Raw genomic sequence first — 72089 nt, 5'->3', positions numbered from 1 at the left:
TTCATCCATAAAACTTGTGCACAACAACTACCGGCTGAAATATATTCCGCTTCAGTGGTAGATAATGCAACACAATTTTGTTTCTTTGAAAACCAAGAAATCAACATATTTCCAAGGAATTGGCAAGTACTGGAGGTGCTTTTCCTATCTAATTTGCATCCTCCATAATCTGCATCAGAGAAGGCATGCAAGCTAAAGCTAGAGTCTCTAGGATACCAAAGTCCTAAACTAGGAGTGTCCTTAAGGTATCTAAAGATCCTCTTAACAGCTAGTAAATGTGATTCCTTAGGGCATGATTGAAATCTAGCAAATAAGCAAACACTAAACATAATGTGCGGTCTACTTGCAGTTAGATAAATCAAAGAACCAATCATTGATCTATATAATTTAACATCCACACATTTACCTCCTTCATCTATGTCAAGCTTTGTTGATGAGCTCATTGGAGTGTCATGCAGTTTTCCATTTTCCAGTCCAAACTTCTTGAGCATGTCTTGGACGTACTTAGCTTGATTGATGAAGATGCCATCTTTTCTTTGCTTGATTTGGAGTCCCAAGAAAAATGAGAGCTCTCCCATCATGCTCATCTCAAATTCACTTTGCATTAGCATTGAAAATTCTTGGCAAAGAACATCATTAGTAGAACCAAATATTATATCATCAACATAAATTTGAACTATTAATAAATCTTTACCTTTATGCTTTAAAAACAATGTAGTGTCAACCTTCCCTTTTGAAAAACCTTTTTCAATTAAAAAGTTTGAGAATCTTTCATACCAAGCTCTAGGAGCTTGTTTTAAACCATAAAGCGCTTTAGTCAATTTAAGAACATGATTTAGAAATTTTAAATCTTCAAAACCTGGAGGTTGTTCCACATACACTTATTCCTTTATAAAACCATTTAAAAATGCACTTTTAACATCCATTTGGTATAATTTAAATTCATGAAAACATGCAAATGCTAATAACATTCTAATTGCTTCCATCCTAGCTACGGGAGCGTATGTTTCATCATAGTCTATGCCCTCTTCTTGAGTATACCCTTGAGCAACAAGTCTAGCCTTGTTTCTCACTATATTGCCACTTTCATCAAGCTTATTCCTAAATACTCATCTAGTACTATAGTAGATTTATTACTAGACCTTTCAACAAATGTCCATACTTTACTTCTCTCAAATTGATTTAACTCTTCTTTCATAGCCATAATCCAATGTTCATCATTTAATGCTTGTTTAATATTATTTGGCTCTATGCATGAGATAAATGCAACATAATTACAAATATTTCTAAGAGAAGATCGAGTTGTTACCCCTTTGGATGGATCACCTATAATCTCACCATCCTTGACATAGTTGTATTCCCTTGGGAAAGATACTTTCCTTTCTTCAATGGTTGGATTCTTGAGAGGATCTTGAGTTTCCTCATCTTTCATTTCTTCCTTTGATGATGGTTCTCCAACGTCATTTCCAACGTCATTTGTATTTATAAAACCTACATCATCATTCAAACAAGAATCCTTCCTCGGAAGGAGATTATCATCGAAAACAAGATGTATGGACTCTTATACAACCAAAGTTCTTTTATTAAATACTCGATAAGCTTTATAATTTAAGGAATATCCCAGAAAAATTACTTCATCACTTTTAGCATCAAATTTGCCAAGATTGTCTTTACCGTTGTTTAAAACAAAACATTTACATCCAAAAGGATGAAAATAGCTAATGTTAAGCTTTTTATTTTTAAAAAGTTCATATGGAGTTTTCTTTAAAATAGGTCTAATCATTACTCGATTAATAACATAACAAGCGGTATTTGTGGCCTCCGCCCAAAAATATTTTGGAAAATTATTTTCACAAAGCATGGTTCTAGCCATTTCTTCTAAAGTTCAATTTTCCTCTCAACAACTCCATTTTGTTGAGGGGTTCTAGGTGCTAAAAAATTATGGTTAATGCCATTTGAATTACAAAATTCAGTAAATCCAAGATTTTCAAGTTCAGTTCCATGATCACTCCTAACTCTAGTTATAGAGTAACCTTTTTCATTTTGGATTACTTTTGAAAACGTGATGAATTTTTCTAATGCTTCATCTTTAGTAATTAAGAATAGAACTCAAGTATATCTAGAATAGTCATCTACCAAGACAAATGCATATTGTTTTCCACCCAAGCTAGTAGTTCTAGATGGCCCAAAAAGATCTAAGTGGATCAATTGTAATACTCTACTAGTTGATACATCGTTAATGGATTTAAAAGAAACTCGCTTCTGTTTTCCTTTAGCACAAGCATCACAGATTTTATCATTATCAAATTTTAGTTTAGGCAACCCTCGAACTAAATCACCTTGAATTAGCCGTGCAAAATGCTCATACTAGCATGTCCTAGTCTCCTATGCCATAACCAACTATCATGCTCATCCTTAGCAACTAGGCATAAATTAGTCATATCAATAGAGTCTAAATGCACCATGTAAATGTTTCCTATTCTATGACCAACAAGCATAATCCGATTAGATACAATGTCAATGACTTTACAACCATTAGTTTCAAACATGACATTGAATCCCTTATCACATAATTGACTAATACTCAAAAGATTATACTTTAACTCATTCACATATAAACCATTTTTAATTTGTAAGGAAGAGGTATTACCTATGGTACCTATACCTTCAATGTGACCTTTTAAATTATCACCAAAAGTCACTTCTCCTCCATTTTTGGCGTTAAGCTCTATGAACCGGCTTTTGTTCCCGGTCATGTGTCTTGAGCATCCACTATCAAGGAACCATGAGTTTGAATTTGTTTCCCGTGGCTTGTAGAAATGATCATTTTCCTACAAACATAGATTAATTTCTAATTTTTGGTACCCAAATTCTTTTGGGTCCATACTCATTAATTTCCAAAATCCTAGTCCCCTTAGGTATCCATTTGTGTAGGATATCCTTATCTTTAGTAGTAATGAGTCCTTTAGGAACCCATATACTTCTGACGATTTTTCCATTAGAGGTTCTTTGGGGACCTCTATGATTGTAGTTTTTAAAACTTTTTCTAACAAAGTTGGATTTTAAATTTTCTCCATTTTCAAAACGTTTTGTTCCAACTTTATCAAAAGAAGCTTTAAGATCATCAATTTTCTTTTGATGATCATCATTGACCTTTGAAAGTAAATTTTGCAAATCCGAATTTTCTTTTCAAACTCTTCTAGTTTGATTTGCAAATCTTTGATTTTTCAATTTTGAGACATCATTTTTATATTTTAAAAACAATTTCTCATAATTCGAAGCCAACCTATTATATTCCTCTAATAATTCATCATAAGATAAATCATCTAATTCAGATTGAGGTTATCTTAGAATCTTCCCCGAATGCCATCAAGCACAAGTTTTCTACTTCTTGTTCCTCTTCATCAGAACCTTCTTCATCGCTCCATGTAGCCACATGAGCCTTGTGCTTATTCTTTGATTGACCATTTCTCTTCAATTGTGGGCAATCATATTTGACATGCCCCGACTTTTTGCATTCATAGCAAATGATAGGGTCCTTCTCTTTTGGTTCATTTTTGAGGCCTTCATTTCGTTTGAATTTTCTTCCTTAGTAAGGTCTCATCATTTTTTTGAACGTTTGGCAAACAATGCCATTTCCTCGTCATCTTCATCCGAATCACTCTCATCTTTTATGGATTTGAGAGTAACTCCAATGTTTTTCTTCTTCTCCTTCTCCTTTGGTGTCTCATCAATCTTATCGAGGTCCAACTCATCTTCAAGAATCATTTTATGAGTGAGGAGAAAGCAATTAACTCTTCAAGAGTTAAGGATTTTAGGTTCTTAGACTCGATGATTGCCGTCTTCTTGGATTGCCACGATTTTGGAAATGAGTGAACTAACTTCCTCACAAGCTTTTCGTTTGGAATGATTTCTCCATATGATTTGAGACCATTGACAATCGTTGAGAATCTATCCGTCATAGCTTTGATATCTTCATTTGGTTTCATCCTGAAATTTTCATAGCTATGTGTTAGAAGACTAATTTTAGATTCGTTTAGCTCGTTGGTGCCTTCATGAGTGACTTGTAATTTATCCCATGTTTCTTTGGTGGTTGTACAAGATGAAACTCTTCCATATTCATCCGGTCCAAGAGCACAACATATGATATGATGACTTTGGAGTTGAGCTGGAACATTCTTGTCTCTCATTCACTCCACAATCTTGGATGGGTGAGAGGCTTGATATATCCGTCTTCTACAACATTCCATGCTCCCATGTCACTTGCTTGAATGAAATACATCATCCTATTCTTCCAATAGGCATAGTTAGCTCCATTGAACAAAGAAGGCTTGTTGACGGGCATCGAATCGAGACTGGAGTCGACATTTGAAGTAGAGGCCATTGATGACTTGATAATCGATATAACTCTTTCGGAAACGACTAAAGAGGTGATTAAACCTTCAAATGAGTGAGGCTATGATACCAATTGTTGAGTTAATCGATTGATGGAATTGGCCAAGAGGGGGGGTGAATTGCCAATTAAAATTTTGGTGGAAGTTTTTGTAGAAAATTGAAAAGATTTGCATAGCGATTTAGAGTGGTTCGACTTTCTCAACCAAAGTCTACGTCCACTACCTTAGCTATCTACACTAAGGATTTTCCAACAATTCACTAATTTGTTCTTTCTTTTGAGGCCAAATAGATAACCTTACAACACCCTCAAGAATATACCCCAATTCTTGAGAACACTCTTTCTCAAAGAGAAGATTACAAATTTGCAAATTTACAAGGAAATCCTCACAAGGTAGATTGTTTTCACAATTCTAGAACAGAGAAAAGAACACTAAAAAATGAATACACTTGAGTACAAGTAGTGTTCTTGAAAGCAAAATGAATATTGAATGAAAAATAGGCTTGAAATGCTCAAACTTGATGTTTGATGCTTTCTCTTTGATTCTCTCTTGATATTGTTTCTTGTATTTTCTTGTTGTTGATCAATGGCTTCTAAGCTTGTTTAAATACACCTTCAAATGATTCTGAACATTGGGGATGATTAGTGGAGTCAATAGAGCCGTTTAAGTGTGAAAACAATTAATAAAATCAGTAGGGAGCGTCGTGCATCGATGCATACCCAAGGTGCATCGGTGCATCAAATGTAAAATTCAAATATTTTGACCGTTGGACCCTTAGTGCATCGGTGCACTAAGAGTGAATCGGTGCACTAAGAGTGCATCGATGCATGAAATGCATTCGATGTTTCAAAATAGCCAGAGTGCATCAATGCATGGCTGGTGCATCAAATGCATTCGATGTTTTCATAAAACTCTTAGTACATCGATGCATGAAATACATTCGATGTTCAATTTATTCCATGGTGCATCGATGCATGGATTGGTGCATTGATGGATCACTTTGAAAAATTGATTTTAGGCTTGATTTTGGTTCAAAATACTTTGTGAAAATTGTTTAAAAAATTTATTAAGTATAAAACACAATTTTATACATTTAGTAAGGTTTGAAATTGATCTTGAAGACTTGTAGTAATAATTTGATATTCGAGTAATTAAATCGAATATACTTTAGAAAATCATTTGTAAAATCTTAAAATTCATTTATACTTAATTTGTTATATCGAAACATCAAAATGTTTTCAACAAAACAAAGAACAATTTTAGTAAGAAAACAGTTTAATTAATGAATATATTTAAGGACAACATGTTATAATTTATAATATTATAAATTAAGATATAAAATCTTACTACATTCTTATGTCATATCAATTGTCATAAATATCTTCATCCACGTCCTCCCGAACCCATTGAAATTGTGTAGTATTAGTGCTAATTTCATCTAAGTTTTGTGCTACAAAAAGTAAAGATTCTGATATTTAAAGTCAAAATTGAAGGCACCCAAAACTACAATGGTATGTAATGTATATTTGTTTAATTGTTCAGCTAGCTGAAATAATGAATCATGTATACAACTATGAATTTAAAGTCAAATATCATGGACTTGGACCCACAGACATTGGACATGTTGATAAGTAAGAACTGTTATTGAAGTTAATAGAAATAAAAAGAACCTACTTCAAAAGAAATGTATGAGAATGAGGTGATCATAGAGTAGAAAATGGACATGGGAACTTCCATAAGGTATGTAAAACATAGAGAGCCAAGGAAGTCAACATCTTCCAACCAACAGAATGAATGATGCATTGCAGAATTAAAAAAAAACAGAATGCAAAGCAATAAACTAACCTGCTTGCAAATCCAGTCAACTAATTCCTTTAGTTTTGTACCTTACTATCAAGGCAAGTATCTTACAACTCTTTCTTCTATGAACCAATTTCCTTTACACAACAATCTGAAAGTAGACCAAATTTTGGATAGTTTTAGTTTGGACAATTTAGTACAAGGAACCAAGTATACATAGATCAAAATTTTCACATTTGAGAGCTAAATAAAATTCAACTTGTTTACATCATGCACTACTATTTTGTTTTTATAATAATAAATAACATTGAGTTAATCAATCAAAATAAGCCTAACACTTTAAAATGGTATTAGAAAAATGGATATATTGTCGCAACCGTCTTTTGGGTGGGCCCGAAATTGGACTTCGACTTGAAAAAAAACGTTAGAGTTGCCACCAGTCATTTTAAAAAAATATTTAGGCTGATCGAACACCATCTTACCTGATATGCATTTTACCATAAATATGTCGGGCTCGAAAGTCGATTACAGTCAAGGAATGATTAGCACCATTGAACTGCCCTTTCGGTACCATTTAATTTGTCGGTTGTCTTAATTGCGAAAATTGAAATTTAAAAACTTGATTCAAATCACTTGCCTTTGATTAATTAAAAATTCCCCTAAGAAGTCAAAAATATTGTTATATTACACAATAAAATAAATAAATAAATATCAAATAAAAAGAAAAAAATTAGAAAAAAGGTTAAAAAATAAAAAAGATCAAAATGAATGATATTCAAAGATAGAATGATTACACCTAGGATTAATCCATGAAAATATAAAAACATGTTACCTTACACATTGCCAGATGTGTCAAGCAAACATGGGCCCCTTATAAAGTATAATTTAAAGAGTTTTTACCAAAAACAGTATTTGCCTTTACAGTCCATTATTTTCAAACTTAAACACGAGAAAGAAAATTGAAAATCTTGGCCATTTTACCTTCGAGTACGTGAGGTTGAATCGTTGGATCGAGCCATGATCAGGGAATGTTAATCATCATGTTGTCTTCTACTTGTTGACAGTTCGAATCGATGACGGGAGCCTCCAATCGCCGGAAATATGCCTCAGCTGAATGGGTAAGCTCATCTCCATCGCACTTTGGGTTCTTTAACCACGTTCCTTGTTTCTTTTGGGTTTGGGTCACCGATTGCAGGTCTTGGGTTCAATGGTTAGCTCGACTATGAACACATGGAAATAGTAAAGGTTTCGTTGCTGTAAAGTGTTCGAAGGTCACGATAAAAGGGTGAGTGAGGCTCGATGATGGCATTGCCAAGGACGAGGCTAGGCAATGGACTGTGTCAACGACACTGGCAGTAAGGTGTTGTGTTGGCTTGGCTTAGGTTCGGGAATGAAAGCTCGATGAGTAAGACTGGCGCAAGGGTATACTACTTGGTGATATCGAGCCATGGCCGAGAGGCCATATCACCACTCTCTTTAGTTCCTTTTTCTTTATTCTGCTTTGTTCTTGTTTTCCCTCTCTTCCGTGCCCGATACCTGCCTTATGCTCCACCTGTCCCCAGATAGAAGCCCTGAAATTGTACATCAAAGCTAGGAGAACTCTCCTGCAGCGTCCCGCCTGAACTTATATCAGCAGAATTTCGCTTGTTGGAGCCAAACTTTTACCAAAAGATACAAACCGAGATGAAGAAGGATAGGGCGTAGTCTGTTGACAATTCGACCCTAACGAATCAATATACACTTGGAATATCTCTTTAAATAGTTCCTGTAATTTCTCAAAGCTTTCGTCTAACTTTTTTTCCAGCCTTACTGGCACCATGATCCTTATCAAGCAAGTGGCAGGAGCCTACAAATGTACCTAAAATCCACTTTTTAAGGACCCACAAAGCCATTTCTCTCAAATGTCAGATAATGGGGTCAAGTACAGCGGATTTCATGGGATTCCAAGTAGATAATCAATCATATTACTAACCCAACAAATATATAATAATAATAATAATAATAATAATAATATAATATTTTTTGGCCGGACAAAACGGGTGTCTATAGTTGCCCCTCTTTGCACATTATTGTGTTAACAAGAATAGGGAAAAGACAAAAAATACAACCATTTTTGTCTGGTTTTCTTTTTTGTTTTTGTAGACTTGATATGTTTGTGTTGGGGGAACGAAATGCCCATACGCGATGAAGAGTTCTTGTCCATATTTAGAATGGTGATAACTCGGTTTCTACGTGATGAGGACGGTTGGTTATCTGAGGTTGATAACACGGTTCCTACATGATGAGGATGGCTGGTCATCTAAAGGGTGATAACATGGTTCCTATATGATGAGGACGGCTGGTTATCTGGGGTGACACGGTTCCTACGTGATGAGGACGGCTGGTCGGTGGATGATACATTTGTTGTGATACTAAGTCGATCCATTGGGCACGATATCCTTCTTCGTGAAGTTGAAGTCATGGGTTACTCCTTAATTGTGAATTTGAGTTTAACTGTAAAATCTTGAGCATATATCCTTCGTCGTGAAGTTAAAATTGTAGACCTCTTGAGCGCGATAACCCTCATTGTGACACTCAAAGTATTGGGAAGTAGCTACTGGATTGTATCATAGCCCAATATACTTTGTTGTGAAGCTGAAATTTGACATGAATGAAGCAAGTTTTTCATTGTTGTGTCATAGATGACTCATTCGTCGTGAAGTTGGTTAATCTTTTGGGTACGATATCCTTCGTTGTGAAGTCGAAATCGTAGGTGAATCGGAAAGTGGCTCTTTGTTGCCAATCTTGGTCGACCTTGGTCTTCTTCTCGATTTAAAGACATGGGAGTAAAAATTTGACTGGAAAGTAGTTCTTTTATGTTACCTTGTGGTAAATACGTGCTCGAGCTGAATGGAATCGGACTCGAAGGTTCTTGTTGACAGATAACTATTATCACCTTGAGTTATACTATACTGGGCTTTGCAGATGAATCATTTACTATGAAAATAAGTTAATCCATTTGGACACAATATCCTTCTTCGTGAAGTTGAAATTGTGAATGACTCATTCGTTGGGAAGTTGAGCTCTGAATTGGATATCCTTCGTTGTGAAGTTGAAATCCAATCTCGAGTTGTATTGCTTCACCAAATTGGCTTTGAGTTGGATATCATTCGTTGTGAAGTTTAAATCCAATCTTGTGTAAGTTGCGTCGTTTCAAATCCAATATAATTTGATGTGAAGTTGAAACTAACTCTAGCATTAATCTGCAAAATTATGCACATAAACAATGCTATGGATGCAATGCTCTTATGTGTGCCTAAAATGTATATGCAGAATATGTTATTTTAGGATTTGGAGAGGAATCTCAATCTCTGGTTGTTAGTCTTGATGACTCTTGATTCTGGAATATTGAATTTTTGATTCTTAATCTTGGATTCTTCAACATGCTTAAATCCGATGTACAAAATGTCATTTTTTAGTCTTGATTTGGGCGATGCCATTCAAATTTCTCAAGTATGGTGCATAAGCCTTGACCTAAGACAATTTCTATTTTTTGCCCCATCAAAATTTGCCACAAAAATTTGGTTTCCTTTGCCCCAGCTTCGATATTGAGCTTTGAAAATATATATGTTGATTTCCAAGATACTTCAGAGAACTTATCTTATTTGAAAATGCTTTTCTTCCTTTGAATTTTCAAAATTTTGAAACATATCAAAAGGAATTTTGAAAATGTTGCATCCTTTTAAGTTTCACAATTGAAATAAATAATAAAACATGAGTTCATTGGATATCAAAATAATAAACTGCTCTTTTAATCTTTGATAGCTACAAATCTTTGGCAAATATCAAGATCGAAAATGTTGGTTTAGAGGTTGGTTACCTAAATTCTAAGGTTTGTTTCATCGATTCGGTCACCTTGAAGATCATGTAATGCTTCTCTTTCTTGGTTTGATATTTTGATCAGATGCGAACAAAATGTCACAACTAGTATATCAATTACTAGACTCTTTAGAACACTTTTGTTTCAGTTTTCTAAAATCTTCCATTTGTTCAAGCTTCGTAGACTCACATAGTCAAGCTAGTACAAATATCAATCTAAAAATGAGATTTCTGAGTGTTCGTGTGAGTTCGACTATAACATGTGTTCCTCAACTCCCTTAGTCTATATTCACCGAAACTCATTATTTAGTAAATTTGATTTAATTTTCCATTGTTTGGCTAGATGAATTTAGCTTTATTGTATATATCTTATAATTGCCTTTGTTCGGCTAGATGAAGGATTCATGTTGTCACAGAGTCTTTGACTTGACAATCACGATGGAGCATACACCGAATTACCAAGTACCAGATCAATGTCATGGTTTGAATATAATCTATTCATAAAGATGGGTCTTTCGAGTTTCCTCTTAACCAATTGCTTTAGCGGAATAACTCAGCTTTATAGTATATATATATATTTCTAGGTATACAAATCCCACTTCGTAAGCTCGCTAAGGAGAACCTGTTATAGTCTAGGTGTTTGTTGAAGGTTAGAAAATCTCATCGTTAGAGTTCAAATCCCAATCAACTGCCCTAAACTAGATTCACTTACTTGACCATTCCATCTGAGAAGACCATGATCATCATTGAACGTCATTAACATAAGTAAAAACCAATTAGTTTTGCAATTTCGTGTGCTAGTTGCCTCATTTTGTCCGCTCCTAACACATACCTGAATGCCAAATTATTGATGGACTCTTCACGAGAAGAGAAAACAAGCTAGGTCCCTGCAAGGGAAGAGTATATATTCAAGTGTATCTTTTAGATTAGGATCAAGGGGTCCTTGTTTTGTAGGGGTTCAATCTTGTCATTTGTCAGAGATTTACAACCTCAATTATTAAAAACCTTTTAATTCAGCTGATATTCAAGGAATTCAAGATTAAAATTTCCCCATTGCTCATTTCCTCATAAGGAAGAATTTTATTTAAAATGTTGTGGAAGTGCAAACATAAGTGTGGCTACCATGTGTTTGATAGCCCTCGAGCTGAATGAAATGAACTTGAAGATTTTTATTGATAGATAGCCCTTCTCGCCTTGAGCAATGTTGTAAATTTGACTGGGATATAGTTCCTTGTTGCTAAATCGCAGTCAACCCAAGTCTTCTTCTTGACTTAAAGACCTCAGTTTAAACTTTAATCGGAAAGTAGTTCCTTGTTGCTACTGTGCGGTTGATAAGCCCTCGAGCTGAATGAAATCAAACTCAAAAGTTATCGTTGACAGATAGCCCTTCTCGCCTTGAGCTATGCTGCAAACAATTCCTTTAAGTGAAGGATGACTCCCCTTCGTGGGTCTATGCCGGTCATAATTCTTCAAGTGGTTCCCATTAGCGGGTCTGAACCGAGTAAGATGATCTTTGGATGAATCCCCTTCATATGATAGTCATGTGAGATGTTCTTCAAGTGACGTTGAAATTTGTCTTGAAAACTTTAACTGGAAACTAGCCAATCGTCTTTGAGTCAAGCTAAACTGGATTTTCTCTGAATTAACTCTCGAACTTTCCATAGGTCAAGTTGGTTGAGGTGTAACTCCTCACCGCTAAGTTAAGCAACCACTATCAAATTTTTTAAAATTCCTTTGAATCGAGTATCTTTCGTCTTGAAGTTAAAACTTGACTCTAAAGCTGCAAAAATCATGTATGCGAAAAATGATAAATGTGATGCTCTTAAGTATTTCTAAGATGTATGCACAATGGATTAGTTCTTGTTTTACTCACGAGACAGAATCACATTCTTTGTCTGCTAGTCTTGTCCTTGGAATCAATCATGCCCTTGAATATATCAGATCTTGGACTTTTCGCTTTAATGCCCCACAGTTCTCAGTGGTATGCCCTGAGCTCCCAATATGATAGTTGTATATGGTTTTAATATCATGGCATTCAAGATATGGGGCTTATCTTGGTTTGGATTAAACTGTAATCACAAGATTGATTTCAACCAGCGTTGGGAGCAATTCCTTATATGTCATTGGAATTGGATTGTTGCGAGTCTTTTCACTGAAAACATTATGAGGTATAGTCCCCAGTAGCTAGGTAAGATCCCACGATGTTAATCTCAGCTCTTTCCTCAATGTCACCTATCTGGCCATTCTTGATAGCTCTTTCGATCATTTCTCGACATATGACGATGTTAGAGAAACTATTGGTGGCAGTTCCTATCATGTAATCGATATATGGAGACTTCAATGTATTGATGAATAGAGTGGATACCTCTTTTACATTTATTGGTGGATGCACTTGAGATGCGGCATCCCTCTATCATTGAGAATATTGTCTGAAGCTCTCACCACTCTTCATCTCTATATTCTACAACGTTCTTCAATCAGGGGCCATATCAATCACGTGTTTGTATTGGCCCAGAAAAGCACTAGCCAAATCTTTCTAGGAGTGAACTTGAATATGACTCAGTTGATTATACCATCTTAAAGCAGATCCAATCAGACTGTCTTGGACGCAGTGGATCAACATCTGATCATTGTTGGTGTATCCGACCATTCTTCGAATAAAATCATGAGATGGACATTAGGATAACTGGTTCCATTATATTTTTTAAAGTCGTGCATCTTGAATTTGGGTGGAAGCATCAGGTCGGAAACTAAAACTATTTCAGTTGCATCCATTTCATTGTAAGAGTTTTGTCTTCTCATTCCCTTGAATGTCTTTTTTGCAACATTTTAAAATTCTCAAGGATCTCATTCTTGGCTCTTCTCATTGCCTTATGAACAAGAATGTTATGATCAGTAGAATTGTCCCAAGGATATAATATAGTTGTTCGATTTTTAGTGGCAGAGAAGCTTGTTGGGTAGTTTGGAAGCTTATGGGGTAAAATGAGTATTTGGGGACTAGAATGGCTATTACACATTCAGAGGTTTCACAGGTCGAGGAAATCTTCTCTTTGCCTCTTTCCTGGTTGAGCCCAACCAATTTTTCTACCATTTGGTCAACTAGGTCTTTTTGGTTTTTCAGGACACACTCCACGGTAGCATTTTATGCCTGCTCCATTTTATCTTCTCAATCTGCTTGCATCTTTTGCAAACTCTCTTCCAACTCTTTCTTCAGTTTATCAAATTTTGCTTCCATTTTCAATACTATGTAAATGTAGTTACTTTTAGAAGCACTTCCTCAAAGCCCACAAGGTATGCTTAATACATGTAAAAATGTTTAAATGAATGCTATGCAAAATGCAATGATGCATGAAATGTTCGAGGCATTGATCCAAAAACACGTCTGTTATTATAAATAATCTTTATTGGGACAAAAGGGTTATTTCTTAAGAGACAAAAACATCCTAAAGGTACATTCCGACTAAGTCTTCTAGACCCGAAATAAGTTGACTAGTCTTATGCCTTCGTCTATCACTAGTTGAATACCCTATCAAACCATTCCGACTTTGGATAAATCGTGCAAGTGACAGGTTACTTTTTGTACTTGCTCCAATAAGTCTCGAATGACTGCATCTTTGGCTTTCATCCTTTGCTGAGCCTGGTCCCAACGAAAATGCCATTGAATCCTCCATCAAAGGGACTATCTAAAGTCCATTTGCTTGTTTCTTGAATTTGTCAACAATGACCTCCAATTCAGTTATCGTTTTGCCATCTTGTTCTTGTTGTCTGTGAAGGGATTCTCCAGGTCAGTAAGCTTTTTCTCATCTTCCCCTGTATCCTTTTCCATCCTATTTTTGAAAATTTGACTTTTGATGTGCTTGGTGTAAATCCGGTCCATTTAAGTCATTCACAATGCAACAGAGTGTTATACTCTTCGATTATGGGTACCACGTCTTCTTGATTGAATGTGACACATAGTTTCCTTGCAGAGTGTCTCCCTTTTCCTTATGAGTCTTTTCTGACCATAGTCGGATCTCTGCGTTTTTCACCTCTTGTATTACAACCCCTTTGTCCATTAATACAAACTATTTATATTTAACGAACACATTTTTGGTGGATCAACACCTCTTTTGAATGATTTAGATGATAAAAAATAAAATGAAAGAGAACAAAAATGAAAGGAAAAAGTTAGTGAGGTAAGGATAATAATCAAACCAATAATGAAAATAAAAAGTCATACCCCACATGATATCTACCCCACATGCTTATTGTCCCTACCCGGACATGATCTCTATCCCACATGTTGATTTTCAACAAGTCCTAACCACATAAACTTCTAGTTCACATGCTCTGAATAGAAAATAAACAGGAAATAATCTCAAAACAACCTATGATTTGAAATGAAGTTTTGGGGTAGGCTCTAATTCCCTGTAGTCTCCTAGTTTAGGTTCTAAAGAAGGTACCCGAGTTCTCCTTGCCGGTGCCCCCTTGGGCTTGCCAGACCCTTAGTCCTAAGCCCATTACAAGCTTATATGGACTAAGTTCAACTCGAGATGATACATTCCTTATGTCCACATGGAGAATAAATTCACATGAAGACATAAGGTATGAATCCCGAAGGTTACTTGTTAGGCCCGCACGGAGAATAAATTCTCACGAAAGTGTCACTTTCATCCCCACTTAAATAGGGTTCGGAGCTCGGGTGTTGAGCAATAGATGAAAACTTTTTCAAAAATATGAAATCATTAAAAAAAGTTAGTACAACTATTTACTTGAAAAATAATCAAAAATAAATAATTAGAATCGAATAAATAAATTAAAACTTAAATTTGTTATTTTCGCTTTAAAATACAACCAATTAATTATGGTCTGACTCACTTACCTGTCCCCAGCAGAGTCGCCAAACTATCGCAAGTGTCTTTCGGGTGGGCCCGAAATTGGGCTTAGACTTGAAAAAAAACATTAGAGTCGCCACGGTCATTTAAAAAAATATTTAGGTTGATCGGACACCATCTTACCTGATCTGTGTTTTACTAGAAATATGTCGAGCTCGGGAGTCGGTTACAGTTAAGGAAGGATTAGCATCCTTGAACTGCCCTTTCGGTACCATTTAATTGTTCGGTTGTCTTAATTGCGAAAATTAAAATTTAAAAACTTTATTCAAATCACTTGCCTTTGATTAATTAAAAATTCCCCTAAATCAAAAATATTGTTAGATTGTACAATATAATAAATAAATATTAAAAAAAGAAAAATTAGAAAAAAAGATTAAAAAATAATATAAATAAAATGGACCAAAATAAATGATATTCAAAGATGGAATGAATGATTACACCAAGGATTAATTCCTGAAAATCCAAAAACATGTTACTTTGCACATTGCCAGATGTGTCAAGCAAATGTGGGCCTCTTATAAAGTATAATTTAAAGGGTTTTTACCCAAAAATAATATTTGCCTTTACAGTCCATTATTTTCAAAATTAAACACGAGAAAGAAAAATGAAAATCTTGGCCATTTTACCTTTGAGTACGTGAGGTTGAACCGTTGAATCGAGCCGTGATCGGGAAATGTTAATCCTCACGCTGCCTTCTACTTGTTGACCGTTCGGATCAATGAAGGGAGCCTTTGATCGCCTGAAATATGCCTCGGCCGAATGGTAAGCTCATCTCTGATCGCACTTTGGGTTCTTTAACCACGTTCCTTGTTTCTTTTGGGTTTGGGTCGCCGATTGCAGGTCTTGTGGTCAATGGTTGGCTCGACTATGAACACATGGAAATAGTGAAGGTTTTGTTTCTGTAAAGTGTTCGAAGGTCACGATAAAAGAGTGAGTGAGGCTCGATGATGGCATTGCCAAGGGCGAGGCTAGCAATGGATTGTGTCAACGACACTGGCAGTAAGGTGTTGTGTTGGATTGGCTTAGGTTCGGGAATGAAAGCTCGATGAGTAAGACTGGCACAAGGGTATACTACTTGGTAATATCGAGCCATGGCTGAGAGGCCATAGCACCACTCTATTTCATTTTTCTTTCTTCTACTTTGTCCTTGCTCTCCCTCTCTTTCCGTGCCCGATACCTGCCTTGCGCTCCACCTGTCCCCAGACAGAAGCCGTGAAATTGTACATCAAAGCTAGAAGAACTCTCCTGCATCGTCCCACCTGAACTCATATCAACAGAATTCCGCTTGTTGGAGCTATAACTTTCACCAAAAGATGCAAGCCGAGATGAAGAAGGACAAGGCGTAGTCTACTAACAATTCGACCCTAACGAATCAATGTCCACTTGGAACATCTCTTCAAACAGTTCCTGTATTCCTCAAAGCTTTCCTCTGCCTTTTTTTTTCCAGCCTTACTGTCACCATGATCCTTATCAAGCAAGTTGCAGGAGCCTACAAATGTACCTAAAATGCACTTTTTAAGGACCCACAAAGTCATTTCTCTAAAATGTTAGATAATAGGGTCAAGTACAGCGGATTTTATGGGATTCCAAGTAGATAATCGATCATATTTACCAACCCAACAAATAATAATAATAATAATAATAATAATAATATTTTTTTGCCCGGACAAAAACGAGTATCTACGTAGAAGAAAAATGAATTGTCATCTATTTAATGCGCATGAGAGAGAGAAAGAGAGATTTCTCTAGTTGACATGGTGAAGTTTCAAAGATCTGAGAAGAATATAGTCATATCTCATGTTTCTCAATCAATGCAAAGGATGCATCTTTTTTTCCTAAATGTTAAAAAGGCACCAAAAGATCCAAAACTTAGAAACATAAAGACACGTCTGCATCAAAACGTTTCCAATACATGCTGATAGCTAAACGGTGCAGATCCTTCTTTCTATATACAGATGAACTAAGTTGTAAGAAAACAACTTTCAATCCCACCCAAATTTTAACAATGCAGCCTACCTGCTCAAGAAAGCACAAGGTAGATAGCCGCCTAACTGATTGAATGAGATATCCACCACAATGTTCTGTACTAGACACTTTACAAGCTTAACCTGCCACCACGAAAGCCAAATTTTAAGATGGCAAACTACATATGATACATACGATTTCCAAAACGTAAATTGTTACAATAAAAAATCATCGTAAATAATACTTGAGAGGAGGGCCTAGTATAATGTACGACAGTAAGAGTACAAAATATTCATTCACATCCACTATTGGTTCTCATCAAATCTGGGATGGCAAAGAAAACATGCAGTAAAATTTTTGCCAAGTAAAAAAATATCAAACCAACATTTTTTGATAAGGCAATGGATGCAAAATAATATATTTAATGAAATTAATCAACTACATCTACAATCTACCCCATGAGGCTATAATTTGTTCATACTCATAACGAAGCAATTTCTTCACTGCCACCCTTGCTACAAAGAGTGATTAAGTCACATGGATATTCTAGCTTACCCACACCTTGCCTGTAGTTCGTGACTCCCAGAGTCAAGTTGTTAAGTTCAGATTTTTTTCAAATTTTTTATTTGCAATTTTTGCCTGTCGATCGTGACTCCCAGAGTCAAGCTTTCTGTAGCAAATTATTTTTCCTTTTCGCAAAATAGAAAGAAATAGAGATCCTTATTCCATCAAAAAGGAAAAGCATAAAAATCTCTCAATCCAATATGCAATATGTAAAACAGAGACAAGATTACTTGTTGAAAACATTTTGATGTTTCGATATAATAAATAAAGTGTAAATGAATTTTAAGATTTTATATTCAATTTCAAAATTAATATTCGATTAAAATAATCGAATATCAAAAATATTACTCTAAGTTTTTAAATGTCAAATTTACTCCTTATTTAAGTGTAAAATTGTGTTTTAAACTTAAAATATTTTTGAAAAAATTTTTACAAAGTATTTAGAACCTTAATCGAGCCAAAAATAAATTTTAAATAGGGGTGTACCGATACACTCTTCGGATGTACCGATACCCCTGAATTTCGAATGTAATATGGGTACCGATACATAGCCGAATGTACCGATACCCCTCATGTTAAATTTGGCTCCGAGAAACATCGAATGCAATTAGTGTACCGATACACTTGGTCAAATAACGATCGAAATATTTGAATTTTACACTGGTGTATCGATACCCTTTGAAGGTGTACCGATACCCCTACGCTCCCAACATATTTTTTTAGTGGTATTTACACCATAACGACTCTATTGACTTCACCAATGATCCTCAACGTTCAAAATCAATCCATGGTGTATTTAAACAAGTTCTGAAGCCATTGATGAATAACAAGAAACAAGAATTGAGAGAGAATCAAAGAGAAAGCCTTAAACTTATTGTTTGAGCATTTCAAGCCTATTTTCCTTTCAATATTCATTTTACTTTCAAGAACACCATTTGTGCTCAATTGTATTCATTATTGAGTGTTCTTTCTTTGTTCTAGAATTGTGCAAACAATCTACTTGTGAGGTTTTTCTGTAAAGTTTGCGAATTTGTAATTTTCTCTTTGGGAGAGAGTGTTCTCAAGAATTTGGGGTATAATTCTTGAGGGATTTGTAAGGTTACTCTTTGTCCTCAAAATAAAGACAAATTAGTGAATTTATGGAAAATCCTTAGTGTGGATAGCTAAGGTAGTGGACGTAGACTTTGGTTGAGAAAGTCGAACCACTCTAAATCGATGTGCAAATATTTTCAATTTTCTGCAAAAGCTTCCACTGACGTATTAATTGCCAATTCACCCCCTCTTGGCCGATTCATCCGATCGATTAACTCAACAGTTGGTATCAGAGTATACTCATTTGAAGGTTTTACCACCTCTTGAGTCGATTCAGGAAGAGTTATATCGATATTCAAGTCATCAATGACCTCTACATCAAACTTCGACTTCGTTCTTGATTCTCATCCCGTCAGCAAGCCTCTTTTCTTCAGTGGGGCTAACTATGCTTATTGGAATAATAGGATGTGATACTTCATTCAAGCTAATGACATGGGAGCATAGAAAATCGTGGTGAAGGGATACTTTGAACCATCCACTCATCCAAATTTATAGAGTGAGAAAGAGATGAGAATGTTCCAGCTCAACTCAAAGGTTATCCATATTCTTTTCTGTGCACTTGGACCAGATGAATACGAAAGAGTTTCATCTTGTACAACTGCCAAGGAGATATGAGATAAACTACAAGTCACTCATTAAGGTACAAACGAGGTAAAAGAATCTAAAATCAATCTTCTTACTCATAGATATGAAAATTTTAGGATGAAACCGGATGAAGACACCAAAGTTATGACGGATAGATTTTCCATGATTGTCAATGGCCTTAAAGCATATGGAGAAATCATTCCAAATGAGAAGCTTGTAAGGAAGATATTTTATTCCCTTCCAAAAGTTTGGCAATAAAAAAAGATGACAATTATCGAAGCTAAAGATTTAAAGTCTTTAACTCTCGATGAACTCATCGGTTCTCTCCTCACTCATGAAATGATGATTCAAGATGAGGTAGACCTGGAGAAGAAGGATGAGACAAAGAAGGAGACGAAGAAAAAGAAGAACGTTGGAGTTGCTCTCAAATCCACAAAAGATAAGAGTGATTCTTATGATGATGACGATGCTGAAGAGATGGCATTATTTGCCAAACGGTTCAGGAAATTAATGAAGCCCAACAGAGGAAGAAAATTCAAAAAGAAATGAAGGCTTTAAAAATGAACCAAAGGAGAAAGAGCCGATCATTTGCTATGAGTGCAAAAACCCCAGGCATGTCAAATATGATTACCCGCAAGTAAAGAAGAAGGGTCAATCAAAGAAGAATCACAAGGCACACGTTGCTACTTGGAGCGATGATGATGAATAATCAAATGAAGAGGAACAAGAAATAGTGAACCTGTGCTTGATGGCCACCGGGGAAGATTCTCAGGTAACCTCTAACTCATTTGATTTAGAAGATTATTCTTATGATGAGTTATTAGAGGAATATATTGGGTTGGCTTCGGATTATGAGAAATTATTTTTGAAATACAAGAAAGATATTTCAAAATTGAAAAACAAAAATAATCTCATATCCAAGACTAACAATGATCTTGAAAGTAAAATTAAAGAATTGCAAATTAAAATCGAAGATTTTGAAAAGAAAAATTCTGATTTGCATAATTTACTTTCAAAATTCCATGATGATCATCAAAAGAAAATTGATGATCTTAAAGCTTCTTTCAATAGAGTTGGACCAAAACATTTTGAAAAAGGAGAAAATTCAAAATCCAACTATATTAGAAAGAATTTTAAATACTACAATCATAGAGGTCCACAAAGAACCTCTAATGGAAAAATTGTTAGAAGTATATGGGTCCCTAAAGGACTCAATACTACTAAAGATAAGGATATCCTAAATAAATAGATACCCAAGGGGACTAGAATTTTAGGGACTAATGAATATGGACCCAAAAGAATTTGGGTACCAAAAATTAGAAATTAGTCTATGTTTGTAGGAAAAGGAGCATTGCTACAAGGCACTAAATACAAGTTCAAACTCATGGTTCCTTGATAGTGGATGCTCAAGACATATGACCGGAGATAAGAGCTGGTTTATAGAGCTTAACGACAAACATGGAGGAGTAGTAAATTTTGGTGACAACTCAAAAGGTTACATTGAAGGTATATGTACTATAGGTAATACCTCTTCCATACAAATAGAAAAAATATTACATATGAATGGGTTGAAGCATAATCTATTAAGTATTAGTCAATTATGCGATAAAGGATGCAATGTCTTATTTGAATCAAATGGTTGTAAAGTCATTGACATTGCATCTAATTGTATTATGCTTATTGGTCATAGAATAGGACACATATACATGGTACATCTAGATTCATTAAATATGACTAATTTATGCCTAATTGCCAAGGATGAACATGATAGTTGGTTATGACATAGGAGACTAGGATACATTAGCATGAGTGTTTTACAAAGACTAATTCAAGGAAATTTAGTAAGAGGATTGCCAAAGCTAAAATTTGATAAAGATAAAATCTATGTTTCTTGTGCTAAAGGAAAATATAAAAGAGTCTCCTTTAAATCCATTAATGATGTATCAACTAGTAGGGTATTACAATTGATCCATATAGATCTTTTTGGGCCAATTAGGACTGTTAGCTTGGGTGGAAAACAATATGGTTTTGTATTAGTTGATGACTATTCTAGATATACTTGGGTTCTATTCTTAAGTACTAAAGATGAAGAATTAGAACATTTTATCACTTTTTCAAAAGTAGTTCAAATGAAAAAGGTTACTCCATTTCAAGTGTTAGGAGTGATCATGGTACTGAATTTGAAAATCTTGGATTTACTGATTTTTGTAATTCAAATGGGATTAGCCATAATTTTTCATCACCTATAACCCCTCAAGAAAATGGAGTTGTTGAGAGGAAAAATTGAACTTTAGAAGAAATGGCTAGAACCATGCTTTGTGAAAACAATTTGCCAAAATATTTTTGGGTGGAAGCTACAAATACCGCTTGTTATGTCATTAACTGAGTAATGATTAGGCCAATTTTAAAGAAAACTCCATATGAAAATTTCAAAAATAAAAAGCCTAACATTAGCTATTTTCATTCTTTTGGATGCAAATGTTTTGTTTTAAACAACGGTAAAGACAACCTTGGCAAATTTGATGCTAAAAGTGATGAAGAAAATTTTCTGGGTTATTCCTTAAATTCTAAAGCTTATCGGGTATTTAATAAAAGAACTTTAGTGGTAAAAGAGTCTATTCATGTTGTTTTCGATGATAATCCCCTTCCGAGAAAGGATTTTTGTGTTGATGATGACGTATGTATTGTAAATACACAAGACGTTGGAGAATCATCATCAAAAGAAGAGGTGAAGGATGAGGAAACTCAAGGTGCCTTCAAGAAACTAACCATTGAAGAAAGGGAAACCACATACCCAAGAGAATTTAACTTTGTCAAGGATGGTGAGATATTAGGTGATCCATCCAAAGGAGTAACTACTCGATCTTCTCTTAGAAATATATGTAATTATGTTGCATTTATCTCTTGCATAGAGCCTAAGAATATCCAAGAAGCATTAAATGTTGAAAACTGAATTATGGCTATTCAAGAAGAGTTAAATCAATTTGAGAGAAGTAAAGTATGGACATTAGTTGAAAGGCCTAGTGATAAATCTACTGTAGGTACTAAATGCGTATTTAGGAATAAGCTTGATCAAAGTGGTAATATAGTGAGAAACAAGGCTAGACTTGTTGCTCAAGGCTATATTCAAGAAGAGGGAATATATTATGATGAAACATATTCTCCCGTAGCTAGGATAGAAGCAATATGAATGTTATTAGCATTTGCATGTTTCAATGAATTTAAACTATATCAAATGGATGTTAAAAGTGCATTTTTAAATGGTTTTATAAAAGAAGAAGTGTATGTGGAACAACCTCCTGTTTTGAAGATTCAAAATTTCTAAATCATGTTTTTAAGTTGACAAAAGCTTTATATGGTTTAAAACAAGCTCTTAGAGTTTGGTATAAAAGATTGTCAAATTTTTTAATTAAAAAAGGTTTTTCAAAAGGGAAGGTTGACACTACATTGTTTTTAAACCGAAAAGGTAAAGATTTATTAGTAGTTCAAATTTATGTTGATGATATAATATTTGGTTCTAGTAATGATGCTCTTTGCCAAGAATTTTCTGAGCTAATGCAAAGTGAATTTGAGATATGCATAATGGGGGAGCTTTCATTTTTCTAGGGGCTCCAAATCAAGCAAAGAAAAGATTCATCTTCATCAATCAAGCAAAATACGTCAAGGATATGCTCAAGAAGTTTGGATTGGAAAATGTCAAACCCCAAGCCACTCTAATGAGCTCATCTACAAAGCTAGACAAAGATGAAGGAGGTAAATGTGTAGATGTTAAACTTTATAGGTTTACGATTGGCTTTGCTGTATTTGACCACAAGTAGACCGAACATTATGTTTAGTGTTTTCTTATGTGCTAGATTTCAATCATGCCCTAAGGAATCACATCTAAAAGCCATTAAAAGAATCTTTAGATACCTTAAGGACACTCATAGTGTAGGACTTTGGTATCCTAGAGACTCTAGCTTTAACTTGCATGCCTTCTCTGATGCAGATTATGGAGGATGAAAATTAGATAGGAAAAGAACCTCCGGTACTTGTCAATTCCTAGGAAATATGTTGATTTCTTGGTTTTCAAAGAAACAAAATAGTGTTGCATTATCTACCACTGAAGTGGAATACATTTCAGCCGATAGTTGTTGAGCACAAGTTTTATGGATGAAACAATAACTTTTAGATTATGAATTGAAGTAGGTACCATACCTATCAAGTGTGACAATACTAGTGCTATTTGTCTCACTAAAAATCCCATTAACACTCTAGAACTAAGCACATTGAAATTAGACATCATTTCATTAGAGATCATGTCACTAAAGGAGATGTAGTTATAGAATTTGTTGATACTTTGCATCAAATAGCTGCCATTTTTACAAAACCTTTAGACAAAGAAAGAGTTTGGACACTTAGGAGAGAATTAGGTTTAACTGACCTACCTTGACTTAGTGTTTAAAATAATTTTAGCACTTTTAATTAGCAAATGAAAAATGCTTATAAAAATAACATTTTTGAATGCATTCTATGCTAATAGTTAGGGGGAGTTTATGATCTTTAATGAAAATTAATGATATGTTCAAATAAAATTTTAATGATTTTTTTAATTGAACATTGTTAATTTTCGAAATATGAGTTTCCAATACCACTAGAGCTGATTAATTTAGCATTATAAGTGCTTAAAAACAGATTTTTGACATTTTTGTACGAAGTCGATACATCTTGAATGTGTACCGATACCCCCGTCGAGTTTTGGCTTTAAATCCCTAATTTTTCATTTTTGCCAAATCCCAAAACAAAACTCTCATCGTCGTTCGTCCCTCTCTCTCACCCTACTCTCTATTTTTGCTCAAATTAACGAAATCAAGTCAAAATTAACTCGATTTTCAACTTCTAAACCTGTTACAATCATCAAAATCATGTAAACATCAACACATTCCACTCAATCTTCAAATTTCAAGATAATTTTTCTAAAATACTATTTTATTGATTTTTGAACATAGGACTAGTTTTAGTTAGTTCTAGTTCGAAATATATATCAGGCATTGCTTATATTATGATTTTAAACTAGAATCTACAACAAATTTCATCAAAAACACAAATTTCTTAATTTTTTTGAAATAATAAAAAATGTTTTAATTTTAAATTGTTGTTTTTGATTTGATTATGTTGTTTTTGAATATATAATGTTTTTCAAACTTAATTTTCAAAAGGTTTTCAAAAATTACCCATTAGGATTAGTTTTAGAGAACCTTGAATATTGATGACTCATATTGAGTTTTGGGATTGATATTGTTGCATACATGTGTTTTCAAATTGTAGGTATCTTTATCCCATTCCGATTTAAACCATGTCTCATTCCAAACGACCTAGGACTTCGTCTAGTCGGTCAAACCAACCTCCAAACCGACCTCCTATTCCACCTCCCAATCCAAACCCAAATTACCCCAAAATGACTATCCGAAATTCTTGTTTTAACGAACTTGGCCGTCAGGAAAATCTCTACACTAGGTTTGTTGACCTATTCGAGTCATATAAAATCCAGGAAGAACATATCCCTTCTATTCAAGCTATGATTGATATGAATTTTAGATATCTTCCTACCCTCCAATCTTGGAAACTTGATAAAATTTTTCAGCTTAAACCTTTCATTTATCACCAACTCGTCCGCATTTTTTATTCCAATACGGTTTGTGTCCAAAACGAGTCTCAAACTGCCACTGTCAGTATTCGGTCTTATCGTTTAAGCCAATATATTCACATTGAATCTGAATCAATCGCTAAAACGTTTGGTCTAGATAACGATGGTTTACATAACGAGAGAGAGATTGTGGCTACTCGTTATAGAGCCAAGGCTAGTGCGAGTACGTTGTCAGATCATCATGAACGTTTTCTTTATTTGATCATCTCTTGGTGGTTTAGACCATTCGGAGGTAGATACTCAACTCTTAGAGAACTTGACCTTTGGTGGATACATTGTATCCAAAATAATAAGAAAATAAATCTGCCACAGATTACTTTTGTTGGACTAGTTGAAACTGTAAACCACGTCCGTCTAAACACATAGAAACCTTAGTTTACAGTTATCTTCTTAGTAATCTGTTTATCAAAACCAAGCTTAGGGTTTAGCTTGTTGTATCCATCCCTGTTAAAAGCCAAATAAATGTCAAAACTTTGCGAAAATCGTGATGGTCTGGGGATAAAGATCAATGGGTTCGATCAACCCAAAAACATTGGGTGCTAGTTCTTCATGAGCGGCACCGGCACTGGCTGATAATGATCCAAAGCTTGAACATCTTCTTCGGGATATCGATGATCCCGTTAACCTAGCTAAAGATGAGCCGGTCCAGTAAGATAGTCAGATGCCTCCATATTATCGATCGTTCATAGAGACATTTGATATGAGGTTTGCATCCATAGAGTCCCACTTAACCGCTATGGGGGCTGAACAATTGGAGAACCAACGGGAGATGCGAGCTAACAATGAAGCAATGAATCATCGACTCATTGCTATGGACAACATACTCAATACACTTACACTCGATATGGCTGCTCTACGAGCACATTTTTCTTCTTCGACCCACCAATGGATATCTAAACTTGTCTTGCTTAGTTTTCATAGGTTGAATTTGAACTTATTGTTAGAAACATTTTGAATGATTTGGATGGATGTTTGAACTTGGATGTGTTTGGATTTGTTTGTTTTGGTTCGAATGATTATTGAAAGAGTGTTAGTTATTTTGAACTTAAATTAAATTTTCATGTTAGTATATGCATCATTTACATTTTAGACAAATCATGACCAATTAACATTACAATTTATGAATATTGATTATGGACTAATGGATAACAATTCTCTTGATTGTGATCTTAGCAGCTAAAACTATATCTATATAAATTAATTGGTTATTTTCCTTACAAACCTGTTTCAAATGTTTTTCATAGAGTCTTTTTGATTTAACAAAAAGGGGGAGAATAATATAGTAAGGGGGAGTAATTTTCAAAATTGATTTCAAAAATAAATTTTCAAAAAGAAAATCTTAAAATTACTAAAATGTTTTGTTATATAAAAAATGGGGAGATTGTTGAAAACATTTTGATGTTTCGATATAACAAGTAAAGTGTAAATGAATTTTAAAATTTTATATTCGATTTCAAAATTAATATTCGATTAAAATAATCGAATATCAAAAATATTACTCTAAGTTTTTAAATGTCAATTTTACTTCTTACTTAAGTGTAAAATTGTGTTTCAAACTTAAAATATTTTTGAAACAATTTTTACAAAGTATTTCGAACCTTAATCAAGCCAAAAATGAATTTTAAATAGGGGTGTACCGATACACTCTTCGGATGTACCGATACCCCTGAATTTCGAATGTAATATGGGTACCGATACACAATCGAATATACCGATACCCCTCATGTTAAATTTGGCTCCAAGAAACATCGAATGCAATTAGTGTACCGATACCCCTGGGAGGTACCGATACACTTGGTCAAATAAGAATCGAAATATTTGAATTTTACACTGGTGTACCGATACCCTTTGAAGGTATACTGATACCCCTACGCTCCCAACAAATATTTTTAAAATGGTATTCACACCATAACGGCTCTATTGACTTCATCAATGATCCCCAATGTTCATAATTAATCTAAGGTGTATTTAAACAAGTTCTGAAGCCATTGATGAATAACAAGAAACAAGAATTGAGAGAGAATCAAAGAGAAAGCCTTAAACTTATTGTTTGAGCATTTCAAGCCTATTTTCCATTCAATATTCATTTTGCTTTCAAGAACACCATTTGTGCTCAATTGTATTCATTCTTGAGTGTTCTTTCTTTGTTCTAGAATTGTGCAAACAATCTACATTGTGAGGTTTTTCTGTAAAGTTTACGAATTTGTAATTTTCTCTTTGGGAGAGAGTGTTATCAAGAATTTGGGGTATAGTTCTTGAGGGATTTGTAAGGTTACTCTTTGTCCTCAAAATAAAGAAAAATTAGTGAATTTATGGAAAATCCTTAGTGTGGATAGCTAAGGTAGTGGACGTAGACTTTGGTTGAGAAAGTCGAACCACTCTAAATCGCTGTGCAAATATTTTCAATTTTTGCAAAAGATTCCACCGACGTTTTAATTGCCAATTCACCCCCTCTTGGCCGATTCATCTGATCGATTATCAACATTACCTTTGTTACTTCACAAACGAGTTCCACAAAAAACCAAGGACTTGAACCAAGCTACAGAGGGTCGAACGTTGATGGCGTAACCTTGGAGGCGTCAACAGCTTCGACCAGCGTTGAGCAACACCAATTTTGCGTGGTTATCTTTGCTGTGTCCGGAGGAGATCGGAGATAGGAATATCAACAAATGAAAAGGGGAAAGGCTTTGTATGATTAAAAATATCAAATATTGCGGCATTTGTATACACAAACGCCACAATTTATCATTTTATAGCGGCATTTTCTTAAAAATCGCCACTAAAGTACTTATCTTTAGTGGCTTTTATCAAATAAATGCCATTAAAGTATGAGTTTTAGCGGCATTTGTTGAAAAACGCCGTTAATGTACTACACTTTATGGTGTTTTGAATAAAAGATCCGCTAAACATATAAATGTAGTGGCATTTTATTTGAAAACGCCGCTAAAAACTGCATTAACTATATTAAAATACTTAAGGAAATAAAAAAATCGTCCAAAAGAATATGTAACAGAAAACCCCTAACATCAACTAAAATTTAAAAATTAACCGAGTAAAAAGTAGTGATTTGAAGAAGAAGAACACTTAATTTAAAGAGGGAAGAGAGTTTTACGAGAGAGCGTATAAAAACAATTACAATTTCATTATATGTTAATCATTTTCAAGTTAATAAAAACAATTAATTTTATCAAGTTTTTTTGGTGGTAAATTGTTTAATGTCAAATATTTAAGAGTTATATTTGAATATGAGGTGGAAGATGATGTGTCTTTAAGGTCGTTTGAATACATAACAGTTACTTTTATTGAGTGATTTTGGTGGTAAAGAATTTTAGTTGTTATTTTAAAACAAATTTACAACTATGTTGCGGCGTTTGTTGGAAAAAACGTCGCAACAGATGAAAACTATTGCGACGTTTGTAAAAAAAACGCCACTAAAGTACTAAACTTTTGCGGCGTTCGTTAGAAAAAATGCCACTATAGGTTAACCCTATTAGGACATTTGTATAACAACGCCGCTAAAATAGTACTCCTTTGCGGCCTTTATTGAAAAAATGTCACTATAGGTGAACCATATCACGGCGTTTGTATAAATATGCCGCTAAAGTAGTATTCCTTTGCGGCGTTTTTTGAAAAAACGACACTATAAATATACCTATTGCGACGTTTTTAATAAAAATGCCGCTAAAAACTACTCCTTTGCGTCGTTTGTTGAAAAAACGACACTATAGATGGACCTATTGCGGCGTTTGTATACAAACGCCACTATAGATGAACCATATTGTGGCGTTTGAGAAGAAACGCCGCTAAAGTTACCATTTGTGGCGTTTGGAATGTACACGCCGCTATATGTTTAAAATTAGTGGAGTTTATTCACAAAACGTCACTAAAAACGCCGCTAAAGACCAATTTTGTTGTAGTGCAAGCTTGAACTTCTGGTGTATTATGTTGGCCACATATTCAAGTTTACGAAGTTACGTTGGCTTCGGAGGACGAATAGAAGATTGTTGGGAGAATCTTAAAGAATCCTCGAGTAGATTCAGTTGTAGTAATTCAATTTACAAGTTCTTGGAAGCCATTAAGACCTAGATGTATATATTCATTCATTCACAAACATACGGTACTTATCTTCTTCTTTCTTAATATACTAGTCACATAACGACATAACAGATAAAATTCACAGACATCAAAATTGATGTATTATTTCTTAAACTAATTCACAAGGATCCCAAGTAATCTTCTCCCCTATAACTATTAGAATCACGATTTCTCAGTAGTTTTCAGCTTTATCAGAGAAGGCCACAATACATTCAAGTTTATGCTAGTTAGCGCATCAAAATTGTATTTTTAAGATCGAGTGACGGATTCAAAAATATATTTTAAGGTGTTAAGTAAATTATCACATCGGTATCATGAAAATTTAATAGTTTGATTTTCAGTTTTTTTAAATTAAGAGTAACATGAATAAATGAAAAAAAAGAAGTTGAATTTAAATTCGGAAAAGACAAAAAATAATAAAATATAATTACAAAAGGTTAAATTTATCATTATTTCTAAAATAAACAATATGAGTATAATATATACGAATATCAACTAGCTTTGATTGCGGAGATGGCCATCATTCTTCAAAAGAACTTTGATTTATTTACGAGTAATACTACGAATCTCAGTCTCTTTGTTTGAAGGTGCTTACTTATAATACTATCAATATCATCAGATTGCAATCAATGGGGTTGGTTCAAGTGATAAGGAGCTTGATATATCCTATGCTACAATATCACCTTAAACAACTGAAACTCCATTGTGGTGACATTCTCTAGTCTCGTAATTCATGTTTGATTTTTTTTGGGATAAACTTGAAGATAACAGAGGGAGTTAAAACTTGAAACTTGTTTAACAAGTCATCACCCCCAATGTAACGTCAAAGCAAATCATGTGCAAAGACTTGCAAAATAATATAAATAATACAGTTGTTTCATATGGGTCAAAAGAATGGCCATGTGAACTTGTTCATATGCTTGCTCTAATGCACATATGAACACAACACATGGAGGTGTCTTTATGTTTTTTTTTTTTGTATTTTGTACAGAAATTGTCAAAAAAACAACTATTGAGCTTATTGTTTTTGATCCATTCGCGGCTCTTCTGTTGGGAGAGAGCATGTGGGTGTGGAAAGAAAATGGAATAATTGAATGATCCCTCAGAAATCTCTAGTCTTTGCAGGCTTAATTCATTTTTTATATTACTTGAGATTGATTTGATTTTCATTTCTTCTCTATTGCAGGGATCACATGTGAGGTTGCTGCGTTGGCATTAGAAACTAGAGAGTTTAGTCCCTTATTTAAAGCCCCAATTCCGCAACTTGGAAATGCCAACGAACGTAAATACATTCATTCCCAGTAATACTCCTCATCAATTCCTCCTTGTTCTCTAGCATTTTCTGTCTTTTAACCTACTGAGAAATGGCGAAAATCGTTTTCGCGTTACCGATTTTGCTTGGATTTTGCTATCTTGCTGCTAGTGCAAGTGCCTTTACGGCTTCTGGCTGGACCAAAGCTCATGCCACATTTTATGGAGGCAGTGATGCCTCAGGAACTATGGGTTAGTAACCTTTATTCATCCAAGATTTCACCAAAAAAAAATTGCATTTTTCCCGATTTTCATCCGTATTTAATGTTGAACTATTTTTTGTCTATAGGGGGAGCTTGTGGATATGGAAACTTGTATGCAGCAGGATATGGAACCAGGACTGCTGCTTTAAGCACTGCCTTGTTCAATGATGGAGCTTCATGTGGACAATGCTACAAGATCATGTGTGATTATCAAGCAGACCCCAGATGGTGCATAAAAGGAAGATCTGTCACCATCACTGCGACAAACTTTTGCCCTCCTAACTTTGCGCTTCCCAACAATTCTGGAGGTTGGTGCAACCCTCCTCTCCAGCATTTTGACATGGCTCAGCCTGCGTGGGAAAAATCGGTATCTACAGAGGCGGAATTGTGCCTGTTTTGTTCCAAAGGTAGCATCTCCTTGACATTTGTTTCCCTCAAGTTTTGGAATCTTACATTCCTAAATCTAACGTTTGGGGCGTTATTAATGTTATGATGCAGGGTTCCATGCAAGAAACACGGTGGAGTAAGGTTCACTATCAACGGGAGAGACTATTTTGAGCTTGTTCTGATTAACAATGTGGGTGGGGCAGGATCCATACAATCTGTGTCCGTTAAGGGCTCTAAAACCGGGTGGCTGTCGATGTCTAGAAACTGGGGAGCTAACTGGCAATCCAATGCCTATCTCAACAGCCAATTGATGTCATTCAAGGTCACCACTACCGATGGAGAGACACGAGTATTTCCTGATATTGTGCCAGCAAACTGGCGGTTTGGCCAGACTTTCTCTAGCAAAGTACAATTCTAAGTTCACTTAAAGCTTTAATTCTCCTGGCAGAGGCGTGCTTATTATTTTACAAAACAAAAGCTGCCCGCCATCTCTAAAATCAGGCTACTTGTGGAAGTGGAATCCTTGAACTCAGGCCAATGTTTGAAATTATTTATAATCATAAATCATAATAAATTGTCAACAGTAAGCAAGAAAACATTGTAGCTTAAGTAAATTTTGTTTTGAAAAACTCATGCTTGTAATAGTTTTTACTGCATAGTTTTACCGTTTCTCATACATGTAATAAATCAACTGACAATAATTTCCTTGTTTAATCCAACAAGGTTCAATCCTGTTTCCACATAAAGCAGTGGTAATACTCATTGCATCTGTCTATTGCTATGGGTCCAGCTATGCTATGCCAATGAAGCCTGAGCAGGCCCAACAACTACCACTAAAGGGGCCATTGAACTAAAACTATCCAGAATCCTGTTATTAGCTAAATGATAGGCTGTTGAAAATATCACTTAAGCAATCTGTTGAAGATGTAGACTCTTGAATATTGAGCAAGCTTGCGTTAAAACAAGGATTTCATTATCTGGTTCAACCCTATCTAACAAATCTCTCCCTTTCTTAATCTCTGTAGGGTCAACACTTTATTTTAACGAAAAGCTTTGCTTAAGTCTTAATCTTCTCTCATCAAAGAAACTATTGGTGCTGGTAGCTCTTCTACTCCCCGTATCTTTTGGCAATACATGAATCCTCGTTTTAGTTTGAAATGACTTCTTTTATTATTTTAGATTTTACTGTCAATGATGCCCAACTTTTTGGGGTAACGATTGCTTAAATCATATGAAGAATTATTCCATTACTATGACTATGGAGGTCAACATGCTAAACTCGATTACAAGTTAAAGGCTTTATTATTATTATTATTATGGTCAATCACAATTAAAATATGATATATGACTTGTCTTTACGAGCATGCTTCTGTTCTACTCCACTAAACAAGGGTTCTTGATCACCAAATATGCTGACTACCATTATCGATATTAACAACTCCAATTTATAGTCTCTCATGCCTTGCTATATAAATAACACATATTTTCCGTATCAAATATGCATAACGAATCAATCAGTCTGGAAATTTAATTGTTAATTCTACAATTTGTTTCAACTATGGCAGCCATGGTTGCATTTGCTTTCCTCTTTCTCTTGATGTTTCCAATTTCATCTCATGTCAGAGCAATGAGCTCTAACTACTATGACCACTCTTGCCCTCAGCTCGAATCCATTGTTGTGAGTGCAGTCAAGAAAGCGATGTTGAATGACAAAACCGTTCCAGCTGCACCACTCAGAATGCACTTCTATGATTGCTTCATCAGAGTATGAACTTATATTAGTGCTAGCATTCGTTAAACAATGCTGTCCATTTCTTTTCCTTGGTTCACTTACAATATACATGCACAAAGAAAACTAATCCTAGAAGCTGGTATTGAAAGTCAGTTTTCGGTGCACACCGAAATTGTGGGAAAAAATAGCTGATTTTGTTGAAATTGGGTAATTGAAAAATTACAAATTTAGTCATTGTACTTTAGAATATTTACAAGATTAGTCCTTAAGCTTCAATTATAAATACCCTAACTGATTTAGCTTCAAATTCATCTCAAATCATTCTAGTTTTCTCCCAATACTAGATAATTTAGAGATTTTATATTGAGAGTTGTTTTCTCCTTTTTTATCAAGATAGAATTGTTATTGTTTTCTCCTTGTTAGATCGAGAGAAGTTGTAATTCATATTTTCTCATAGTGAAATTCTTCTATATTTGCCCGTGGTTTTTACCCTATATTATTTAGGGGTTTTCTACGTAAAATTGTGTCTTCTTTATCTTTATTTTTACTTTTTCAAATTATCAGTTGCAATTTTTCTCTATCTGATAGTCGTATTCCGCAATAATTGGTATCAAGAGCCAGATTAGAGTGTGTAATATCTACTTATTGTCTTTGTGGTTGCCACCAAAAGGTGGATCCTCCAACATAAGAAAGTAAGAAGGTATTACCCATTCTTTGAAGGTTCCAGAGAACTATTCACGATAGTGAAATAGTGGGAGCTATCCGTAATGGAAGCTATGGCAACGAAATTTGATATTGAAAATTTCAATGGGAGAAATTTCTCATTGTGGAAATTGAAGATGAAGGTCATCCTGAGGAAAGACGGTTGTCTAACAGCTATCAATGAAAGACCGACATATTTCATAGATGACAACAAATGGATAGAAATGTATGGGAATGTTATGGAAAACTTTCATCTAGCATTAGCATATGAAGTATTGTCAAGCATCGAGAAGAAGAAGATAACTAAGGAGATATGTAATCATCTCACCAAATTGTACGAGGCCACATCGTTGCACAATAAAATTTTCCTTAAAAGGAAATTGTATACTCTTCGGATGCCAGAATCTACTTTAGTGACGGAGCACTTAAACACACTAAACACTTTATTTTCTCATCTTACATCCTTAAGATGTACAATAGGAGAACAAGAATGTACTGAATTTTTACTTCAAAATCCACCTAATTCATATGATCAACTCATCATCAACTTGACAAACAATAATGTCACCAGTCTAGTCTTCGATGCTGTTACAGCTGCTATTCTACAAGAAGAAAATCGACGCAAGAACAAGGAAGACAAACAAGTAAATCTGCAACAAGCATAAGCATTGACAACGATGAGAGGGGGATCAATAGAACGTGGCCAAAGCAGCAGTCACAAACAGGGTAGATCAAAGTCGAGAAGCAAGAAGAATTTAAAGTGCTACAACTGTGGAAAGAATAGTCACTTGAAGAAGGATTGTTGGAGTCTATGTAAAAACTCCAATCCACAAGGCAATACCGCAAACACTTCATATGATGAAGATGCTCTATGTTATGAAGCGTCAACCACCGTGGAACGTAGAAAGAGATTTGCAGATATATGACTCATTGATTCGGGAACAACATATCACATGACCTCAAGAAGAGAATGATTCCATCATTATGAACCTGTCTTAGGAGGATCTGTGTATAGTTGCAATGATCATGCCTTAGAGATCGTTGGCGTGGGAACCATCAAATTGAAGATGTATGATGGAACAATTAAAGTTATTCGAGATGTGCAACACGTGAAAGTCCTGAAGAAAAATTTATTATCCTACGGATTGTTGGATAGTAATGCAAGCAAGATTGAAACACGAAAAGAATCATGAAGGTGTTCCATGGAGCGCTTGTGGTGATGAAAGGCGAAAAGATAACAGTAAACTTGTACATGCTGAAGGGAGAGACTTTGCTAGAAGCAGAAGCCTCTGTTGCCTCATGTAGTTTAGATTCTGCAATGCTATTGCATCAGAAACTTGGACACATGTCAGAACAAGGAATGAAAGTCCTTGTGGAGCAAAAGCTACTTTCAGGCTTAACAAATGTATCACTTACTTTGTGTGAGCATTGTATAACAAGTAAGAAGCACCGGTTGAAATTCAACAAGTCAAATTCTAGAGGAAAAAGTGTTCTAGAATTGGTTTATTCTGACGTATGGCAAGCACCAGTTACATCCCTAGGCGAAGCAAAATACTTTGTCTCATTTATTGATGACTACTCCAGGAGATGTTGGTTGTACCCTATTAAGAAGAAGTCAGACGTGTTTTCAACTTTCAAAAACTTCAAAGCGCGGGTGGAACTTGATTCTGGAAATAAGATCAAGTGTTTCAGAACAGATAATGTAGGAGAATACACAAGTGAAGAATTTGATATTTTTGCAGGAAAGAAAGCATCAAAAGACAGTTCACAGTGGCGAACACTCCTCAACAAAATGGAGTGGCAGAGCGGATGAACAAAACCTTGTTAGAAATAATAAGAGCAATGTTAAGGGATGCATGCTTAGAAAAATCATTTTGGGCAGAAGCAGTCAATACCGCCTGTTATTTGGTGAATCGAGCTCCATCAAATGCAATAGAACTGAAGACACCAATAAAGATGTGGACTGGTAAATCAGTTGATTATTCAAACCTCCATGTATTTGGAAGTATTGTGTACGTGATGTACAACTCCCAAGAAATTTCAAAGCTGGATCAAAAATCCAAAAAATGCAAATTCTTGGGGTATTCTGTGGAATAAAGGGGTATTGCTTGTGGAATTCAACTGCTTGCAAAGTGATCATTAGCAGAGATGTTATCTTTGTAGAAGATAAACTAAAAAGAAAAGAAGAAGATGATAGCGCTGAAAAGTCAAAGACTACACAGATACATGTGGAAAAGAAGGTTGAACAAGGAGATTATTCTTAAGCAGAACCATCACATGATGAACAAGAACCAGAGAGTTCTGAAGCTCCAACAACTCGTTAATCAAATCGTGTGAGAAGACGTCCCAATTGGCACTCGGATTATGTTATAGAAGGAAATATTGCATACTGCCTTTTAACAGAGGACGGTGAGCCATCAATATGCAAAGAGACAATAAACAGCTTAGATGTTCACTGTGGATGATGGTGATGTAAGAAGAAATTGAAACCCTTCATAAAAATAATACATGAGACCTTGTGCCACTACCACAAGGAAAGAAGCCAATTGGTAACAAATGGGTCTTCAAAATCAAGCAAAATGGTAACGATCAAGTGGAAAAGTATTGTACAAGACTGGTGGTCAAAGGATATTATCAAAAGGAAGGTATTGATTTCAATGAAATTTTTTCTCCTGTGGTTCTACGAACAAAAGTTCAAGTAGTCTTGGCAATGTTTGCTACATTGAACTTACATCTAGAGCAGTTAGATGATAAAACAACTTTTCTTCATGGAAATCTTGAAGAAGAGATTTATATACTCTAGCCTGAAGGTTTTGAAGAAAGAAGAACTTGGTTTACAGATTGAACAAATCTCTATATGGTCTAAAACAGGTTACGAGGTGTTGGTGTAAGAGATTTGATTCATTCATTATGTGCCTTGGATACAACAAACTTAATGCAGACCCTTGTGTTTATTTCAAGTGGTTTGGTGATAACGATTTTGTTATATTGTTGTTGTTTGTGGATGACATGTTGGTTACGGGACCCAACAAAGATCATATTGAAGAATTGAAGGCACAACTGGCTAGGAATTTGAAATGAAGGACTTGGGATAAGTAAACAAGATTCTAGGTATGCATATTCACCGAGACAAAAGTAATAGGAAGATTTAGCTTTCACAAAAGAATTACTTGAAGAAGTTTTTGTCAAGATTCAACTTGCAAAATTGTAAGTCAATTTCTACCCCTCTTCCTATTAACTTCAAATTATCCTCCAGTATGAGTCCTAGCAGTAAAGAAGAGAGGATTGAGATGTCTCGAGTGTCGTATGCATCGGCAGTGGGAAGTTTAATGTTCGCTATGATATGCACAAGACCAGATATTGCACAAGCAGTGGGAGTGGTTAGTCGGTACATGGAGAATCCAGGCAAAGAGCATTGGAATTCAATAAAGAGGATTCTGAGATACATCAAAGGGACCTCAAATATTGCATTATGTTACGGAGGATCAAACTTACTTATCAATGGGTATGTTGATTCTGACTATGTAGGGGATTTGGATAAAAGCAAATCTACAATAGGATATGTGTTCAAAGTTGGTGGTGAAGCTGTAAGCTGGGTTTCAAAATTACAGTTAGTTGTGGCTACATCCACAATTGAAGCAGAATATGTAGCAACTACACAAGCCAGTAAAGAAGCAATTTGGTTGAAGATGCTATCGGAGGAGCTTGGGCATAATCAAGAGTATGTCTCTCTATTTTGTGATAGTCAAAGCGCGTTGCATCTAGTAAGGAATCCAACATTTCATTCAAAGACAAAACACATACGAGTTCAATACCATTTCATCCGTGAAAAGGTGGAAGAAGGTAGGGTAGATATGTAGAAAATCCATACCAAAGACAACATAACAGATTTCATGATGAAGACAATCAATGCTGATAAATTTACTTGGTGTCGATCCTCTTGTGGCATGTCAGAAACATAAGCAACATGAAGGTACAAGGTAGAAAGAATGGTGTGAAGATATGATTGTTCCAATCAAATCTTCAAGTGTGAGATTATTGAATGTTAAAGTTTTCGGTGGCTTTCGGTGCACACCGAAATTGTGGAAAACAAAATAGCTGATTTTGTTGAAATTGAGTAATGGGAAAATTATAAATTTAGCCCCTTTACTTTAGGGTATTTATAAGATTAGTCTTTAAGCTTCAACTATAAATACCCTAACCCATCTAGCTTTAAAATCATCCCAAATCATTCTAGCTTTCTCCCAATACTAGAGAATTTAGAGAGTTTTCTTGAGAGTTGTTTTCTCTTTTTTATCAAGAGAGAATTGTTATTGTTTTCTCCTTGTTAGATCGAGAGAAATTGTAATTCCTATTTTCTCATAGTGAAATTTTTATATCTTTGCCCGTGGTTTTTACCATATATTATTTAGGGGTTTTCCACGTAAAATTATGTCTTATTTATCTTTATTTTTATTTTCTCAAATTATCAGTTGCATTTTACTCTATCCGATAACCGTATTCCACAACAGCTGATTCATATATAACTTACATTATGCTTTTGTTCTAATTATAATGGTTGCGATGTATTGGTGTTGCTGAACTCCAAAGGCAAAAATAAGGCAGAGAAAGATGGACCTCCTAACATTTCTTTGCATGCATTTTATGTCATCGACGAGGCAAAGAAGGATTTGGAAGCTTCATGCCCTGGCATCGTTTCTTGTGCTGATATCTTGTCCCTGGCTACCAGGGATGCAGTTGCTCTCGCTAATCACATCAACATTGGTAGTATTTGTCGATCATTACTTAGGTAATCGATTTCTAGATACTAATAAAAATCGCTTTGTTTTCTTGCTCATTTGTTATCATCTGTTATATTATATATAGTCCGGCGGTCCGCGTGGGATGTGCCTAAAGGAAGGAAGGAATGATGGAAGAATTTCCTAGGTAATTGAGACTAGACAGTTACCAGCTCCCACATTCAGTATCTTCCACCTAGAACAGAACTTTGCACAGAGAGGTCTCTCCATTGAAGATCTAGTTGCTCTCTCAGGTATATATCTTCCAACAACATAGGACATGTCCTTTAAAGTTGTTACTATTAATCTTGAAGCACTTACCATGTTATAAATGAGTGTAGGTGGTCACACATTAAGGTTCTCCCACTGCTCTTCATTCCAAAACAGGATCCACAATTTCAATGCTACCCTCGATGTCGACCCAACGATGCAACCATCTTTTACGGCCAGGTTAAGAAGAGTGTGTCCCGCACACAACAAGGTAAAAAACGCAGGCTCACCGCTGGATTCAACCAAATTTGTATTTGACAACACATACTACATGTTGCTTCTCCAGGGGAAGAGTATCTTTTCTTTGGATCAAGCGTTACTCACTTCCCCAAACACGAAAGCATTGGTTTCAAAACTTGCAAGCTCCGAGACGGCTTTTGTTAATTCCATGATCAAAATGAGTAGCCTCAACAGTGGCCAAGAGATGAGGCTAGACTGCAGAGTAGTTAGGTGATTTTGAAGTATGAAGAAAGTTAATCCATTCATTAATTTCTATTCATTTTTTCAGAGCTATCAACATCATAAAAAATAAAAAGAGTGGAGTGAATTTGCATGTATGAATTACTTGTCGTTGAAGTAAATGGGTAGGAATTTGTATTTGTCTATCATTTGATTTAACGATTAAAATGAATGCAGTGTTGTGTTTGGTTCTTTAATTGACCATATATCATTTCATGCTTCTATAATGAGAGGCAATTAACATTTAAAAGTACTTAACCGAATAATGTTGAATAAATGAGTTGATGAGATGAAAATGGACTCATACCATCTAATCCTCAAAAAGACTTCACCCCCTTAACTGTTTGTATCTTTCAAGAATATAAATTTAGAGGGGATTATTAATGAGATGTTATAAAAGAAATAGAGAATTCAGATAAGAGAAAATGCTTCATTCATAACTTGAGGAATCAAATGCCTCTCAGCCAGTATTATTTCGTTACAGGGCTAAAAATGTAAATTGCAAAGTATGCCAGCTGGCAGTACTCTCTAACAGCTATAATAGACTAATCTTATCTCTCTCTTTTCAATTTACTGGGCCACCAAACTTAGGCTTCTCCAAGTCTTCCTAGACTGTAGACTTGGGTGGATTCAATTCTTCCTAAACTGGGTACACGGGCTGCTCCACTTCATAGGGTAAATACATCATTCCCTATTCTTTTGCTTTAATCCCTAATTCCCCTTATTCAATCCCCTCTCGTGCCTCGGTCCCTAATTCTCCATCTTCGATCCCTAACCCTTGACCTCTTCTTTCCCCAATTCCTTATTATTTCCACGCTCATCTCCTCCTACTGTGACAATGCTCGCCGCTGGAAACGATCCTTGACCCCAAGGATCAAAGCCTGGAAACTGGCCTCTGAGGACAGTATAATCTTCCCACGTATCACTGGTTTCATTGAGGTTTGTCAATCGTACCAACAAATACGTGACAGGTTTGTTTTGCCTATTTATTATCCGTCTGCCCATAACCTTATATGGTTCGATTCAAATCTGACCATCTTAGTCCATTGCAGGAGGAACCATTGAAGAGACTGTTGAGTCACTGATGTGTTTCTTCAAGGACTTACATGAAAAACTGGATGTAAACGGGATGAATCTGGTAAGTCCAATCGATACGCGACCTCACCAATTTTGTAACACCCCCAACGCGTATCCGACCCATATGAGTCTGAGATGTCACATTGACTTTTCAAACTTTGACTCTTAAAGAAAATCATGAAAATTTTAAACTTTCATTAAAATAAAAGATGTTAATGCACACAAGTTGGACCAAAATAAACAAAATTAATCAAAGCATTGTAATTCACAATTTTGTTACATGCCAACACACTATATACAACCAAATATCTACACTTAACTACAATTCTGATATGATCTGTGGAAAGGAAAGTCTGACCTGTCTTGCTCCTCTTCACTTCTCCTCTCACTTTTCAGAACCTACGTGTGAAACATTCACACACTAAGTCGATGACTTAGTGAGGCAAATAAACATATAATGTAAACTATAACTTGTAATCATGCATGAATAATTACTACTATTATATCATACCACTCATATCCTTATTCATAAAACAAATACACTACATACATACATACATGTTGGGACCATCGGCACACCCCATAGCGCAGCAGAAACAAAACTCGACGGTCTCACCAGCGATCCAAGTACGAAAAACTGAAATCGGGAGGAAGAGATGCGAATACTTACAGTGGGTTCCTTGAAAACAACAAGAACAACAGTGAATACAGTGGTGTAGATCGATTCGAATCGAAAGCCTCCACGAAATCACGTTTTGGCCTCTACTCAGTTCACCCGATTGAGAGCAATATTTGTTTTTCCTAAAACTGTATTGAGAGAAAATGGCTGAAGGGTTTGTGTGTTTGTTGCAAAAACGGCTGCTAGACCTAACACACCCTTTTATAGCCAAGTTACCCTAATCATATTAGGGTTTTATTATTTCAAATTAATAAAATATATATTTAATTAATTGGAATTTAATAATCCTCTTATATCCAAGTTACCCTAATCATATTAGGGATTTTATTATTTCAAATTAATTAAATCTATATTTAATTAATTAATTGAAATTAAATATTCAGGATTATTAAAATATATTTTAGTAACGTACAAAAAATTGTACATCTTTGCTCGTTTCAATCCTAGGGTGTGACCTTGTAGGTTCTTGTAACGTTAGCAGTAATTATTAGAACAATTCTAATATTACATACAATGAGTAACATCTAGCAATATATCATTGTCACCTAAGTTACAAGAAAATATGATTCAACATATCATCTTAGTGATTACTCTTTTATGTGTTACATCCTTATATCCTTTATATCTAGAATAGGCACAAGTCTTGGAATAGTCACACTTGTATAGCCTATATATTGTTTCTTGATATCTAGAGTAGACTTTAATTAACGAATAGTTTAGGATATCTCATATCAACTTATTCGAGCATGTCCATGCATTTCTAGTCTTACTCAATCAAGTGGCCTGTGATATATTTCCTATTATGTAGGAAGGACAAATCCTATCTTAATCATACACACCCACTACATATATTGAGATATATTCAATAACAGTCTTTATAGAGCAACCGGTTACAGAGCTTGTTTAGCTGCATCAAAACATACAACAATATATGTTGGGATAGTATTGACCTCAAGTCTGAGGATCATACATATAGTCATCACCATGAGCAATGTTATGACTGTCACATAATAATCCAAGACATATGCTCATGGTCGGTCAATCTAATACATTGTTCTCTAACAATATAATTATGTATCAATTCTGACATCTCTATGTCAATGACAACTCATTGTCATCAATCAATAACATGTTAGTCTTAAGCGTATTATTATTGTCCATGCCTATAATAATATTTGACTAGGGATCTTTTAATAATAACAATTATGTCATTATATGGACTTTATTATCTTCCAGTTTATGTTAAACACATATATGAAAATAATAGCAGCAATGCCTTTATTCAATAAAATTGGTAAATAAAATTATTATTACAATCATCATATGATTGGTCTTTGAGCATACTCTAACAATACATATATACATACATACATACATACATGTCATTATCATTCATATATCTTATTCTCTTGTTCATATAATCTCTCATGTTCATATCATATATCTTATCATGTACTCACTTATATCATATAACATATACAATCAAGCAACTATATCATCATCTTCATTTTTATCACTATCATAGATTCCTTTTATCATATGATCTTATAATTATCATTTGTACAATCATATATCACACATAACATTTCACAAGGAAACAAACATATCATCATATCATCATATCAAGTTTATTTATATTATTTCTTTATTAGCCCATGTACACATGTGAGAACTAAAAATATGCGAGTACATAGAGGTTGTGCACTATGCTGTTACCACAGCTCGTATAATTCCCTCAAGGGGCACTGAATATTGGTCCCGAAGGACCACTATGTCCCGAAGGACCACTGTTTGTCCCGGAGGACCACTGTTTGTCCCGGAGGACCATTGATAATCCCTCGACTCTTGGCATGCCAACTATACCCCTAGCTCTCATATCACATAACATGGGCATTATCTTTTATACCATTACACATCTTCACATAGCCACATAGCTTTTCACATAGCATTTCCATTTGCTCATGTAATTACTTAACTTATTTTCACATAGCTCATGTTCCATATTCATATCTCATAAGCACATAGCTCATATTACTTATATTCACATATACATTCACATCACTAATTCATATAAGCTCATGTATTCACATGGGTCATTTCTCATAGTATATCGCATAGCTTCACAACTCATCTCATATAATTTTATTCATATAACCTTATATCAATATCATATAACTTATATTACCAATTTGCATAATCCCTTACAACATATAAAGTTTATACTAATTTGATATATTTACTTAATTCAATCTCACATATTTTATTATCTAAACCTATATTCACATATGATTTCCTATATTATTCTTATATAACTACTATTAAATGTTAGTATAATAACTTATGCCAGTGTTTCTTAGTTACATCTGATTCTCATTTTCTATCATATATATACATCAATGTTACTCAACTTATTTCAGTCTTTATTTAACCATATGAGTCCATCATATTAGTTACATAGAATCTAACTTACATAACTTATACTTGGTTATCATATTTCACATAAATCATTACCCTACAATATACTATATGTCATATAGTTCCCTTCCACTTATAACATTCCCTAGAGTTTGTGTACACTTATTATATATTTTACCCATGGTTCTTATATCTTCTCCTAGTCATATAGACCCATAATTCCTCATTACCTAACCTATATTACATGTCCATATAATTCTGGGTATTTATACCACCAAGTGTATACCACTTTCTCTTGTTATTACTTAAATCTTTATTATCTACATAGTTCATGATCATATAACCTATATCATTTTCTTATCTAATCACATGAATTAGATATATTTTATATATATATATTCATATGATTTACTACTATAACATATATCCATACATATCATAACATATAACACATATACTTATACCAACCACATGCTTATATTCATTAATTCATGCATTCTAATATAGGAAATAGACTTAACACAAGTCTTATTTCCACGAATCACCATATACAATACACTATGCACTCACCTTAGACTTGCTTTGGTTCGATCATAATTCTTCGATTGTTCCAAAACAGGATTACGCTCTAAACCTACATAGTAATACATTGATATGTATCAGTATACTAATTGATATCTTCTAAACTATCACTTCTTTGCTAAAAGAAAGACTATTTTCATCTTTTAATGAAGGTGTAACATCCTCCATACCGGGTTAGTGATTAAATTATGAGATTTAAAAATGTAGTGACCAAATTGGATAAATTGAAAAGTTTAAAGAATTGAATGAAATGTTTGGTGTAGGATCAATTAGCAAAAAAGGTAGAATTAAAGGGGTAAATGAATCTTTTGACAAGGAAAATAATTAAATCTGAGTTGATGATATTTATACCCACATGGAAGCTAGTGAGAAAGACCAAAGTTTCCAGATTTCTCTTCTTCTTCTTTCTTCTTCTTCACCGTGAAGACAAAGTTAAAGGTGAGTTTTCTTGTTAATCAAATTCTTGATGAATTTAAGGTTGCTTATTGATCATTAGATGATAACTAAGCTTAAGGAAAGCTTAGGTTATCTTAAAATCAAAATATGATGGAGTTAGGAAGGATTAAAGAAAAGAAGTAGAAAAGTGAAATCTTGGAATAGAGTTCATAATAAGAATTAGAAAGTGGGATTTGACTTGTCATCAAGCTAACTAAGGAATAGAAAGTGTTAGAAATAAAATTAGTTGGAAATTTAGTAAGATTCTTGAATTCTATATGGAAGATTGAATTTTTAAGTTTAAGAGGTATTAAATGGGTATTAATTAGTTTAAGTAAGTGTATAAGAGTTAAGGATGTAAAAGGAGGTGAATTATAAAGTGTTGAGAGGATTATGAAGAGATTTTTGTGCTAAAATGACATTTATGGGCTATTGCATCGATGCATCAAGGATAAATCCCAGAAATTGTTCAAGGTGTATCGATGCACATGAAGTGCATCGATGCACTCCTTTAAAATAAAAACATCGAATGTCATTAGTGTATCGATGCACAAGTAGTGCATCGATGCACCCCATTAAATATAAACATCGAATGGGATTTATGCACCGATGTATAGATAGTGCATCGATGCACCCGTCAAGGGATGCATCGATACATGGTGTAGTGCATCGATGCATACCTCTATTAAAAGATGAAAATGGCTTTTCGTTTAACCTAAGAAATGATAGTTTAGAATATATTAATTAGTATACTGATAAGTATCAATGAATTACTATGTAGATACAAAGCCTAAATAGGTTCTAGAACAATTGTACAGTAAGATCGATCGAGGGAAAGGCAAAGAAATATAGGTGAGTGCATATGCATAGCATGAATATAGTGGTATATTCAGTTCTAGGCTTCTGAAAAGTCTAGATTCAATACATTGATGCATGATTCATTTAATATTGTGAAGCATGATATGAATTAATACTATGTGCATTGAGTAACATGTTTTAAATGAATATGTATACAAAGTTATATGAGCCATATGATGAAGGTAAGGAAATGATATGTCTATGCGATATATTATGTAATTTGGGAAAATCCCATGTTATATAGATGAGAACTATAGGTATAGTTGGCATGCCAAGAGTAGAGGGTCTACGCGGTCCTTCGGGATATATATGTATTCTTTGGAACACGTGTGAGGTCTTTAAGACACATACTTGATTCTTGGCATATGTATATGATTCTTAAGGAATTATGTACGTGGTCCTTAGGGACAATCTTATATGGCACTACAGTGCAATTCTATGCGGCACTTCGGTGCAATTCTACGTGGCACTTCGGTGTATTTATACGAGCTGTGGTGACAGCATAGTGCACAACCTCACATTACTCACATACCTTAGGTTCTCAGTATGGTATCATGGGCTAGTGAACTGATTAATATGAATTTATGAGTGTTAATGTGATGAGTCTATGTGTAGGAAACATGGTTATGGACATTATACATATTAAATGCATATGTTATTGCATTTCATTTCATTTTGGCATTCTCATGATATTTCCTTATTTTTATTATTATATTGCCTCACTAAGTCGATGACTTAGCATGTGAGTGTTTCACACGTAGGATCCGAGAAAGTATACGAGACAGTTTATGTAGCTGGGCAACACTACACCTGCAACTATCAGATTAGAGGCAACTTAATCAGTATGTCCTTTTGTTATGTAAATAAATGTTGGCATGTAATCAAAGGGTCGAGTTGTGTATGCTCTGAGTATTTTGATAAACTTGTATTAACATATGTATATTATTGTATTTTAATAATATAAGTTCAAATGTTTTATGGGTTTTTTAGAGTATTGTTTTGTTTAGTCAATGTGACATCTTGGACTCGTATCCGGGTCGATTATGGGTTGAAGGTGTTACATTTATTGGTATCAGAGCCAAGTTTAGCCGATTCTAGGCATAAACCAGAGTCTATAGAATCTTTAAATGGAATACATGCCAACATAGAGTGAGAACTTCTGATCTGGTATATTATGAGTATGATGTTTTACTAATAGAACAATGTATTTTTTTTATTAGATGTCCGAACATAATAGCTCCCGAAGTGAAGCGGGAGAAGATAGGCCCGCTGAAAGCAGTAGTTCACCTGCCCTGGCCAGGCAAGGTGAAGGACATGTATCTCAGGGAGTGCCTGTACAAGATCAAGACACTTTCTTTAGGACGTTGGACGCTATTCTGACGCGTCTTCAACCTCCTGCCCCACCAATTCAAAGAATGAATGTAGCAAAAGAGTTGAGAAGTTTGGGAGCTCCCGAATTTAAGGGAGAATCTGAGGAAGGTCCAGTTACGGTGGATCTTTGGTTAAATGATTTGAAAATCATGTTGGATTGTCTCCACTGCTCTGAAGTGGAGAAGTTAGATGGAGCTGTCTCGTTGCTGAGGGGTCAGGTGAGAATATGGTGGACGAACGTCACCATGAGGATGTTCAGTGACCAGTTTACTTGGTCTTTGTTCTTAGATGAATTTAAAAACAAGTACATCGGAGATCAATTTATTCGGCACATGAAGCAGGAGTTTATGAACTTGAAACAGATGAATCGCTCTGTATATGAGTATGAATGTGAGTTCAACAAGCTGAGTAGGTTTGCATATGAGCTTGTCCCTACTGAAAAAGAGGCTTGTTAATGGTTTGTGGAGGGCTTACGCCCTATATTGAAAGAGATACTGATAGTATTGAATTTTTCCTTGTTCCAAGAGGTGATCAATCATGCAAAGGCTCTTGAAAGGGCTCAGAATGAGAGATTTGGGGACTAAAGAGTTCAGAAATCAAAGAGGACAGGTGCTTCTTCTAGCTCAGCACCACCAAAAAGAGGAATAGACTTAGGATTTCGATCACATGTTAGATCAGAATCAGTTGCATCCTCTGCTAGAGTAGCAAGTCAGGCAAGGCCTAGACAGACACAGTCGGTAGGATCTGGTGTTGTGAGATCCAATCAGGGTCAAGCAAAATAGTGTCAGCATTGTGGGAAGAACAATTTTGGGGCGTGTCGGATGGCTTCCGGAGCTTGTTTTCGATGCGGAGATGCCAAACATTTTATCTGGGATTGTCCGTAGATGATTGGAGAGCCTGCACCATCTGATAGAGTTGGTTCTGCCTCACAGAGAGGATGAAGAGGAGGCAGAGGAAGGAACCAGTCTGAATCCTCTGCTCAACCTGAAGTTCGGTCAACCGCACGAGTGTATAATTTAAAGACAAGTGAAGACCGTGATGACCCTGATATTATAGCAGGTACTTTTCAGCTATATGATAAATTAGTATTGATACTGATTGATCCGGGTTCTAATTATTCTTACATTACAAGTATGTTAGTAAAGGAATTGAGGATTCCCTTAGAAGTAGTAAAAGAATTGAGGATTCCCTTAGAAGCTACGAGTAATGAGATCATAGTAACTAATCCTTTAGGCCATAGTGCTCGGGTGAAAAAAGTCTGTAAGGGGTGTCTCATAAAGATTAAGGGAATTGAATTCCCTACTAATCTAATGGAAATACCCTTTGATGAGTTTGAAGTGATTCTGGGCATGGATTGGTTGTTCCATTACTATGGGGATATTAATTATAGATCGAAAAAGGTAACCCTGAAGAGTCTAGGAGGAACAGAAATAAGTGTGATCAGTGAAAGGTTTAATCCTCTAGCAAATGTAATATCATTAATGTCTGCTAAGAAGCTATTGTTACAAGGATGTCAAGGTTTTCTTGCAAATGTGATAGATACCAGAGCTAAAGAAAAAGGATTGGATGAGATTCTAATAGTTCGGGAATTCCCTGATGTTTTTCCCGCTGAGTTGCCAGGATTACCTCCAAATAGAGAGGTAGAATTTCAAATTGAAGTAATGTCGGGAACAACTCCGATTGTAATGGCACCTTATCGGATGGCTCCGAAAAAATTACAAGAGTTAAAGAATAATTGGCAAGAGTTATTAGAGAAGGGATTTATTCGACCAAGTGTGTCGCCTTGGGGAGCTCCGATGTTATTTGTTAAGAAGAAGAATGGATCAATGCGTCTATGCATTGATTATCAATAGCTTAATAAGGTGACCATCAAGAATAAGTATCCCCTCCCGTGCATTGATGACTTGTTTGATCAGCTAAAAGGAGCTTCGGTATTTTCGAAGATCGATCTATGTTCGGGTTATCACCAATTGAAGATTCAGGAGAAAGACATTCCGAAGACGACTTTCAAAATGAGATACAGTCACTATGAATTCATTGTAATGCCATTCGAAGTAAAGAATGCACCTGCTGCTTTTATGGACCTCATGAACAGGATTTTTCAGTCCTATTTGGACCAGTTTGTTGTTATCTTTATTGATGACAAACTGGTTTACTCGAAGTCCATTGAAGAGCATAGCGCACATTTGCGAATAGTTTTGTAAATTCTCAGAGATAAGAAGCTTTATGTCAAATTGTCCAAATGTGAATTTTGGTTAAATGAAGTAATTTTCTTAGGGCATGTGATCTCTGCTGATGGGATTCGGGTGGACCCTCAAAAGGTAAAAGCTATAATGGACTGGGAAGTTCCAAAGAATGTATCCGAAGTTCAGAGTTTACTTGGACTTATCGGTTATTATCGAAGATTCTTTAAGAATTTTTTGATGATAGTGTTGCCTTTAACGAAGCTGATGAGAAAGAATGTACCGTTTGTTTGGACTTCTGAATGTCAAGAAAGTTTTGAAGCTTTAAAGAAAATTCTTACGGAAACTCCTATATTGGTTCAACCAGAATCTGGTAAGCATTCTGTTGTATACAATGACGCTTCCCACAATGGGTTGGGGTATGTATTAATGCAAGAAGGGAAGGTGGTAGCGTATGCATCGAGACAGTTAAAACCACATGAAAAGAATTACCCCATCCATGATTAAAAATGGCTGTAGTGGTGTTCGTCCTAAAGATTTGGCATCATTATCTGTATGGAGAACGATGTTACTTGTATACGGATCATAAGAGTTTGAAATACCTGATGACTCAAAAAGAGCTTAATTTGAGACAAAGGAGATGGGTTGAGTTTTTGAGAGATTATGATATAATAATTGACTATCATTCCGGAAAGGCTAACGTGGTAGCAGATGCTTTGAGTAGAAAGACGTTTGCAGTTTTAAGAGATATGGATGCAAGGTTATCTTTGACTGGAGACGGTGGTCTATATGCAGAGTTAAAACTTAAACCGGCATGGTTAGACCGAATAGGCGAATTGCAAAGCCAAGATGAAATATGTTTGAAAAGAATAGAGCAAATAAAGAATAAAGAAATTAAGGATTTTGAGGTGAAATCTAATGGGAAATTGTATTATAAAGAAAGAATTGTGATACCAGACGATGAAGAGTTGAAGCAAGATTTATTGACAGAGGCTCATTGTAGTCCATTGACGATGCACCCGGGTGGAACCAAGATGTATATGGATTTAAAAGATCAGTATTGGTGGCCAAGGATGAAACGAAGAATTACTGAATTTGTGTCCAAGTTCTTAACATGTCAGCAAGTCAAAGCGAACATCAAGTTTCGTCTGGATTATTGCAAACACTTTCTATTCCACAATAGAAGTGGAAAAATGTAATGATGAATTTTGTTTCGGGGTTACCCCTGACTCCAAACAAAAGAGATTCGATCTGGGTAATTGTTGATCGATTGACCAAGTCAGCATATTTTCTTCCTGTCAGAAAAGATTTCTCTATGGAAAAGTATTCGGAACTGTATATTAGAGAAATTATTAGATTGCATGGAATGCCTGTTTATATAATTTATGATCGAGATCCTCGATTCACCTTGAGATTCTGGAAATCTTTGCATGGAGCGTTGGGGACTCGCTTAAACTTTAGTACCACCTTTCACCCTCAGACAGACGAACAATCAGAAAGAACAATTCAAATATTGGAAGATATGTTACGAGCATGTGTCATTGAGTTTAAAGGGTCGTGGGATAAATACTTACCACTGGCGGAGTTCTCTTACAATAATAGTTATCAGTCCAGTATTAAAATGGCACCCTATGAGGCATTATATGGGAGGAAGTGTCGTATGCCATTAAATTGGTATGAGCTCAAAGATCAAAATGTACTTGGTCCAGATTTGATTCAAGATATGGAAGAGAAAGTTCGGGAAATTCAACATAACCTAAAGGTGGTATTTGATCGGAAAAAGTCATATTCTGACCTTAAAAGAAAGGAGATTGAATTTGAAGTTGGGGATAAAGTGTTTCTGAAGGTATCTCTATGGAAAAAAGTATTACGATTTGGTCGGAAAGGAAAGCTAAGTCCTAGATTTATTGGGCCATATGAAATTGTTAAAAGAATAGGACCAGTGCCATACCAGTTATCTTTTCCACCCGAAATGGAGAAAATCCATAATGTTTTGCATGTGTCCATGTTACGAAGATATATGTCTGATCCTTATCACATTGTTACAGCAGAACAAGTGGAAGTTCAACCTGATTTGACCTATGAAGAGGAACCAATACAAATATTGGCACACGAAGTTAAGCAATTGAGAAAAAAATCGGTTCCGCTGGTCAAAGCTCTTTGGAGAAATCACAAGGTAGAAAAAGCCACTTGGGAATGTGAAGAAGATATGCGACTTCAATATCCTCATCTGTTCGTACAATGAAAATTCGAGGATGAATTTTCTTAAGGGAGGGACATTTGTAACATCCTCCATACCAGGTTAGTGATTAAATTGTGAGATTTAAAAATTCAGTGACCAAATTGGATAAATTAAAAAGTTCAAAGCATTGATTGAAATGTTTGGTGTAGGATCAATTAGCAAAGAAGGTGGAATTAAAGGGGCAAATGAGTCTTTTGACAAGGAAAATAATTAAATCAACATTAAATCTTAGTTGATGATATTTATACCCACGTGGAAGCTAGTGAGAAAGACCAAAGTTTCCAGATTTCTCTTCTTCTTCTTTCTTCTTCTTCACCGTGAAGACAAAGTTAAAGGTGAGTTTTCTTGTTAATCAAATTCTTGATGAATTTAAGGTTGCTTATTGATCATTAGATGATAACTAAGCTTACGGAAAGCTTAGGTTATCTTAAAATCAAAAGATGATGGAGTTAAGAAGGATTAAAGAAAAGAAGTAGAAAAGTGAAATCTTGGAATAGAGTTCATAATAAGAATTAGAAGTGGGATTTTACTTGTCATCAAGCTAATTAAGGTATAGGAAGTGTTAGAATTAAAATTAGAACATGTTGGAAATTGAGTGAGATTCTTGAATTCTATATGGAAGATTGAATTTTTAAGTTTAAGAGGTATTAAATGGGTATTAATTAGTTTAAGTAAGTGTATAAGAGTTAAGGATGTAAAAGGAGGTGAATTATAAAGTGTTGAGAGGATTATGAAGAGAGTTTCATGCTAAAATGACATTTCTGGGCTATGTGCATCGGTGCACATGTGCACCGATGCATCAAGGATAAATCCTAGAAATCGCTCAAGGTGTATCGATGCACATGAAGTGCATTGATGCACTCCTTTAAAATTAAAACATCGAATGTCATTAGTGCATCGATGCACAAGTAGTGCATCGATGCACCCATTAAATACAAACATCGAATGAGATTTATGAACCGATACATATATAGTGCATCGATGCACCCGTCAAGGGATGCATCGATACATGGTGTAGTGCATCGATGCATATCTCTATTAAAAGATAAAAATGACTTTTTCTTTTATCCTAAGAAATGATAGTTTAGAATATATTAATTAGTATACTAATAAGTATCAATGAATTACTATGTAGATACACAGCCTAAATAGGTTCCAGAACAATTGCACAATAAGATCGATTGAGGGAAAGGCAAAGAAATATAGGTGAGTGCATATGCATAGCATGAATATAGTGGTATATTCGGTTCTAGACTTGTGAGAAGTCTAGATTCAATACATTGATGCATGATTCATTTCATATTGTGAAGCATGATATAAATTCATACTATGTCCATTGAGTAACATGTTTTAAATGAATATGTATACAAAGTTATATGAGCCATGTGATGAAGGTAAAGAAATGATATGTCTATGCGATATATTATGTAATTTGGGAAAAACCCATGTTATGTAGATGAGAACTATAGGTATAGTTGGCATGCCAAGAGTAGAGGGTATACGCAGTCCTTCGGGATATATATGTATTCTTTGGAACATGTGTGAGGTCTTTAAGACACACATACTTGATCCTTGGCATATGTATATGATTCTTAAGGAATTATCTACGTGGTCCTTAGGGACAATCTTATTTGGCACTAAAGTGCAATTCTACGCGGCACTTCGGTGCAATTCTACGTGGCACTTCAGTGCATTTATACGAGCTGTGGTGACAACATAGTGCACAACCTCACAGTACTCATATACCTTAGGTTCTGAGTATGGTATCATGGGCTAGTGAACTGATTAATATGAACTTATGAGTGTTAATGTGATAAGTCTATGTGTAGGACACATAGTTATGGACATTATACATATTAAATGTATATGTCATTACATTTCATTTCATTTTGGCATTCTCATGATATTTCCTTATTATTATTATTATATTGCCTCACTAAGTTGATGACTTAGCGTGTGAGTGTTTCACACGTAGGATTCGAGAAAGTATACGAGACAGGTTATGTAGCTGGGCAACACTACTCCTGCAACTATCAGATTAGAGGCAACTTAATCAGTATGTCTTTTTGTTATGTAAATAAATGTTGGCATGTAATCAAAGGGTCGAGTTGTGTATGCTCCATGTATTTTGATAAACTTGTATTAACATATGTATATTATTGTATTTTAATAATATAAGTTCAAATGTTTTATGGGTTTTTTTTAGAGTATTGTTTTGTTTAGTCAATGTGACATCCTGGACTCGTATCCGGGTCGGGTATGGGTTGAGGGTGTTACAGAAGGTATGCATCGATGCACTCTATAGTGTATCGATGCATTCCTTAAAGTGTGAATCAATGCACTACCTGTGCATCGGTACACCATTTACATTCAACATTTTCTTCTTAAGGGGGTGCATCGATGCACTTCTTATGCATCGATGCACTAATTGCATTTGATGTTTATTTATTTGAGAGTGCATCGGTACCCATTGAAGATGTACCGATGCACACAACCCAAAAATGTCATTTTGAACACAAGAACCCCTTCATTTTCCTCTCAATACTTCATATTTCACCTTCTTTAATATTCCTAACTTTCATACACATATTTACACTTATTTCTACTCAATAATCACTTCTTTAACCTCTCAATCATATCCTTTTTATGACATTCAAGAATCATACGCAAATATCAACATGTTCTAAACCTCATTCTAACACTTCATATTCCTTATTTAGATTGATGATAAGTTAAATTCAACTTCCAATTCTAATTATCAACTCTATATCAAGATTTCATTCAAGAACTCATAATCTTTAATCTCTCCTAATTCCATCATCTTTTGATTTTAAGATAACTTAAGCTTTCCTTAAGCTTAGTTATCATCTAATGATCGAAACCCAACTTAAATTTCAGCTAATTATCAACTATTAAGAAATCTTACCTTTGCAAGTTGGAGTCCATGGCTGGGAGAAAACTCTGGAGAAATCTCTCATTTCCCCACGTGTTTCTCTTATCTTATTAGAGGGAAAATATCTTTCATGCTAAATGACCATTTTTCCCTTTGATTCCTTTAATAATTACTAAAACCTTCAGGAAATAATTTTGAATAACTCATTGAACTATTCAAATATCCTACTTTAATCACCACATTCTGAAGTTTTACAATTTAGTCACTAACCCATAGTTTGGGATGTTACAAGTTTTCTCAATAATTTTGTAAGGCTAGTAAAATTTTGCTGCTAACTTTAAATTTTTTTCGCAGTGCGAATGAAATCTGTCAATATGGTTGCAACTTCAGGTAAATTGTATCCCCAACTACAAATACCCTCTTTAACCTGTTCTTTTATGCTTTTTGTTTCATTATGTTGCTTGCATTCTCTAATTATAGCTTTACTAACTGTCTAATATCCTCTCTACTATGCATTAAATCATTAACAGACTGTACATTAGTGTCTGTCTACCAAACCATAGTAGGAGGTTTGTAACCATACAATGCTTGAAAGAGTGTAAGCTTTAGGGCAGTGTGATAGGTAGTGTTATACCACCACTCTGCACGAGGTAACCAATTAGCCCACTGCTTTGGTTGAAAAAAACATAAGCCCCTTAAATATTGCTCCAAACACTAATTCACCCTTTCTGTCTGACCATCAGTCTCTGGATGGTAAGTAGTACTAAATAGGGTTTTAGTACCTAGTTGCTTCATTAGTTCTCTCCAAAAGAGACTAGTGAATGTCTTGTCTCTATCAAAAATGGTCATTTTAGGCTGACCATGAAGTTTATAGACAATATCCAAATATAATTTGGCTACATCAACAGCATAATAAGGATGTGACAATGTTAGAAAGTGGTTGTATTTAGTAAACTTATCAACTACCACCAAAATGCAATTCTTCTTCAAAGATGTAGGTAATCCCTCTATAAAGTCCATAGTAATTACCTCCCAAGCCTGTTGAGGAATAGGCAGTGGTTGTAGTAGTCCTGGTTTAGCAACATGTTCTACTTTAGTCCGTTGACACACTGTACAAGACCTTATATAAGTTACAACCATAGCCTTTAACCTAGGCCAATAAAAATAAGCTTTAATCCTCTGATAAGTGGCATGTGTTCTTAAATAATCTCCATGAGGTGAATCATGTAAGGTTTGAAGGATCTGTAGTCTTAGAGCTCTAGTAGCACCAATATAAACCCTATCCTAAAATCTAAGGTTACCCTTAGAATATTTCCACCTAGGATCAGTAATAGGATTGATTGTTAATATAGATATCCAGCCAGTAGCCATTTTATCCTCTTTATAACTATCTTCCACCTCTTGCGCCCAACTAGGAGTGATTAAGGTAGTATCCATAGCCAAACACTAACCTTGTTCTTCCCACTGTCTAGAGAGGGCATCAGCAACTATATTGGACTTACCCTTTCTGTATTAAATAGTATAGTCCAATCCTAATAGTTTAATCAATCCATTCTTTTGAATAGTAGTAGTTAATTTTTGTTCTAATAAGTACTTGAGAGGTTCATGGTCTGTTTTGATAACAAAAGGACTGCTTTCTAAATAATGTCTCCATTTATAGGCTGCTAATAGAATAGCAAGGTACTCTCTTTCATTTATAGAGAGGGCAACATGTCTAGGGCTAAGTGCCTTACTAAGGTAGGCAATAGGTCTTCCATCCTGAGATAATACAGCCCCAATTCCTCCTAAACTTGCATATGTTTCCAAGAAAAAACATTTACCAAAATCTTGTAATGCTAAAACAGGGGAAACACACATATCATGCTTTAGATTTTCAAAAGCAGTTAAAGCCTCAGTAGTCCACGTAAAACTATCTTTCTTAAGCATTTGTGTCAAGGGTTTACTACTTGTACCATAACCCTTTATAAACCTTATGTAATAGCCTGTTAATCCCAAAAATCCACGCAAAGATTTTAAAGATTTTAACACAGTCCAATTCTTCATAGCTGCCACTTTAGAAGGATCAATAGATACTCCAGAAGCTGAGATAATATGGCCCAAGTACTCTACTTGAGTCTCTCCATAAAAAACATTTAGACATCTTGGCAAATAACTGATTAGTTTTCAAGACTTCCAAAACAAATTATAAATGAGTAATATGATCTGCCATAGAGGTACTGTAGACTAGGATATCATCAAAAAATACCAAGATAAATTTTCTAAGAAATTAACTAAACAATTCATTTATTAGAGCTTGAAATGTAACAGGGGCATTAGTAAGCCCAAAGGGCATTACCTTGAATTCATAGTGGCCCTGATGAGTTCTGAATGCTATCTTGTATATATCCTCAGGCTTAATTCTAATTTCCCAATAACCAGACCTTAAATCAATTTTTAAAAAATAGATTGTTCCATGTAATTCATCCAATAGATCCTCCAAATAGGAATAGGAAATTTATCTTTCATTGTCATACTGTTTAGCTTCCAGTAATCTACAAAACCTCCAAGTACCATCCTTATTTTTTATTAAAAGACATGGAGAAGCAAATGGCCTTTTGCTTGGTTGAATAATAGAGGAGGAGAGCATATTAGCAATCTGCTTTTCCACTTATGCTTTCTGATTATGGGGAAATTTGTAGGGTTTTAAATTAATAGGAGTAGCTTCAGGTTTAAGAGGAATAACATGGTCATGGTTCATTGTAGGTGGCAGACCTGTAGGCTCATCAAAAATAGAGTGATATTGGTCCAAGAGAGGTTGGATAGCTGTAGGAATAATCTTTGATCCCTCAGACATAATGAATAGTACTACATGTCCCAAAATAGATGAATTAAAAGCTGTCATTTTTAATAGGGTAGCTCCTGAAATCTGCTGTAAAAAAATTGATTGTTGTTGACTATGTATAATAATTTGCTCCCCTTTATACACAAAACTCAGTGTCATGTTATTGAAGTCCATCAAGATTGGACTAAACAGTTTCATCCAATCCACACCTAATACCATATAACTTCCCCCCAACTGAAGAAGTCTAAAATCATGTATAAAAGAGTGCCCTTGCATCTTCCATTCCACCACATTACACCTTGCTGAAGTGTAAAGTTGTTGTCCATTAGCTATTGTAATAGCCAAAGGATGAGGAGTGATTACCTATATACCAGCATCAACCCATTGAGGTGTTAAAAAACTATGGGTACTACCACTGTCAATCAATATGTTTAATGGTCTACCCTGAATTATTCCCTGAATCCTCAATGTATTATGACCAATGCATCCAGTAATAGTATTCATAGATATTTCTAGGCTCTCATATTCTTGCATAATCGGCTGCTCTGAATCTATTGGTAAAATTTCTAAAGGTAAAACAGTGTCATCCTCAGTCATCATATTCAGTTGCTTCATTTTACACGGATGACCTGGAGCAAATTTTTCTCCACACTTAAAACATAAATTGTTTTTTCTTCTGTAATATATTAAGTTCTATTTTGGTGGCATACTGGCTGAATGTTTTTATTGTACTGGTAGCTTACTTGGCTTTTGAGTAGATAGAGGGTTTGGGTAGGGTGGGTTTCTGAAGGCTGATCTCAATCTTTTATTTTCAAACTCCACAGACAACGCATATAATTTAGCTTGCCTACATGCCTTAGAAAGTGACTTAGGTTCCAAAGCCTTAACTCTGTGTTTAATAACATCCCTTAGCCCACTAATAAACAGAGAAACAAAGAATTCTTCCCCTAGTGTAGGGTTTTGTAATAGCATATGTGGCTGTAATTCCTCAAATTTGTCCTGATATTCTTTCACAGACCCCTTTTATACTAACTTTGTAAACTCCTCCACTATATCAGCAAAAGATATGTCACTGAACCTATGACATAGGCTGCCTCAAAATCATGCCATGTCACATGATGTTTTTTGCATAAAGTAACCATCAAACCAGATTTCAGCCTTACGTGCTAAATACATTGTAGCCACCTCCACTCTTTGCTCATCAGCAATACTGCAAAGAGAAAAGTATGTAAGACATTTTTGTAGCCACCCTCTTGGATTAATGCCTTCAAAAATTGGCAGCTCAATTTTTGGTCTATGTCACATTGCTCCTGACATATTATAAGACCCTCTTGTACCTCTTTTATCCACCTCTAAGGCCATTAAGTTATTTCTAACAACACAGTTCTCACCCATTTGGTTGTCATTTTTAAAGCTAGTCAGATGAACATGCAAATCATATTGTTTAGACTTAAGAATTTTGGGTTCGTCAGATTTATAAGTAAACCGAGTCTTATCATTAATCACTGTCACCTTAACAGGTTGTTTACCACTCATATTAGATGAATTAGGGGTTTGTACCTGGTCATCAGTAGACTAGTTTTGGTCTTCCTTTCTACCAGTCAAAATCTTCAAGAGTTCCTCAACATATCCTTAATTCATGGCCATTCTAAACTCTAGTGCAATAATTCTATTTTCTTGAGTCTCCCACCATTTAGGTGGATTAGTCTCATCTTGACCTTGTTTCACCAAAGTTATTAATTCCTCCATCTATTTTTACAGACCAGATAAATCCACTTCAGCCATATTTTGATTCTTCTTTGTCATGCCCACATACTTTCCAGAATTCGAGGCTCTGATTACCAATTTTTATAGTTTGAGAGAATAGAAAGGATTCGAGAAAAGAGAAATAGAGAAATAGAGAATTCAGATAAGAGAAAATGCTTTATTCATAACTTGAGGAATCAAATGTCTTTCAACCAGTATTATTTAGTTACAGGGCTAAAAACATAAATTGCAAAGTGTGCCAGCTGGCAGTACTCTCTAACAGCTATAAAAGACTAATCTTATCTCTTTCTTTTCAGGTTACTGGGCCACCGAACTTGGGTTGTTCCAACACTTCCTGGACTGTAGACTCGGGCAGATCCAATTCTTCCTGAATCGGGTACACGGGTTGCTCCATTCAGAGGGTCCCTACATCAATCCCTAATCCCTTTTTTAATCCCCTCTCATGCCTCAATCCCTAATTCTCCATCTTCAATCCCTAACCCTTGACCTCTTCTTTCCCCAATTCCTTCTTCATTTCCACGCTCATCTCCTCCTATTGTGACATGAAATTACATTTACACCAAAGGAGTTATACTTGTTCTTCACAGGTTAGATGAGTAGTAATCTCACTATGATAAATCGGACAAGCCTAGTATCCTAAAATTGGAAGGAAGCTGCATCTTTTCTAAATTCATAATTGGTATGTGACATATGTTGGAAGCATAAGTGCATACTTGATATAATTTACAACTCACGCAATATATCATTATGATCCAGTATACAAGTACAAATATATATTTACCATAATACACTAGATGTTAGTTTACAAACACAACCCGAAAAGCAATGAAATGCCTGCATGTATGAATTATATGCCGTCAAAGTGGACGTGTAGGAATTTGTATTTGTCTACCATTCGATTTAATGATTGAAATGAAAGTAATATTGTGTTTGATTCTTTGATCGATTATAATAGTTTTTTCTCTAAAGACTAATCATAAAATAATTATAATGATATATTTTATTTATTTAGGTACAAAAAAGTTTAGGTCAAGAGTGGCTCCTCCAATTCAGGTCATACCACTTGTACTAACATTCATTGGTATATTTTATCTTATTTATTAATATAAGATACTGTCATTTTTATTTCACTTACTTTTTTGAATATAAATTACTTACATTTTAATAAAATCATAAGAATAATCGTATTATTCTTAAAAGGTATTTAGTCAATTATTAGTGTGGGCTTGAGCAACAGTAATGCATTAAAACTAGGGTAAACTATAAGTTTAGTACTTAAACTATTAATTTTGGTCCATTTTAGTACCTAAATTATCAATTTTGGTCCATTTTAGTACCTAAACTTAAAAAAAAAAAATCAAAATCATATCTAACGTTTAATTTTTGCTTCATTTTAGTACCCTGCAGTTAAAAACTTAACGTGTTTAGTACCTAAACTATTAGTTTTAGTCTGTTTTAAAACCTAAACTTTCAATTTGTTTAAAAAAAACTTAACGTTAAGTTTTTAACGGGATACTAAAATGAAACCAAAACAAAATATTAGGTATGATTTTGATTTTTTTTAAAGTTTAGGTACTAAAACAGACCAAAACTAAAAGTTTAAGTACTAAACGTATAATTTACCCTAAAAATTAATGTGTAATTGATTGATGACTAGACATTGTTATTGTCATGATGATGTCAAAATCAATACATAAGTATATACTAAAAAACATATGGAACTGACCATCTCTTGGATCATTTAGTTAATAGTCATAACATTGCTCATACTAATAGCTACATGTATGATCTTAATATTTGATATCATTATTATCTTGACATCGTGAGTCACTCATTTTAATATAGTCAAAATTTATGTTGTAACTAATTGCAATATAAAGATTGATGTAGGACATGTCATGATCTATGCATACCTTAAGCCTGTCGTTGATTCTATAATGAAACCTTAAGCAGAAAACATCATCAAATTATTTTAACAATAAATTAGTAGATAACTCCATAGAGATTTTAGAAGTTAAAAATAAAAATATATATTAGTTGGCATCTGTTAGCTACATTTATTTTCTTCAATTGTATAAGAATTAAGAAGATCCCGTTTTTGTTTAAGCATGAAGGGAACAAACATTTAGAGGTACTAAAAGGAAAAGAAACAAAAGAAAAGGCATTTTAAATTTCATTATTTTTTACGTTTTGTATCTTATAACATGGGTGTAACTGTGATATAATTTTAGTAAGCTATTTAAGTTTGAACTCAAAAAATTAAATTTGATAAGGTAATAATCGAGTAAAATTTAAGTTTGAGTAACTCGAATTATTGATCAAGTCGAATATCTAATTTGAACGGCTCGTGAGATAAATAAACTTTTCAATACATATTTTAAATATTTTATATTATTAACTATAATGGGGATGAAAGGTAGTTAATTATTAGTTGTGGATGGTGACCTTAGTTTGTCCCTTAGGCTTTAGATGATGTGGTCATAGGCTAGGCAGTAGGCCCCTTAAATTCAACACGTATCATTTTTCTCTGTATAGCGTTGATGTTTCATAAACAAAAGATTTATATCCATAATAATAGTTAGTATTAAAAGATGATAAAACAGTAGTGAAAATTTATAACGAAAAAGAGTTTCCAAGAATTTTCAGCAACTAGTAAATAACTAGCTAGCTACCATCTTTCTTTTGGCATGTATGAGGATTTAATGACATTATGTGATTTGCATGTATATAAATAAGCACAAAACATGAGTGGGAATACAAACAATCCCCTTGGATTCTTCCCATTTGTTTCTTTCATAAACAATTTCCTAAAAACGATCATGTTTCCTCGTTCCTCAGCGTGTTTGCTGCCTCATGTCTTGGTTTTTTCTCTCTTCATCACTGCAAAAGCGTTAATAAAGATGCCAGAAAACGAAACCATACCTGCTGTAATTGTGTTTGGGGATTCGATTGTTGACGCAGGTAACAACAACGATATCCGGACAATTATTAAGTGCAACTTCGTCCCATACGGAAAAGATTTTGATGGGGGTGTTCCAACAGGAAGGTTTTGCAATGGCAAAATCCCTTCCGATATAATAGGTAGTAATCCCTTTCATGCTATTCTTTGTCATTCAAATGTAAGAATTTTTTTTAAACGTGCTGGATTCTAAAATGTTATTTCAGCTGAAGAATTGGGAATTAAAGATATGGTGCCAGCATATCTGGATCCAACATTGAAAACCCAAGATCTCATAACTGGAGTTACCTTTGCATCTGGTGGCACTGGATATGATCCCCTCACTTCCAAATTAGCGGTACATAATTTCTTCTTTATTTGTTTTTATTTTGTAAATGTTTTAGCTGAGTTTCATTTTTGTCCAAAATTATCAGTCAGTTATATCGATGGGGGAGCAGTTAAACTACTTTAAAGAATACATAGCCAAGTTGAAAGCTGTTGTCGGAGAAGACCAAACAAACTTCATCTTAGCAAAGAGTATGATCCTTGTCGTAGCCGGCAGCGACGACATTGCCAATACATATTTTGTTCTCCGGGCAAGGAAATTGCAGTACGATATTCCTGCTTACACTGACTTAATGGTTAACTCCGCGGCTGGGTTTGTCAAGGTAGGGTGAAATTATGTATGATTTTGGTCCCTATACTATGCTCTAATTTAGATTTTAAATTTCTTTCTGCAACACTGAGTTTGATTGGAAATTTAAAGGAACTATATGGTTTGGGAGCAAGGAGAATTGTGGTAATCAGGACACCACCAATCGGGTGCGTTCCATCTCAAAGAACTTTAGGCGGAGGAATCGAAAGGGAATGTGCTGAAGATTACAACGTAGCAGCTAAACTCTTCAACAAGAAGCTAATTTCTGTGTTGAATTCCTTTCGGACAAGCATGCCTGATGGCCGATATGTGTACATAGATGTCTACAACCCTCTGCTTGATATCATTCAAAACCCTAAAAAATATGGTATTTACTACTTAATCATATTTAACAAAACCAACTGATTGATTTCTCTACTTTACAGACGCTGTTAATTCATTTTGTTGCTATCTTTTAAGGCTTTGAAGTTGCAAACAAAGGGTGCTGTGGAACCGCGAACATAGAGGTGTCAATATTGTGTAATCAACTCAGTCCATCCACGTGTACAGATGTGGACAAGTATATCTTTTGGGACAGTTATCATCCAACAGAGAAGGCCTACAGAGCCTTGGTTACGCCCGTCCTTCAGAAGGTTATCAACGAGTTCTTCTGATAAACCAAATCTCAGATTGAAAAGTGATCTAGTTAAGCTATGTGCTTCTAAATTTATCAAGTTAACTAGTTTTACCCCTCCATGAAAAAGCTGCTCTTTCATTGAGGCTATATATCTTTATTCAAGTCAATGTAATTTTATTTCTATATATATTTGCCAAAATACCAATTTACATATTTCTACATATTTTCTTTTATTAACGATATTTTGTTTAATTCATTCAAAATGATATAAAATTATTGATGATTATCATTACAAAATTGATAAGATGTTGACAAACATTAAAACCTATCTTCAATATTTATTATCCGAAAATGAGTTAGAAATAAATGTGTTCTTATTCATAATAATATACCACTAGACAATATGAAGTGAAACAATCCACTCTGATATTGGATGCTCTAAACCCAAATAAAAGGGGCGAGAAGTTATTTCATTGATCCATTTTCCAATCAAATAACATAAAATGAAGAGTGATGTTCCAAACCCAACCATCCCTAACCTTTTTCACCAAAATTAGCTATCCTGCCCCATTTATTCACAGAAAGGGCAAAAATTCGAGGAAACTTACGAGCTAGTGGCATATCACCTAACCATATATCATTCTAAAAATGAAATTGATTTTCCATCACCAACTTGTAGAACCATATTACTTATAAGGGACATCCCCACCAAATCCTCATAATAGAACTGTCATAACAATTTTTTTGAAAACACAATTAAGTTTAAAAACAATTATGACTTTATTTTAAAAAATTGACGGTTTTGAATTAATTTGTATTAAATTGAAAGGGAGTCTCCATCGACTTTTGGGTTAGGTATGTCGAATACCTGAAAACGTCTTTTAAAACAATTTTAAGGAAAAATATTTTTAAGACAAAAATTGGTTTGTGTTTACCAAAAATTCGATTTAACGGGTCTGGGAGTCGATTACGCGTGCGGAAGGATAAACACCCCCACAACGCCCAAAAATTGGTACTTAGTCGCTTATACGTTGTCGTAATGATGGAAATTATGAATCGAATATAAAGTTAAATTATGATCCATGCATTGAATATTGATTAATTTACTTCAAATTATTTGTTAGGGAACATTGCTTAATTCGAGAAGAAATCACGAGATTTGCACATCCTCCAATGAGAATATTATCTCGTCTATTTCTCCTTTATACTATAAATATTCCCCCTCACCAATGTTATCAAAAAATGAAACTCGAATATAAATGGAAAATAGACATTTACAAACAACAAAATAAATTGCTACATAAAAAAACGCATTGAATCATTAAAAAATATTTAATTAGTAAAATAAACTAGATTCATTTCAAATTCCCCATTTCGTCCAAACGTCGTATCGGATTGTACCACTTCGATCAAGTGATACTTTCCACGCCTGTTCTGCAAGTACAGTTCTTGAAAATATCCGAATAATATTTATAGATAGAAACAAATGTGAATGGAAATATGTGAAATAAAATATTTACAATAAATAAAGCCAATAATATTTATTTAATATAATACAAATGACTACATAATATGTAAAATGTACATCCATAAGGGACTGAATAAAAACAAATGAATATTACAAACCAAAATACAATGGACGAAATGAAAGTATTTGGTAATTCCAAGGACCAGAATGTGAATAACAGGAACTTGAAGGATCGAACAATAATTAAAAAACAAACCAGAACCAAGATAGAAAATATTATACAATACAGGTACTGAAACAACAATAATCCATAAATAATATTAAGGTCTGAAACATAAAATATTAAAATCATGAAACAAATGTATAAACATCGAAAAGTAAAAAAAAATCAAGCAACTAGGACTAAAATGTAACAACAAAAAATGAAAGCTCAAAATAAGAACTTTAATGATTTTATTTGGTGACCAAAATGCAAATGTTACAAATAATGGACCCTCCCTACGTGATTAGCCCATGCGCTAAAATATCAACTAGTCCCCAACGAAACTACGCCGTTTCGTGGGTGATATATAAGCCTGAAACCAGGCTTTCCTTTTTCACTCTTCTCATTTGGTTCGCTTCAGAAAACAGAGAGAGAGAGAGAGAGAGTCTCAGAACTCTCTTAACTTCTCCTCGTCAGGGGAAATGAGGTTGTCGTTTACCGACTCCGTTCCACGGTGGTCCACGTCGGCCGGAGGGAGTTAAAAAAACTCCCAAAACGCTCATCTCCTCACTATCAACCCAATTATTAAACCCTTTTAGCCTAAAACCACCGCTATAAACCTAGATCTAGGTTATACATTTCGGACACTTTGAACACCGGCGACCTTCGGACTTCCAGCTTTTCGAACCGAGGTAAGAACCTCAACCCTTTTGCTATTTTTTTCTTTTTCTTTGATTGTTTTTTAGATCTTTTTTATTTTGAATTTGATTTTTTTGGGCCTTTTCTATATTTTTCCTTTTTTCATAGGAAAACCTCTCCCCCTTTTTCTCTCGTTTTCTTTCTATTTTAAAACTGGTCTCTGTATTGAATCTGATTGCATGCCTATTTAGGGGTGAGATATGGATGTTTGGTGATTGATTCAGTAGATTGACAGTCCCCCATATTTTCTTGGGACTTGCTATTCTCTTGATATCTTCATATTTCTTTTTTCTGACATCCTCACTGTTGATGTAGATATATTGTCACTGTAGGTGAAGCGACGGCGTCAGAGGCAGTCGGTGACAACAGTAACAACCACAGTGGCGGTGGCAGTATCTATCTAGGGTTAAGGTTTCAGAAAACACTAAATGGCCACTGATCTAGACCGTTGATTTGGGTCCAGATCCAACGGAGGGTGGGCTACGGCGTATGGCTGAACCAGAGAAAAAAACCCTAATCGGGTCAGGTTCTCTTATTGGGCTTGGACCGGGTCTGGATTTGAATTTGGGCTTGAACTAGGTCACTTGTTGGGCCTACAAAATAATGTAAGTAATAATTAATAATAATAATAAGTAATAATAATAATAATAAGACCTATACAAAGACGGGTGTCTATAATTGTCCCTCTTTGTACATTCTTGTGTTAACAAGAATAGGGCAAAGACGATAAGACAACAAGTTTTTGTTCGGTTCTCTTTTTTGGCTTTGAAATTTGATAATTAAGGACGACGATGCTCATCCTCGATAAAGAGTTATGGTTGTTTTTAGGTAAATTAGGAGATAACATAATTCCTACGTGATGAGGAAGTCTGTTTATCTAAGGGTGACACTGCTCCTACGTGATGAGGAGATCTGGTCGGTGGATGACACAGTTCCTACGTGATGAGGACGATTGGCCATCTTTAGGGATAAATATAGATAACACGATTCTTACGTGATGAGGATGGCTGGTTATCTAAGGGTGACGCGACTCTTACGTGATGAGGATATATGGTCGGTGGATGACACAGTTCCTACGTGATAAGGACGGTTGGTCATCTTTATTGATAATGTAGATAACATGGTTCCTACGTGATGAGGATGGTTGGTTATCTAAGGGTGACGTGACTCCTACGTGATGAGGAGATCTGGTCGATGGATGACACGGTTCTTACGTGATGAGGATGGCTGACCATCTTTAGGGATAATTTTTCAAGGGAAGTTCTCTCAAGAGAGACAAAACATGTTTCAAGAGACTCTATCTCAAGAGATACAAAATATATTTCAAGGGAAACAATCTCAAGAGAGACAAAATATGTTTGAAGGGAAACAATCTCAATGTTTATGTTTCAAGAGAAACTGTCTCAAGAGAGATAAAACTTGTTTCAACAGAAACAATCTCAAAGGTTTTTGTTTCAAGAAAAAATGTCTCAAGAGATACAAAACTTTGTTTTAAGAGAAACTGTCTCAAGCGAGAAAAAATTTGTTTTTAGGGAAAATAATCTCAAGCGAGATCAATTTTGTTTCAAGTGAGACTGTCTAAAGAGAGACAAAATTTGTTTCAAGAGAAACAATCTCAAAGGTTTTATGTTTCAAGAGAAATAATTTCCAAATATTGTGTTTTGAGGAAAAAACTATCTCCAGCGAGACGAATTTGATTTGAAAGAAACAATCTCAAGTAAGATTAACTTTGTTTCAAGTAAAACAACTTTGAAATTTGTGTTCTGAGGGGAACTGTCTCAAGTGAGACGAATATTTTTTAAGAAAAACAATCTCAAATGTTTTGTCTTAAGGAAGACTGTCTCAAGTGAGACGAAATTTATTTTTAAGAGAAAATGTCTAAAGCGAGACAAAATTTGTTTTTAGAGAAAACAATCTCAAATGAGATTAATTTTGTTTCAAGTGAAACAATTTCAAAATTTACATTTCAAAGGAAAAATGTCTCAAGCGAGACGAAATTTGTTTTAAGGGAGACGATCTCAAAGGCTTATAGACTGCCCACTCCTGCATGCTAAGGAAATTCCTCTAGAAGATCTTATCGTTGACTTCAGGATGTCAAAATTGTTCGTTCATGTTGAGGACATTTGATCATCACCAAACTTTGATTTCCTGAAAGATCAAAATGATGCATTTATGAATAGCCATCTTGGATATTATGATGGATGCCAGATGAAGTTTATTTTATGTGTTTGATTTGATGATTTTTTAATTTGTCCTCATGAGAGGGGAAAATCAAAGTCTTTATTGTACATGGTGATAAATGTATAATGCAAAGATGCCAATTTCATGTAACATGTATGTATGTTGATATATGTTTTCTTGATCTGTGAGGGGAATAGTTGCGTGAGCAGTCTTCATTCTATCCCTGATTCAGTTGTCTTCATTTTCCATCAGGGTGTACTCTTGCAAACTACGACCTGAGACAATTTGTTTTCATTGTCCTCAAAGTTTGCCCCAAAATTGACTTCCTTTGCCCCAGCTTCAGTCATGAGCTTCTGAGATATTTGTTGAATTCCAAGATATGCTTCCAGAGAGATTGTCTTGTTTGAAAATATTTTTCTTCTTATTTTATTTTCAAAATTTTGAAAACATCAAAAAGAATTTTGAAAAAATATTGTCCTTCTAAGTTTCACAATTAAAACAAGAGTTCATCGAATATCAAAAGAATCAACTGCACTTTTAATCTTTCATAGCTGTAAATCTTTGACAAATATAAAGATTGACAGGTTGGGTTTGAGGTCGGCTACCTATATTTTGAGGTTTGTTTCATTGATTCATCCTCGATCATTGTGAAAATTATGACATGCCCCTCTTTCTTGGTTGTCATTTTAATCAGAGGCGGACAAAATGTCGCAACTAGCATATCAATTACTAGACTCTTAAAACACTTTTGTTTCAGTTTTCTGAAATCATCCATTTGTTCAATCTTCGTAGACTCCTCTAGCAAAGGCAGCACATAAATATCGGTCTAAAAAATGAGATTTCTGAGTGCTCGTGTGAAATCGACTATAACAGTTGTTCCTCAACTCCCTTAGTCCATATTCACCGAAACTCATTATTTAGTAAATTTGATTTAATTTGACATTGTTTGGCTAGCTGAATTTAGCTTTATTGTACATATATATTATAATTTCCTTTATTTGGCTAGCTGAAGGATTTATGTTGTCACAAAGTATTTGACTTGACAATCAGAGTGGAGCAAACACCGAATTGTCAAGTACCCGATCAATGTTATGGTTTGAATGTAATCTATTTATAAAGCTAGGACTTTCGAGTTTCCTCTATAACCAATTGCTTTAGCGGAATAGCTCAACTTTATTGTATACATACATATATATATATATATATATATATATATATATTATGGGTATACGGATTCCATTTCTTAAGCTTGTCAAGAAGAACCTGTTATAGTCCATGTTTTGTTGAAGGTCAGAAAATCTCATGGTTAGAGTTCAATTTCCAAGGAACTGACTAAAACTAGAATCACCTACTAAACCATTCCATCCGTGAAGATTATGATCATCATTGAACATCATCAACAAAAGTATGAACCAATTAGCTTTGCAATCTCATGTGCAAGATGGCCCATTTTGTCCTCTTATAACACATACCTGGATGTCAAGCCCTTGATTGACTCTACATGTGAGGAGAAATCTAGCTTGGTCCCTGCAATAGAAGGGTATGTATTTTGGTGTATCATCTGGAGTAGGATTAAGGGTTTTTATTTTACAAGGTTCAATCATGTTATTTGTCAAAGATTTACAACCTTAATTATTAAAGAGCTTTTTAATTGAATTGATATTCAAAGAATTTCAAGATTAAAATTTGCTCATTGTTCATTACATCAGAAGGAAGTGTTTTATTTAAAATGTTCGAATGTCAAAATGACTCACAAACATTCAAACATACGAAGAAAAAGAAAAACAAGTTTAAACAAGATGACATGCTTCTGATGAGAATGCAACAATATTTCTGATGGATGTCATAGCCCACTCCTGATCAGAATGACCCATCATTTATCGAACGTCAATGCCCCTGAATCAATTAAATCTTGGATCTTGCACTTCAATGCCCCGTAATTCTCAGTGTTGTGCCCCGAGCTCCTAATATGATAACTGCATATGGCGTTAACATCATGACCTTCAGGATATAGGGCCTCTCTTGGTTTAGATTGAATTGGAGTCACAAGGTTCTTCTCAAGTAACATTGGGAGCAATTCCTCATACGTCATTGGAATTGGAGTGATGTAAGTCTTTTCACAGAACACCTTATGAGGTTTGGTCCCTTGATTAACTAGATAAGATCCCCTATGTTAATCTCAACTATTTCCTCAATGTCAGTATTGCTAGTGCCTTTTATCTGGCCATTCTTGATAGCTCTTTCAACTATTTCTCTACACATGATGATGTCAGAGAAACTCTTAGTGGCAACTATTATCATGTAGTTGATATATGGATATTTTAATGTATCAATGAATAAAGTGATGAACTCATTCTCAATCATTGGTGGATACACCTGAGATGCCACATCCCTCCATCGTTGTGCATATTGTCGGAAGCTCTCATCACTCTTCATCTCCATATTTTGCAGTATTGTTTGATCAGGGGCCATATCAGTCATGTGTTTGTATTGACCCAAAAAAACACGAGCCAAATCCTTCCAAGAGCATATTTGAGTACGACTCAATTGATTATTCCACTTAGAAGAGGATCCAGTCAGATTGTCTTGAAAGCAGTAGATCAATATTTCATCATTATGGGTATATCCAGTCATCCTTCGAATAAACATCATGAGATGGGCATTAGGGCAACTGGTTCCATTGTACTTCTCAAAATCGAGCATTTTGAATTTTGGCGGGAGTACCAAGTCAGGAACTAAGACTAGTTCTTTTACATCTATTTCATTATGAGAGCTGTATCCTCTCATTCATTTGAAAGTCTCTCTACACCACTGATAACTCCATAAAAAGACTCTATTTCTAGTCTTTTTACATAAGTTATTGCTCTTCTAAACAAAGTGTTCACAACATATTAGTTGTATTTAGCTGTATTTAGATTATAATTGCATGTGGTGGATGAGTTTTACTTAGGCAAAATTTATTTGGTTTGACTGATGTTGCCGAGAAGAAAGGGCTTTCGTGAATTGTGTATGTGCAAAAAATTAACTAAGGAATAACATTTCAGTCGCGACAATGTATTTAGCAAGGGCCAGTGGAATATAGAATATAAAGACAGTGAGGAGCAGATTTATCTCGCCAATGCAAGGTTTGACTACCCTCACGTGCAATCAAGCCCTCAAAATTCTAACAACAACCAGTCGCATTTCTTTTTTTAGCCTGGACAAGAAAATAATGAGTCTTTGGGAAATCTTCACCTGTGCGAAACCCTAGGAGATTTCCCTCTATAAATACACAGTCACAGCCGCAAAAAAAGGCAAGGAAGCAAGAAGAGCTTTAACTAAAGCGTGAGTGAGCAACTGCAGTGCTTTCCCACCGTTTTCCAACCCGACCGTCCTTGGTATCCTCCATAGCCAGGCTATAGCAGGACGGCGGTCAAGCCTCGAGAGAGCCTGGTCGCCAGGGCAGGTGCGGTGTTGATCAGAGATGTCACGACAGAGACCCCGATTTTGGGAGTCATTCTTCCTTTGTTTTGAAACAATGATACTTTGGTTAACTTTTTGATGACACCATGAACTTCTTTACTTGGTGTTTGTCTTTATTTTTCCAAGACAATTATTTTCTGTTTTATGAATAATGAATTATGATTTTGCTCATGTCTGTTTTGTTCATTGTTTAAATATTTTACCTTGACAATTTAAGAGCTTCGAGAGAGTGCCTGGGCTCTAGGTGAAACACATCTTGACAATGTAAGAGCTTCGAGAGATTGTCATTTGTCTAGATATTGATTCTTATATTCGAGAGAATTAAGATAGATCTACGTAAACAATGGAATGAATACGGGATGGTGATGTTCTAACCTGCCTACCTTAGAGATAAGTAGAGGGTTTCAATCGACTAAAAGGGATAGACGCTAGAGAAGGATAGACAACGATTATAGTTCACGCTGAGAGGTATTTCTACAACAAGAGTCTGACACACCAAGGGTTGTAGTTAACGCTGGGTAGTATTGCCATAACAACCGTCTAAGAATACTCAGTAATCATGTCGGGCAGCTTAAGCATATCATAACAAATCATTCTAGACTTAGATAAATTGCTTGTCGTAATAAAAGATTAGCATGTGTGTTATGTGAAAAGTCTGAATATATGAGAGGTTGTTTTCAATATATTTGAATCAACGTTTGTTTTTGCCTTGTTTATTTTATTTCGATAGTTTTGCATATTTGTTTTGCCTCGACCAAACTTTTCCACAACCATACTTTATTATATATTATTGATTTATTTTGTTTAAGTTATTATTAATAGTTTTATAGTTTTGACAAGACTTCAGGAATTAGTTCGTGACAACTAGTTCTAGTTGTGGTGAAACTTAAGAGAGTCGACCAATCCTTGAGGAGACGATAACTCACTTACCCTTTATTACTTGATTCGACTGTGTATACTTGTACAGATTTGCTTGCCTTAGCATATACATTTACAAGCGATCAAGTTTTTTGCGCCGTTGCGGGGGATTGGCAACTGACGGAATTTTTATTTTTCGCCATACCAAATTTTTCTTGTCACTTTTTTTAGTTAGTTTAACTCGTTTAATTAATTATTCTCTTTTGAAGGTTTTATCATTACATGACCCTGAGATCTGCTGGTAAACTATTGGAACCATTCGACCTGAAATTGATCAGCCGTTCAGACAAAGGTGACGTAACCAACGAGCCAGAGAGTATATGAACCAACTATAATTTCAAGGCAACAATAATATGGGAGATCAGGCAAATCCTGAGATAGCAACATATAATTTTCATAGGAAAGTTGCAAGACCACGAGCAACACGAGATCACTTGAACCTTATTCTTGACGATTTCAATCTTGACATCGTGGCACCTAAAATCCAAGCAACCCATTTTGTGATTAAACTGTAATGTTTAACATGCTAAACTCCATCGGTCAATTTGGTTGCTCACCTAATGAGGATGCTAGACAGCATATCTTTGCCTTTCTCGAAGTGTGCAATTCATTCCGACAATAAGGAGTACATGAAGATGTGCTCAAGCTTAAACTTTTCCCTTATTCCCTACGCGATAGAGCGAGAGTTTGGCTCAATGGAGTTCCTTCAAGCACAATGGAATCTTGGGCATATTTATGTAAGAGCTTCTTACTTCGATACAATCCACCCAATATGAACACATAGCTACGCCAATGACATTGCAAGTTTTCGCCAAGGAGATGATCAATGTACGAGTGTTGGGATAGATATAAAAGTCTACCTCGTAAATGTG

At 34.9% G+C, this 72089-nt stretch overlaps 1 protein-coding gene and 2 pseudogenes across 1 annotated transcript; all 3 read left to right on the top strand.

Moving 5' to 3' along the window:
- The first annotated feature begins 29940 nt into the window (after positions 1-29940).
- Positions 29941-31344, top strand: LOC120183050 (annotated as a pseudogene).
- A 1028-nt stretch (positions 31345-32372) lies between these two features.
- On the top strand, positions 32373-38821 carry LOC120183066 (annotated as a pseudogene).
- A 22032-nt stretch (positions 38822-60853) lies between these two features.
- Positions 60854-62346, top strand: LOC120183788 (GDSL esterase/lipase EXL3-like). The gene is made up of 5 exons (XM_039188418.1): positions 60854-61159; positions 61244-61374; positions 61451-61684; positions 61783-62038; positions 62131-62346. The coding sequence occupies exons 1-5, from the start codon at positions 60898-60900 to the stop codon at positions 62322-62324; spliced, it is 1077 nt and encodes a 358-aa protein (XP_039044349.1). The 5' UTR covers positions 60854-60897; the 3' UTR covers positions 62325-62346.
- The last annotated feature ends 9743 nt before the right edge of the window (positions 62347-72089 follow it).

Source organism: Hibiscus syriacus, unplaced genomic scaffold (assembly GCF_006381635.1).
Source record: "Hibiscus syriacus cultivar Baekdansim isolate YM2019G1 unplaced genomic scaffold, ASM638163v2 tig00003725_pilon, whole genome shotgun sequence".
Lineage (NCBI taxonomy): Eukaryota > Viridiplantae > Streptophyta > Magnoliopsida > Malvales > Malvaceae > Hibiscus > Hibiscus syriacus.
This window is presented reverse-complemented; position numbering and strand designations above follow the sequence as displayed.

Coding starts and splice junctions, on each gene's coding strand:
- LOC120183788 (XM_039188418.1), top strand. CDS start 60,898: ATGTTTCCTCGTTCCTCAGCGTGTTTGCTGCCTCATGTCTTGGTTTTT. Junction 61,160..61,243: donor AATCCCTTCCGATATAATAG/GTAGTAATCCCT, acceptor ATGTTATTTCAG/CTGAAGAATTGGGAATTAAA. Junction 61,685..61,782: donor CCGCGGCTGGGTTTGTCAAG/GTAGGGTGAAAT, acceptor GGAAATTTAAAG/GAACTATATGGTTTGGGAGC.